The sequence below is a fragment of the Leptodactylus fuscus genome, chromosome 2, assembly GCF_031893055.1.
Source record: "Leptodactylus fuscus isolate aLepFus1 chromosome 2, aLepFus1.hap2, whole genome shotgun sequence".
Taxonomy (NCBI): domain Eukaryota; kingdom Metazoa; phylum Chordata; class Amphibia; order Anura; family Leptodactylidae; genus Leptodactylus; species Leptodactylus fuscus.
The window spans coordinates 215,237,572-215,309,660 of record NC_134266.1 but is presented as its reverse complement, the minus strand read 5'-3'; the positions used below and the strand labels follow the sequence as shown (position 1 = coordinate 215,309,660).

The window sequence follows — 72,089 nt, the reverse complement described above, 5'->3', positions numbered from 1 at the left end:
CATTGACATACAGCAGGGATCTCTGTATATATGCCTAATCTCATTGTTCTATTGAGATCTGAGTTTATATCCTTTACGTTTACTGACAGATGGTTTCCAGTGCTATGTCTCTGTTGGGAAATGCTGAATGAGAAGAACTGTGAGTAGTCAGGCTAACCATGCAGTTTAGGCTACATGTGCTTGTACAGGTCCATGAGAAAATGACACAGACGGCACATATCCAAGAACCGTGTGTGACCCTCCATGGACCCATACATTCCATTAATGACCCGCAGAACCAACATGATAGCACAGGACTAGGACCTGTACTGAGTTTTCCCACCAGGCTCATGGTCCTCCACACAGACCCACAGATAGGCGCATAACTAGCAAAGAATGGGCCCCATAGAAAACTTTTGATATACCCCCCCACCACCACCTCCTCCAGTATAACCTCATTCCTCATGGCCACTCCATTTCCAGCAAGGATCCACTGGTTCCCCAAAGGTTGCAGGCCCTGAGGCAGCCTCTGTGGCTGCTACGGTGGTACTTATGCCACTGCCCAGAGGCCCATTGCAAAGCATGGCTAGCACACTGACAAAGCACATGGTTGTGTGCATGGGGCCTACGATAATAGTTTCTTTTGATAGTTATTCCACTTGACCTCTACATGAAGCCCAGGATGAATGTGTTCTAAATGGGGAGAGGGAAGTAAACCACTGTCAGACAGCTCTGGTGATGGCTTATCTCCCCAAGAACATCATACGTTGAAAACCAGCACCATACACATAAGATGGTTGGCTGATCCCAACAAAATTTATATGGCTGACTGCATGTCCAGCTTTAAGCCATGTTCAATACACTGAGGATTCTGTACAGATCTGAGTACAGATTCTATGCCTAAATTCTGGCAGAATCCGTTGATATTTCACAGTTAATGCAAGTCAATGGGATGTTTTAAATCCCATTCCTCTGCAGCAGAGAAAATCCACATGGAATAATGAACTTGCTACAGATTTTCAAATCCATTTCATGTCTATTATTTCCACATGGAAAATCCATGTCCATGAACTTAGAATGGGACTAATCCACATGTGGATCTGCTGGCACATTTCTGGAAGAAATTAGATTTTCAGACGAAGATTTCTGCAGATTCTTGTGCTAGAGTTTATCACTTCTGTTATAACAGTCTGTTGCTCTTATCCTGTGATGGCCATAAAGAGTATCCAACAAACCTCTCTCAAGTACTACAATATTAACAAGGTATATTCCTGTAAATTAAGGACCACAGCACTAAGGATTTGCATCTCATGGAAATCCTAATTATGTGGTTCACAGTACAATGTTATATCGACATTGGTAGCTAAACCTGAGCACAGACATACAGTACTGTATATGCATCAATTATACTTTCTATGTGTCATCCAGGTGTCCAGGCAATGAATGATTCAAGTAAATGCTAATTCTGGTGACTTTGTCAAAATAGAAATGAATACCTTACGATTAAATTGCCCCCCAAGGTTCCCCTCAATCTTCAGTGTACTTGCAGATTTCATTGAATGCTAATAGGATATAAAAGTTTTGTTTAAACTTCAAACAAAACATGTAGCTGCATGTCTAAGGCCCGGTTCACATCTGTGTTTGTACAAGCAGCACCCTTCTCTCCGCATGTTCCCCAAGTGGACTCCCCAAACGGTATATCGAACGCAGATGTGAATCGGGCCTTACATGGTTTAGAGGTTGTTGGTCAATGTATAGTTCTGGAGTCTCTAGGTAGCTATCATATATCAGTAATGTATGATGGGGTTTTTGTGCACATTATACCATGCAGCACAACTGTTTCAGGTGGTAAAAAAAATGTGCCGTTTATGTTGGTTCATTAGTATCTTGCACTATGTTTTATTTATTACTGTATTGTATGCAACATGTGTTTGTGTGTTTTTAACAAATTTGGTGCATCGCATGTGCAACCTTTCACCTACTTTGGAATACGGGAGTGGGTGTATACCACTGGTCTTGTGCTCCATCTCAGGTGTATTGGTATGGTCCCAATTGAGATAGTGTATAGAGTGGTCACTTCATTACACTTCAGGCTACTGAAGGTAAACCGCCTACGCGTTTCAGGGCCGCAGCCCCTTCTGCGGCCCTGAAATGCATAGGCGGTTTACCTTCATGTGTCTCATGTCCTATGTGTAATCACGTCATGCTGTAAGTGCTTCAAGATTTTTTCACTGGTTTCTTGTTTTTTGATATTTTTAAATGCTCTACATTAAAGACATGTTTGTATAATAAGGATACTATATGGAGTGCTGATTTTCCAACCACAATGCTTTACTGTTATTTGCCAGTACCGAAAGGCTTCGAGCACCCTTATTAGTGTAAATTTATTCACACTATACCAGATATATTTACTCAGGCTGTGATTTTTCTTCTTTGTCTACGACTAAGAACACTTCGTGTTCGAAATGCGTCAGTTTTCCTGAATATTGCGTGCATCAATGTGAAGGTTGGTCACATGGGCCACCTCGTTTTTGTGTTTTCACCTACTAGACATTAAAGGGGCTCTATCAGCAAAATCATGCTGATAGAGCCCCACATATGCGTGAATAGCCTTTAAAAAGGCTATTCTGGCACCGTAAATGTTATATTAAACTACCCCCAGTTTTAAAATAATACCCTAAAAAAGAATGTGATCTACTTACGCATCGTGCACGCTGGGCAGGCATTCAGGGTGCGCTGTCTTCTTCATCCACACCTCCTCTTCCTCCGATGTCCTTGGGTCCCGTCCTCCTCCGGCGCTCGCGAACTGACATTGATTTTAAAAAAATGGCCTGGGCGCATGCGCAGTAGCCGTAGTAGAAGCCGCATGCTACTGCGCATGCACCCATTTTAAAACTGGGGGGTAGTTTAATATAACATTTACGGTGCCTGAATGCCTTTTTAAAGGCTATTCACGCATATGTGGGGCTCTATCAGCATGATTTTGCTGATAGAGCCCCTTTAAAAGTTAAATTTTATTACAAAGAGATGGATTGCTGGAATTTTATCCTTTTCATCATCTACTTACAAGCTTCTTAAGCTGAATGAACCGTATATCCATGCACTCCAATCTTCTGATGTGTCATGAGTTCAACAAAAAAAAATTTTTTTATTTTTTTTTTTCATTATGTGTCTAGGAAGAGGGCTGTGATTTCTCCTTTTTACCTCCCCCTGTTCATTAGACAGGTAAAAAAAAGTCTTCATTCCATATTTTGCCCATAAAACTATTGTAAAAAAAAAATTGTATAAAAATGTGTGGTCTCATTGGCAGTAAAAAAAAAAGTGGTTGCGCATGCATTGTCCCTCTCTGTTGATATGTATTGGTGAAATGGATGTATGGGGAATAGCAACAATATAGTAAGAGCCCACCTCTCCACCCAGATCGAGGGATAAAAGCACACCCAATCTCAGCAATCATTGACCCATCGATTATGACTATTTTGGCACTTTTTGTAAATATCCAACACTTTAGTTCAAATGAACTAAAAATCTACTATACTATACTATACTTTTCACTATAATAAAGTTAGTCATTGGATAGACAAATGAAAAGGACGGAGACTTGGCTTAGTACCAGCTTTATCGGTGCCAGTTTTGATACATTATCCTTGAGTTTTATGTAACTTTTTAGCCTCATTTATAGTATGTTGCTTCATTATTTATATTCCATTACCATTTGCCCCCCACTTAATTACTTTTATACTGTAATACTATACATGACAGGGAGTGGTAGATAAGGAAAAATCATGCATTTAATATATCTGATTTTTTTTTTGTCTGTCCCTGGCTCATTTGTGCTCAGAAGCAAATATGAGGAAATCCTCTCTTTAAGATGATGATTCAGCTCATAACATTATTAGATACCATTGTGCACCCCACTGGTAGCTAGTGAAGAGGAGCCAGGGCTGCTTCATTCTAGCAGCTGGTATGGAAGGCATAGGGGCGTGTCAAAAGATATTCTACTTTAAATATTGGTCATGAGGAAGATTAAGAGTTAAAGTGACCATATACCATATATAGCTGTATGCCGAACACTTGTTTGACTGTCAGCTCTATTTCCTGACATCCCCCTTTCCCCCATATGCACACTTGATCGATCATGTATGTCTGTGTTCTCAATAGGGATAGAGGTGACTGGCAGCAGTTTAGGAACTGATGGATGGGCATACCCAATCCTTTTCTCCTATATTTACTGTCAGGAAAGAGGTGGGACACCACTATGGGGATTGAGGGACAGTCGCCTAGGGATATCTAGGGTCTGTAAGTCCACTGGTGTTATCCCGAATAATACTGCATGGTCATCAAAGTGGGTAAGATTAGACCATTTTTTTTTTACCTTTATATTGGTATGCGAAAAAACTTTGTTGAAGTATTGGTCCCGGATTGAACCTGTGGGATTACATTTGTATATATGGATATAATGTGTGTGTGTGTGTGTGTGTGTGTGTGTGTGTGTGTGTGTGTGTGTGTGTGTGTGTGTGTGTGTATATATATATATATATATATATATATATATATATATATATACAATTTGTTATGGCTGTGATATATGGTCAATTTTAACAAATGCTTTGTGGTAAAAACACCCTATGAGCATTTTTTAGGCATTAATAAATGCTAAGTTTTAATATTTTGTGCATCAGTGCTTATACAATATGATACAATTCTGATGTTCTACGAATTGCTGCTGTTTTTGAATTTTGTGGCATTCTGTGTAGTAGCCAGTGCTTTGTATATAAGATATATCTGTAAGTCGTATGTTTTTATTCACATTGGTATCATCTTGTGCATAATGTATTTGTTTTATGTCCTGCACAACATCCTTATTATGGTAACAGCAATCCAAAATGTTATTTCTCCTCATTCATTCACATGCAGATATACAGTATATACACGTCCTATTTCTGATTACTACCTTGCTGTGTATAATCTAAAAATACTTGAGCTTTGGTTTATAGACAGATGACATCTTCTGGTACAGTGTAGACCTTACAATTCCTTGTCCAGTTTTTGAGAAAAGACCTATGCGAAGGCAGCAATTTTTCTTACAATCTGCTCAATATGTGTTCCCTAGATTTGTGGTACATGCCATTATCTATTAAAAGCCATCATTCACATTTTTGAGTCATGTGACCAAAGCTATGTGATCATGACATATAAACATAAAGACACCTGTCCTTTTTACCTAGAGGCTGTATGGCTGTCTCCCAAAGAGCAGCTCTCATGTATTGAGTTGGCCATACACATTGAGGGTAGTTTCACATATTGCATTTTTTTTTTTTTTTTTTTGAGAAAATGGCAGTTTTTGGCGAAAGAAACTGGCCTATGGCCAACTTTATCATGACACCAGTCCTGTAGCACAATGCAAAAGTGTTACAGGACCGGTGGAGGTGGTCACAAATAGCTCAATCCAAATGGGATAAATTCTAATTGGACAACTCCTTACAGCATTTTAATACAATTGTACACATAAGCATACTTACAGTCAATGGCAGAGTTATGCCAAGATATAGGCATACAGCTTTATATAGTTTCATGTCTGGGCATATGATTGCAGTCCCACCTAGCCTAACCTTCTACCATCATGTCTAACTGTCTCAATGAGTCAGAACCATTGCAATTAACATGCTGACTGTGCAAATCACATCGCTTCTGCCTGTTTACTCTTTGCTGACTGCTGGCAAACAAATCTCCTTATTGCTGGAGGTAATTTATGGACTCCTTGGAAGTCTTGTTTACAACTATTTTCCCATCATGCACTGGTTCCTGTTAGTAACTCCAATGTAACTGCTGGGAAAGCCATGTGTGTTTACCCTACACTTGTGAGATGACATTTGGCCCGGTTACACTGGTGGCATTTTTTTTTTATGCCTTTTGATTCTGTCATTCAGATCTGTGAGTTTAAGAAAAAAAACTTGTGATATTTGATCATTTCAAAATAACTAACACTTGTTTTTTTTTTTTGGTGATTTCCAAATCAGACAAGCGAGATCTAACATGATGTACATTTGGTGCTAATGTGAACATGTAATAGGATTGAAAACAGGTCTACCACCCTCTCGCATAATAAGGACATCTATCTGACGCTGGGTTCACACCAGCGTCTGGACTCCGTTCTCAGGTTTCCGTCTTCTGCATGCAGAAGACAGAAACCTGTCATGCCGAGTCCGGCCATGAGCGCCGATGAGCATTTTATGCTCTGCTGCAAAACCGTCTTTTTTTTTTTTTAAACCGGACACAGAGTACTACATGTCCGACTCTGTGCCCTGTTTAAAAAAAAAAAACTGTTTCGCCGCAGAGAGCATAAAACACTCACTGGCGCTCACAGCCGGACACTTTTCAATCCCATTCAAATGAATGGGTTTAAAAAGATGCCAGCAGGTTTCCGTCTCCTGCCCAGTTTTGGGCAGGAAACGGAAACCTTCAGAACGGACTCTCGGGCACAGATGTGAACGAGCCCTTATATGGACCTTACCAGTGGCGTAACTACCACCATAGCAGCGGTAGCAGCTGCCACAGGGCCCGGGACATTAGGGGCCCGGTGACAGCTGCTACTGCTGCTATCATTATGCTCGGAGGTCTTTTCGGACCCCCGAGTATAATGATCGGGGCCCCCTGTTGGTGGAATACTTTCCACCAACAGGGGGCCCCGAAGCTGCAGCAACGGCTGAGACACAGGAGCTGCAGGTCTGGCTCCTGTCAGCGCTGCAGGATGCTCTCCCCCTCTCTCCCCCCTCCCTTTCTCTGCTGTCCTCTGCCCACCAATGAGAGGAGGAGGCGGGGCTTATCCCTGCCGAGCTCCTGCACAGAAGAGAAGAGGAAGAAGCTGCTCCAGGAAAATGAAACTGAAGCTACACAGGTACGTACTGGGGTTACTTATTACTATCAGGCATTTGGGGGGATTACTTGTGTTTTAGTAACTCCATGTGCCTCATAGTAATAGCAGTTAACCCCATCATCTCCCTCACATTAACCCCTGTTTGTCTCACCATAAGAGTTACTGATATGTGAGACATATGGGGGTAATAGTAATGAAGATACTTTATTATTACCTCCATGTCTCTCACATATCAGTAACTCTTATGGTGAGGCAGACAGGGGTTAATGTGAGGGAGATGATGGGGTTAACTTCTATTAATATGAGGCACATGGAGTTACTAAATTGTAATGCACAGGACCAGATTTTTTTTTTATCCACAATTTGTCCTGGTATAGCGGTCAGCGGTGACAGTATTTAGTCCTGTAGGGGCCACTAAGGGACATAATACTGTGTGCAGGGGCCACTATTGGGTATAATACTGTGTGCAGGGGCCACTAAGGGACATAATACTGTGTGCAGGGGCCACTATGGGACATAATACTGTGTGCAGGGGCCACTATGGGGCATAATACTGTGTGCAGGGGCCACTATGGGACATAATACTGTGTGTAGGGGCCACTATGGGACATAATACTGTGTGCAGGGGCCACTATGGGACATAATACTGTGTGCAGGGGCCACTATGGGACATAATACTGTGTGCAGGGGCCACTATGGGACATAATACTGTGTGCAGGGGCCTCTAAGGGACATAATACTGTGTGCAGGGGCCACTATGGGACATAATACTGTGTGCAGGGGGCCACTATTGGGTATAATACTGTGTGCAGGGGCCACTATTGGGTATAATACTGTGTGCAGGGGCCACTAAGGGACATAATACTGTGTGCAGGGGCCACTAAGGGACATAATACTGTGTGCAGGGGCCACTAAGGGATATAATACTGTGTGCAGGGGCCACTAAGGGACATAATACTGTGTGCAGGGGCCTCTAAGGGACATAATACTGTGTGCAGGGGCCACTATGGGACATAATACTGTGTGCAGGGGCCACTAAGGGACATAATACTGTGTGCAGGGGCCTCTAAGGGACATAATACTGTGTGCAGGGGCCTCTAAGGGACATAATACTGTGTGCAGGGGCCACTAAGGGACATAATACTGTGTGCAGGGGCCTCTAAGGGACATAATACTGTGTGCAGGGGCCACTAAGGGACATAATACTGTGTGCAGGGGCCACTATGGGACATAATAGAACGCGCAGGAATGCGTAGGAGGGACTCGGTCGAGATCTTCGGTGTCGGGGGGGGCCCCATGTCAAAAGTTCGCCACGGGGCCCCGCCATTCCTAGTTACGCCACTGGACCTTACTGTTTAATATATAAACTGCTGCATTATTTTAGTTATTATGTATTACTGTGTACCCTGTTGTAGTGAAAATACTATCCAGATAGAATTATTGTGTATATGCCTAATGCATTTTATGCCATGTAATGTTTTCCCATATTATATGTGCTGTGTACTGCCAGCAAAGTACTTTCTGCCAGGTGGTACTATGTGTTATAGTTTATAATAAAATTGTTATTTGAGTGTGTGTTGTTGTAACTGGTATGTAACATTATGTAGGAAAATATATTATATATAGTGTGTGTGTTTCCCATGTGTCATGCAGTATGCTGCTGGGTCACACAGGGAGGCGCTCACATTAACCACATCCTGGTACAGACAAGCTCTGACCGTTTTGTGTGTGTGTGTAGTTGTATATTTGGGGGCCAAAAAACCCACCAGATGCCATCTGTGTTACTGGAAACAAGCCTTTATTCAGCTTGAATGCAATTAACAAGCAGAGAAAGAAACATGCAGGATATGGCACATGTAACGGGAAACACACGAGACTCACTCACATGAGCTAGCAGGTATCCACGGGTGTTAGTTAAGGGGATGCAGAGGGTGCAGTCGCATCGGGGCCCATGAGCCTTAGGGGGAACATAAGCACTGGCATCAGTATTCAGATTGCATCTTCCATATGGTGCATAAGCCAAGGAGACCCACAGATTCCCCTAACCACACTAAGGGTGAGTAAACTCCTTAGCTCCCATAACCATCACTATCAAAAATTCACTGTGAGGGTGAGGTAGGGGGCCCTGGACAAAAGATTGAATCAGGGCCCACAAGACTTTAGTTACTCCACTGCAGGTATCCCTCCTGTTCTTCCCAGGACATTGCAGAACTGACCAACCCTGTGTGCTCACTCCCAAAAGGTGCGTATTATGGGAAAAGATAATAATGTCCTTCAAGGCTTGGAGGACTCCATTATGCCTGACCACAGTTTTAATATTTCTGGCCTGAGGAATACACCAATGTTAATACCTAACCCAATAAAGATCCCTGTACATTTATTCCTGTGTTTTTGCTCTTCTGTGATCTCAGCCTGCAGCAGCACCCCTGCTTGTCTGCTCTTGTATCCTATTTGATCTCTGAAAAACACACCTGCGCCTCCAGTCCAGGGACTGAAAATAGCTTTATTTTACTATCAGTCATTAAGTCACAAACTAACATGGCACCAGGACCAGTGCAAACTGGATCATGTCTTAATGTATATCACATGTACAGAGCAAAGGCACAACACACAGTAAAAGCAAAGACACTACACATTACACTATCATTCTCTTAAAGCTACATGCATCTATCAGCCAAATAACAAGCGAGTGATAGGGGAAGGGGGATTAGGAGTAGGGGATCACATGCCCAAAGTATTACTGAAAGAAAGGCGCACCAAGGGGAAAAGAGGGGTATTAGCTCCTGCCCCTCATTCCATGAATAACACCACAGTTACCACCATACTTCAGAAGGCCTCAGGCTACAGCAAGAAACTGCAAGAAAGTCAGAAGGAATTTTTCCCCTGACATGAGGCAATTGGCATCAACTTAATGGTATTTTTGCCTTCCTCTGGATCTACACTGTAGAGTTATAGGTTGGACTTGATAGACCGATGTCTTCATCCAATCTCATCTACTATATTACTATGTATCTCAGCCACCTGAAGGCTCTATAAAATAAAGGGAGTAGTTACTGTTATTTTTAATTTATTTATATAGCACCATTAATTCCATGGTGCTTTACATTTGGGGGTTTACATACAATACACAAAATATACAGGTAGATATAAAACTAACAGTGATCGACTGGCACAGTGGGGTAGGGGGCCCTGCCCGCGAGGGCTTACAATCTAGGGGGAAGGGGGGTAGAGACAGAAGGAGAGGGGGAGACTGTACAGATGGCGGTGCGGTGATAGTGTTATTGGAGGTTGTAGGCCTTCCTGAATAGGTGAGTCTTCAGGGCCTTCTTGAATCCTGTGATTGTGGGGGTCAGTCTTATGTGTCTTGGTAAGTAGTTCCAGAGTATGGGGGATGCACGGGAGAAATCTTGGAGATGGTTGTGTGAGGAGCGGATGAGAGCAGAGCGGAGTAGGAGGTCCTTGGAGGATCTGAGGTTACGTGTGGGCAGGTAGCGGGAGATTAGTTCGGAGATATATGGAGAGGACAGGTTGTGGATCACTTTGTATGTTAACATTAGTAGCTTGAACTCAATTCGCTGGGCTATGGGTATCCAGTGAAGGGACTGGCAGAGGGGAGCAGCCGATGAAGAGTAGTTTATAACCTATTCAGTTTAATATATGGAATCCTCTGCTTTTCAGATGCTGTATACGATTCTGTATATAGTAAAATGAGTGTACTCATGTCGAGGGCGAGGTTGTGGGACCACCCTGGCTTAGGACTCACTGGGGGAATCACTTGTTTTCTTGTGGACCAGTCCGTGGGAATATGTCAATCTTTTGTTATAAGTATACATCTGGGAACAACCTTGAAAACAGAGCCATATACTACTTTTTCTTGCTTTTTAACTATAAGGCCCTCTCTGTGTCTTTGTGTAAATGCTGTAAAGGAAGAGGGGCTGCATCATTATGTGAGTAACCCATAGAGAAATGAATAGCCTTGTACATATGCCAAACATAAAATGCTGTTTTAATTATCGGAGTCCATTGATTGCTGAATCACTTCTGTCTGAGACTGGAATGAATCAATAAAATGGAAGTGTACTGCTGGAAATGTATACAGGGCGCCAAGCCAGGAGACCCTACATGCCAGTTTGTTAGATGAGACATAATGACACATTAAAACAATGAGACATGAAGTAAGTGATACATACAGGAGGATATTCCCAGTTACAACAGTTAACTCAACTCATCTCTGTAGTTATATACACTAAACATTTTTCTCATTTCCAAGGATCTTTTGGAAAGAAAGTTGCGCACATGACAACTAGGTGAATCATTTATTATGCAGGAGATTTTACTTACATGCATAGTAAAGCTGTACATGCTGTGCTGAAATAAGATTCTGCAAAAAGGAAAATATGCATCTGCTCCATATGTTACAGCCAGTGGTCTGCTAGTAATGGGAGAATATACCTTAACCATTAGGCTGCACTTAAACATTGTGTACTAGTCGCAGAATCTATACAGTTGTGTCTAGTGTGGAGAAGGATTCCCAGTGACTGTGAATCTGACATTCATTATAGTCCCCAGAAGAAAAGAACTGGAAGGTATATGTTGCTAAAGACAAAGATTACAATAGTACAATTTTTATGTGTTGCTTCCAATAAATAAATGAATAATTAGCCAATAAATAGTTAATTACCAATGTATAACAATCATAGAATTTAACCCGCTATTGGAGTAGATAACATATGTGCAAAGCAGACCCTTGAACAATATTTGCAATATTTCACACAGAAAAATATTTTTTGCATGTATTGAATGTTGGTGACGGGTTAGTCTATGGTATATCCATCAACTATTTCAATCAGACACATTGACATTGAACAGAGCATCAGGGTTAAACCACAGCTCCAACTCCTTCTTACAACTGGGGTGTAGTGAGGAGCAATGGTGAGCCCTGTTTGAAGGATCATAAGGATCCCAGCAGTGGAGCCACCAGCAATAAATGTCAATTGTGGAAAGCCTATGTATTCACCGGCAGCACGTCCACTAAATTGAGAAGGAAGGAAGGAATTGGGAAGAACAACAAATTTATTTGTATGGGGGCATATCAACTCTCCTCCAGCAACAGATGTCAGGGGAAAGAAAGATTGTGCACGGTGAATTTTAACCACCCATTGAAGGCCTATGACTACCTTTAGTCACCTAGGAAGAAGGATTGATTTGCGAGTGCCTAGCTTTAAGACTCTAAACATGAGTTTTTGACAGTGAATCTTGAAACAAATTGTTGTGGTGTCTGCCAGAATACCCCAGTGTCTGCTGTCAGGGGAAGGATAAGGTAGACGGGCTGAACTTTAATGTATCTGATTGACATGCCTAGCAAGTTGCACAAACAGGCCACATATGCCATTATTTTACAACTTCAATGGCTTTTATGAGATTTGTTTGGTAATATAGGGCTGGGGTATGCTTATTTCTATTTAACAATACTTATTTCATGCTTGGAGTAGGGAATTTCCAAATATGATATCTGGAAATCTCATCTTGTTGACATCCTTGTGATGTTGGAACTTGAGATTCAAGGACAGACTACATAACAGTAAGTGGAATATCATATGAGTATATTGGAATACGCACAATCTGTAAATTATTTCACCCTGTTATAAGTGATAATTCCTCTGCTCTTGTTAAAGTGGCCATTCCGTTAAATCTTCCTTAGATATGTTTGTTTTTCTATTGACCTCTGATTGGTGAAAGGACAGGAGCAGGTCTTGTTATCTTGTGTGTATTTAGGGTAGGGAATAGATGTAAGGAATAGCCCATCCTCCACTGTTTACCTGAGAGGTGTTGTGACAGGCGCAGTAAGACAGCATGACAACATGGTCCCCTGTGGTTGCCACAGTGGGCCAATATACAGATTTTACATGATGTAATTACATCTCATTCACCATAGAAATAACAATGACTTCACCTAGAATTAATAAAAAATTAATGTAGAAGTTCTGCAGGAGGTTTATTAGCGTGTTACTGCTGTGCGGCTTGTGGCATCATGCTCGCATCCAGGATAGCTGATCTGTAACAATACAGGTTCCTATAACAATGCACGCACTGCAATTTTCCTCCATGAACAGGCAATTTTCAGATCAACGTATAAGACAGAATTGAGATTCTTCACTATTGTTTTGTTGTAACTTTGATAGCTTGGTGAAAATAAACATGGCTACCATTACATATCCCATACCGTTACCATAGTCCTGGCTGCCAAATCTGTCTACGAATGCAGTAATGCCTCCCCCACTCCAACCCTGCAATGTAAGGATGTAGATTTGCTGTTCAGGTACATACACTATTGCTTTTGTCAGCAATCCAGTGCGCGTATCGTCTAAGAATACTCGGTGTGTTGGTTCTTCCATAGACAATCTATACAAAGGAATAACATTTGGCTGTTATAAAGCTATCATTATAAAGGGTTTTCATGACACTAATGTCCTATCCTGTGTTTGCCCCCATACTCATTAATGTTGTACCCTACTCCTTACTCTCTCTAGACCAGTGGTTCTTAACCAGGGTTCGATCGAACCCTAGGCCCTATGCACGGTTCATTTTGTGTACCAGTAAAAAAAAAAAACATATACCTAAAGTCTTGAATTTGGAAAAAAAATCATTTGATTCATCACTAAAGAAGGGTTCGGTGAATGTGCATATGAAACTGGTGGGTTCTGTATCTCAAACAAGGTTAAGAACCACTGCTCTAGACAAATGATGTTGGGAGAAAGAAGGGTCAGCCATGTTGAATTTTAGTGATCAATCCATTTGCTTTTCTTGGAGAAAATCCACCACCAAAGTAGTGTGATAGGAGGTTACTCCACTCTTCTCATGCATGCTTGTCCAAACTAGGTATATATATGTGGATAGCTGTCTGGTGAACCGATGTACACTCACAGCTTTTGAAGATGTATGGGCACCTATAGTCCTCCACAGATCACATACACATGGCCTATCCTTTGCCCACTACTGCAGTAAAGATGTTTCCATCTCCTGATGGGTCCCGTGAATCTTCATACATTGATAGATTGTACACCCTAAACAATGGTTAGCTGAAAGTCATCAATATTGGATAGAAAACCTTTATATGCACCGTAGGTATTAACCCATGTTGGAGGTGTAAGTTCAGCATTGTGGTTATTACCATATTTATCTAGAAACCGATATATCCAAGAAATTGCTAAACAGAATTTCCATAATGGTGAGAAAAGATCTGAAATTCAAAAATGTCATGAACTGCTGTATTTTAAGCATTGTACAAAATTAAAGTGTTCTATAAACACAATATTTTACGATATTTCTTTCATTTTCAACCATTGGACCAGGTTTCTGTTTTCAGGTTTGTGTTGTCATAAACAGTTAAATTATTGTAAAGAAAAATTATTAGTAATGACTTAGTCTCCCATAACAGGGATATATCGTGAAAAATGGTTAAAATGGCCAAAAATGTTATTACAGTTGAAGTTTCATGTGAAGTGTATTGGTGTGAATATAATACTTGGGACATTTGACTCCATACTCTATCAGATAGGGGCTATTAAAATTAATATCGGTGGCGTAGGTAAACCAGTGGAGACATTGTACATAGTATCCGGCTGCTTTATTTTTTATGCACCATATACATAGAGGTTTAGTGCACATGATATAGTTATAAAAAAAAAAAAAATCATTCTTTTTTTGTGATACCACTGTTTTTGAGTTACCAGGATCTCTTCTCAGGAAAGGTCAGGAGCGTAGGAGTTGGAAGATATAACCGTATAGTTATAAAAGTGTCAATATGTCAATAAACAAGCCATTGGGGTCTATAACCAGCCAAAAAAAAAGACATGAAGAGAAGACATGAGGATAGAGGAGAGAAGAAGGATGGAGGAGAAAGGGAAGGATTTGGGTTTCTCACAGAATGGTCAAGGTTGGTTGTATGAAATTAGGCAGGCAGTTTCTATATGGAGAGCAAGTGTATTTTTATCATGTAAAAAACAAAAAAGTGAAGAAACCCTTAGGCACCATGGCTTGTAAATTCTGCACCTGTTATTGCTATGGGCCTGCATGCAAACACACGTGCACGTATCGACATACACTATTGAGTTGTTCTTTAATGGAGTCTTTTTACTGTGGGCTGATATTGCAGCTTTATGCCACCAGTGCTACATGTGAACCTATCCCCTACTGTGGTCCTCTACCAGTCAGTCTGAACCTCAATGCATTATGCAAAGTAAATCAATGAATACACCGGGGGTCATACTACTAAAGAACGCTTGTGTGATAAAACATCACCTCCTGACCTTCTGTGGTGTCTAAGGAAACAGTTCATAAAATTAAAAGAAATCAATTTGAATTCTAGTAGATTTCTATTTATACAATTTACCAGTCTTGCTTTTTAAGTACGGTATTTCAGTATTTTTGTGTTGTTTTCAGATAATACATGTGAAGTATAATGGGGCTCATTGTTTGGCAGTAGAACCTTCATTTATCATAGCCATTTATGGAACACTTGGAGCAATTTCTCATTGCCAGGAACATTTAATTGCCTTACATTTAGTATTTGTCTTATATAGTGTGAAGTCTTAAAGACATGTGATGACAAGGTGGGAAGATAGCTGGCAACCTACAGAGTATATATACATTACCACTGGAGGAAACCGCAGGGCAAAACATACATTGGAGCTCGAGGTTGTGGCCGTCTATCCCCCTTTGCTTGTACGACATCTTGAGTTTGTTTGTGTCTAGCTATTATGCTATACCTACGGCTCTTTATTGTGATATGGGCATTTTTGTACTTAACGTGTGTTACTGAGATGTATTTTATACCACTATATTAGTCTTGTCCAGTGTTTCCCATCCTCAGAAAACTCTTGGAGAAAAAAACTTCATTTGGCCAAGGCATATGGTCATTTCCCCAACTAGCCCTCTGGAAGGTTTCTGAGACCATGGTACCCCTATTACAATTGGGGACTAGCTATGGCCCTCTGCCCTCCAATCTTTTTATTTGGATTAATTGTTGGCTACATTAAAGATTTTGTATGTATATGGTATTTATTTGGTATTTATTGGCGGGGGACTATTTGTAGATCTTTCGGTGGCATGATGTGCCTTGTTAAAACAGTGGGAATTTTCTGGACAATTGTGGGATTTGAGTATGTACAGTGCCCTAGTATTACCTTATAATAGGCAAATAAAAGAGAATGGGCTATGCTGACCTGAACAGACTTTAATATACCTCGGATTATTTTAATTACATCTTATTATCTTTTGGTTCTTCAAGGATATAGGTATAGTGAGTGCAAAAGTGTTACTTATACCCATTGTCAGGCCCTTTTCCCACATAAGAAGACACTATGGCACATGTCTGGGAGCCCGTCACTGATTTTGCATTGTGGAGAGACTGTATTTATAGATGGTCTCTATAGTCCTGAAGTTTGTGTTCAGCAGCAGTTCAGAATTTTTGGCTTCCAGTGACTGTTTTATTTACAGCAAAATAACATTTTTAAATGGAGAAGACCTCATATTCACTGGATATACAGAAAGATATTTCATGGGGTCAAATTCTAAAAAAAAATGTGGTGTGCTATATACTGTATACCCAACAGATATACTGTACCCAACTTTTTTTTGGCCCCTGTCTGTTTACTGGAAACCTCTGGACATGCATAGCATGTACATTGCGAAATACACGGTAAGCAAAAGCCATTAACAAGGCTTTAAGATGCATGATGGCCAAGCATGTATTTTATTTTGGGGTCAAGAGAAATGGCCAACAATTAAAACTACAGTACTTTATGCGTGTGACTAGGTTTACCCCTATATAATATAATTTACCAAATTTATATTTGAAGAACTTATAGTAATACATTTTCACAATCTGGAATGTAAATCTAATAATTTGCTATACCTGTCCATGGCTTCTGCCATCACAGCCTTATCAGTAGAGTCCCTGTCAGGTGCTTCCTTCTGAGCCAGTAATCTTATGACCTGCAAACACCACAAATCCTATTAACCCATGTTTGTGTTTGTTGTGAGGAAGCCTAAAATCCAATAACCAAACATGAGAAAGAAAGGCAGTACACAGCTGTAAGTCACAGGATAACTGTACAGGTATGGCTCCCTGTGGAGCTGAACACACAGCTTGTATAGCCCTTCCATGGACGGCAAATACTCATTAATTGTAGATTATGTACAGGAGATTTTAATGGATCACCTTATTCTATTCATTATTATGGGTTGTGTACAGAGGTGTGACATAGTTGCTAAGTCCGAATGCAAAACCTTTACCAGCCTCCCAAATATGGTGTCTTGTTTATAGTACTGGTCTTCATATTGGGGCTGGACACCTCAGGGGCCCCGAAGGCTCCAGAGCCCAGGTGCGCCTGGTTGTGTAAAACCGTTCTGCAGTTCTGTAAAGAAGAGAGATAGGATCAAGCATGTAAGTTCATAGAAACACACAGCTTTCACATTTCCATTAACAAGCTGTAAGTTCTGTTAGGCTTGGTTCACATCTGTGTACGGGTTTCTGTTTGGAGGGTCTGCTTGGGGACCCCCCAAACTGAAACCTAATCCATATAATCCTTTAAACTTTACATGTGGACATTTCCGTATCCAAACCAAGCACTTGTATTTCATGTATCATGGTGCTCATCCTTCTCTAGTCTGAATAATGTTTGCATTGCCTGTCATTTTGCTTGCACATTGTGTTCTCCAGCTGTAAATTGTTGTGTAACATAGCTGTAAGTTGGTGCCATATAAATAAAGAATAGTAAGTCATGGTGGCTTACTAGGGAACATAGTAGACATGTCCTCGAGTATACATGACATTGCTTTTGATATGTTACAAGATTATAAAACTGTAAACTAAAGCTGTGGTTTTGTGTCCCCAGTAAGTGCCTTATCCTGGCCAGTACAAGGCTTAAGCTGGAACAGGAGCGGAAATATTTCACAAATCAGTGGACATTTTTTTTTCTTCACATACTGAATAATAGTTTCACAATTGCCATCCGTTAATTCTTTGATCCTGAAGTTTTCATATTATGTTAAAGGGGATTTTGAATTTATAATATCGTGGCCAGAAGCAGGGGGTTTAAAATAAAATCTAAAAAATAAAATACCTTAAGCCCCCACTACTCCAGTGCAGCTGCTTGAGTGATCCCTACCAAATCCCTGCAGTCTCTGCTTACATCCTGCAGCACTGGCATGCCATACATGCCCACTACCGTCAGTCACAGGACTCATTGGTGATGCTGGCACATATGGCAAATGGCCACTAGGACCAGTTAAATTTTTGCAGATTCAACGCGATTTTAAGTATCACACACAAAAGCAGGTGAGTCTATAGTCATGATCTGTTCTTATAGAGATTCAACACCTACCTCAAGCATATTACAAAGCACACTACAGTGATAAACAACATACCTTTGTTATATGTCACTTTTATAGATTTGGAGAAAAGCAACTTTAAAGTCTTATGCAAATGAGTCAATTGGTGCACTGGAGGTGGCACTTCAGCTCCCTGGTGCATCGCTCTTGCCCAGCCATCTCCTGCTTGACTCCCCTAAATCAGACATCCCACTTTCTAAGCAGTGCACCAGGGAGCTGAAGGCCCGCCCTCAGTGCACCAACTACCTCATTTGCATAGGACTTCAAACTTGCTTTTCTTCAAGTCTACAAAAGCGACAAATATAACAAAGGTATGTGTTTTATCAATACAATATGCCCTGTAACATGGTGGGGACATAGGAATATGCTTAGGTGAAGTGGTAGACTCCCTTTAAAATCTGCCCACAAGGACCAAATTTCTGCTTAAAGGGGCTCTATCAGCAAAATCATGCTGATAGAGCCCCACATATGCGTGCATAGCCTTTAAAAAGGCTATTCAGGCACTGTAAAAGTTAAAATAAACTACCCCCCCGTTTTAAAATAATAACTTATATAAGAATGTTCTCTACTTATGGAACGTGCACCCTGGGCGGGCATTCAGGGTGCGCCGTCTTCTTCTTCCCCGCCTCTTCTTCCTCTGACGTCTTCGGGTCCTGTCCTCCTCCGGCGCTTGCTCGCGGACACTGATAAAAAAAATAGCCCGGGCGCATGCGCAGTAGCACGCGGCTTCTACTACGGCTACTGCGCATGCGCCCGGGCTATATTTTTTTATCAGTGTCCGCGAGCAAGCGCCAGAGGAGGACGGGACCCGAAGACGTCAGAGGAAGAAGAGGTGGGGAAGAAGATGAAGACACGCCCAGAATGCCTGCCCAGGGTGCACGTTCCGTAAGTAGAGCACATTCTTTTTTAAGTTATTATTTTAAAACGGGGGGGGGGGGGGGTAGTTTAATTTAACATTTACGGTGCCTGAATAGCCTTTTTAAAGGCTATGCACGCATATGTGGGGCTCTATCAGCATGATTTTGCTGATAGAGCCCCTTTAAAGCCTATGACAAAATGTCAGCACCTTGTTTTAACTTGTTAGTCCAAGAGAAGTCCGACACTGTATTTTCTCCTTCACTGTCTATGTACCTCTGATCTATAAAGTGCTATGCAATATGTTGGCGCTATATAAATAAACATGGTTATTGCAGTTCATCTGCACAACTAGAGAGGAGTGGAGAACGTATGTGGAGCATGTCTAAATAGAGAAGACCCTCTCTATATGGTATCTGATCTGTCCAGTATTAGCTGCTATGGTCAGTGGCCATGTACAATGACAAGTGCTGCTCCCCCATCTTCCACCCTGCTGTGCGGCCCAGTCTAGGCTAAAATCGTTTTACCTGAGGTTTCCCATCTACAAGATAACAGTCCACCCTATGAATGTGTCACTTCAGGTCTGAGGACAGAAAACACATATGGCACAACATAAAGAGAGGGGATTCTTTATGGAGTTTACATGGTAAATGTTGTTTTGTGGTAGAAGCTGTTGCTCTTAAATATTCCAATTCTTTTTCATTGCTTGTTTCGTTGTCATTCATTACTTCCCTGCCTATTGTGTGACCCCCGACCCCCTGTGGGCTGCTGCTTTTATTCTCCACTCACAGGCCTACCGCAAAGCATTAAAGATTCATTACATTAAGACCTTTAACAAAAGCTACCTTCTGTCTCCTATTTGTACACATGGACTACGTCTCTACATGTTAGCTTCAGCCAGAAATCATCTGATTATAGGACATCTGACTCTCTAATATTATCAGACAACGAGAACAGGTCTCCAAGGGAAAACAGTTTCTCACTCATTTAACTCTATGTAACTGTTAAAGCAAAGTGCCTACAACTGCAAAGTGAAAAGCAACTTGTGAATATATTATATACACACACACACACTAAGCAAAGCAGGCATATACATGTACAAGCAAGCAGAAATGTCCGCTTGAGGGAGAGTTATGCAGAGGTATTAATTTTATCACAGGTTTCCAGGTTTAGCGAAGATCGTCCATTTCACAGAAAAATCATTAGAGCATAAATTGCTTTTTTCCTATACAAGCTATCAGCTCACATGCACACATCTATTGTCATTGATCACACAATGGCACACTGCTAAGCAAAAAGTTACAGATACAGGAAAGGTATACAACATTTGTCACGTCTGTCATCTGTCCTTGGGTATACTTACTGCACCTGGATTATTCTGCATGTACATGGACAGGTGTGGATAAAGGTGTGCTTTGTATTATTTGGAGGCTGGGACTTGATATCTGTGACTATCTTAGTCAATGCAGTCCAGAATGCATGAGTCTTCAATATGCAATAAAAATTACAATTACAAATATATACATATATTTTTTTTGGTTATATCAATAAATTGGAATAGATTCAGGAGTCATACTTAGTTTACTTTATTACTAGGGCTGAGAGATCGGGAAAGACCGGATCCCGATCAGCGATCAAGCAAATTTCACGATCGTGATTGGCTGGAAAATGATCGAGAATCGGATCTTGAAATCTCAAGATCGGCTCAACCACAAGGCTGAGGTCCCACGTTGCGGAAATGCAGCTTTTTTGTTGCAGATTTTGCTGCAGTTTTTTGAGCCAAAACAAGGAGTGGATTGAGCAGAAGGTAGAAGTGTAAGAACTTTCCTTATATTTTCCATTCTTTGTGTAGCCATTCTTGGGTTGGCTAAAAAAAAAAAAAAAAACAGCAAAATCCGCAACAAAAAAAGCTGCGTTTCCGCAATGTGGGGCCTTAGCCTAAAAGTGACTTTTCCCATAGAGAAACAATGACGTTGAGCGATTGGGAAAGATCGGATCCTGATCGGTGATCGAGCAAATTTCACAATCGCGATCGGCTGAAAAATCATCAGAAATCGATTTTAAAATTGATCCTGAATCTCAAGAATGGCTCAACCCTATTTATTACAGCTCCTGACTCCCTACCAAACAAATATCCAATATTAGGTAAGACAGTCTTGATAGCCTGAAATGTCCCAGATTCCCTGACATTTGTCCTGACAGAAGAGAACAATCCTCTGCCAACTGGATGTTCTCTGAGTATATACCCTAAGGAAGAATTTTACTATTACGGAGCTACTTTTATTGACTGGTGATTTGCTAATAGTAAAGAAGTCCAGGTCTGGGGCCAGTATTCTATTGTATTTATATGGTCACTTCTACTTATCTGGCGGTTTTAAGGATAAGTCTGTGTAGTTGGTATAGTGCAATACAGTAATGAATGACTTTGCACCAGTATGAGCAAATGCTGACATTATTCTGATATACATATGCATACACAAATGGCAATGCTTTGGTTATATTGTGGCCTTTGCAAAGCCATCCTTATGTGAAGTCTGGTACAGTGGCATTAGTTGCAGGTCATGGTGGAGCCTCAAGCTGGTGTGAAATTTACAGATGTAGCGGAGTTAACCCAAACTTCTGCAATTGGTTAAACTGACACAGTGTGAAATCTTATTCCCCCAATGCCACCCCCAGCTAAATTGGAAAAGGTGAAACTCCTGTGACTACCGCAGCCAATTTATGGCCTCAGCGGGTATATGTGAAAGACAAGTGATATATCAGCAGTACCGTCACCAATCTTGTACACGTGAACCTTGAGGCCAGTTAGCTACACCATGGGAACAAAGTGCTAGAGGTAGGCGAGTATACCTTCTTGTTTGTTTTTATATATCACCAACTAGCCTAGAAAAACTCTTTAAGGATGGGGCCCCACATGGCATAAACGCCGCAACTTGGAAAAATCCCGGCTTTTTACAGTCAGGGCAAAGTGGATGGGATTCTAGCGAATCCCATGCCCACTTCGTGGTAAAAGCCATGAGGTGGACACGCTGCAATTTTCAAAACTGGCACAGTTTTGGAAATCGCAGCATGTCAAAAATACCTATGGAAATGCTGGCCCCAGAGTATAATGATCGGAGACCCAAAAGATGAGATAAATAGAGATGAGCGAACACCCAAATGTTCGAAGTTCGAAATCCGATTCGAACAGCCGCTCACTGTTCGAACGGCTTTCGAACCCCATTATAGTCTATGGGGAACATATACTCGTTAAGAGGGAAACCCAAATCCGTCTCAGGAGGGTCACCAAGTCCACTATGACACCCCAGGAAATGATACCAACACCCTGGAATGACACTGGGACAGCAGGGGAAGCATGCCTGGGGGCATATAAGTCACTTTATTACATGGAAATCCCTGTCAGCTTGCGATTTTCGCAAGCTAACTTTTTCCCATAGGAATGCATTGGCCAGCGTTGATTGGCCAGTCTTCAGAATTCGGCCAATCAGCGCTGGCTCTGCCGGAGGAGGCGGAGTCTAAGATCGCTCCACATCAGTCTCCATTCAGGTCCGACCTTAGACTCCGCCTCCTCTGGCCGAATTCTGAAGACTGGCCAATCAACGCTGGCCAATGCATTCCTATGGGTATGCGGTGATGCAGCCGTGCTGAGCAAGTGCACACACTCACCTCTGCTGTGCAGAGACTCAGCAGTGTCGAGCCAGTTCTGCTCAACTACACCGTGTGCCGGTCGGCTCTGCTGTGCGAGCTCGGCACACTCAGCTCTGCTGATTCTGTATACTGGCCAATCAACGCTGGCCAATGCCAGCGGTGATGCAGAGCTGAGTGTGCCGAGCTCGCACAGCAGTGCTGACCGGCACACGGTGTAGTTGAGCAGAACTGGCTCAACACTGCTGAGTCTCTGCACGTCTTCTGCATCTCATTCAGCCAATCAACGCTGCTCAATGCATTCCTATGGGAAAAAAGTTTCTCTCACAAAAAACACAATTACACACCAGATAGAGCCCCAAAAAGTTATTTTTAATAACATTCAAACCTAAATAAAGGTTATCCCTAGCTATCCCTGCCTGTACAGCTATCCCTGTCTCATAGTCACAAAGTTCAGTCTCCTATGACCCGGATTTGAAATCCACTATTCGTCTAAAATGGGGGTCACCTGATTTCGGCAGCCAATGACTTTTTCCGATTTTTTTCAATGCCCCTGTTGTTGTAGTTCCAGTCCCACCTCCCCTGCGCTGTTATTGGTGCAAAAAAAGCGCCAGGGAAGGTGGGAGGGGAATCAAATTTTTTTGGAGTTTGCCACGTGGTGTCTGTATGGAATCGAACATCTCGAACAGCCTGATATCCGATCGAACATGTGTTCGATAGAACACTGTTCGCTCATCTCTAGAGATAAACATAAAAACGAATAGTATTGACCTAGGTTACAGTGTGACTCCCTGCTGTTTTCAGCCCAATACAATGACTCAGCTTCCCCTTCTAACAATCCATGGAGCCCCAGGTGGCCTATATCATGTTGTTGGCATGCCCTAGAGGGCAGAAGAGCAAGTGGAGGCAGGCATGAGCAGGGGCAGGGATCAGTAAGTGACGCTGGGTTCACACCAGCGTCTGGACTCCATCAGGTTTCATGCATGCAGAAGACGGAAACCTGTCATGCCAAGTCCAGTTGTGAGCGCCGGTGAGCGTTTTATGCTCTCCACAGCAAAACCGCTTTTTTTTTTTTTTTTTTTTAAACCGGACACGGAGTACGGCATGTTCGACTCTGTGTCCTGTTTAAAAAAAAAACAACAAAAAACTGTTTCGCCACAGAGAGCATAAAACGCTTACCGGTGTTCATGGCAGAAGACTTTTCAAACCCATTCAAATGAATGGGTTTGAAAGATGCCGGCAGGTTTCCGTCTCCTGCCCTGTTTTGTGCAGGAAACGGAAACCTGCAGAACGAAGTCCCGGGCGCAGATGTGAATGAGCCCTCAATAGGACCTATTTCCTGCTGGGATTACCGTTCCAGCAGTACTTACGCCACAGGCCATGTAAATTTCACAGTTAACAGTTTTTTTTGGTCAGGATTTTGAGGCTGTATTTGCCTCAAAATCCTGACCAAAAAGACGGCTGCCATTGACATCAATGGGAGCCGCTCAGGAGCTTTTTCTGAGAGCCAGTTTGTGCCGGCTCCCAGAAAAAGAAGTGAAGTGCTCATTCTTCAGACTGTTTTGCCTCGTGATTCGGTCTGAAGATACTCCCTCCTCCCAGTTGGACCCATTCATTTGGCCTAATTTGGAGCAGCTTTTGGATTGGAACCTGAAGCGGCCTCCCCCTCAGGTTCCGATCAAAAAAAATCCCATGTGAATTTACCCTTAGGCTGAGGCCTCACGTTGCGGAAACACAGCTTTTTTTGCTGTTGCAGATTTTGTTGCTTATTTTTTGGAGCCAAAGCCAAGAATGGCTACAAAAGGAATAGGAACTCTATATAAAGTTCTTATGCATCTACCTTCTGCTCAAATCCACTCTTGACTTTGGCTCAAAAAGCCGCAACAAAATCTGCAACAAAAAAAGCTGCAATTCCGCAACATGGGGCTTTAGCCTTAGGCTGTGTTGATGTGGTGCTTTTAAATCGCAAAAATAAGTAGCACAAGTCACTTTGTTATCGTATTTCAGCTGTATGCCAATGGCCATTTAATGGACATCCTCTGGCGCACTATTAGCATACACAAGAAATATATAGTAACATGTGCTAGGAATTACTACAATTAAACATTATATGCAGGATGTCAATAAACAAGCGCCATATAAAGCCAACCTTTGTAGTGGTGACTCATTTTTTACTAGTACGTGTGGGGTGGAACATAGTTTAGGAGCGCCATACCAAAGAGACAGATCACTGTCCAAAGTATATTCCGAATTATATTAGAAAAGAGCTCAACCTTTTTGTTTATATTTTAGGTAACATATATAGATTTCAAAGTCAAAGCCCCTTAGGAACATTATAAATCCTATGGCTTTGGTTCCTCCATGACCATTTCTTAGTATATTTAATCTCAAAATAATCCTTTTTTTTATTTTAATAAAATCTGCATAGTCATCCAATTTCCAAAACCACAAATGAAAGAAGTAATGTTTGCCGGTCTGCTGTTTCAGGACATGTTTCTACTTCTGACAACGCACATTATTGAGCACAATGCCAGATTACATATTCTATGATGAATCATACAGTAATGAAAAAATCTGAGTATAGAGTCTGAGACCTCCTTTGTAGTGAGCTAGCGCCCTCTGCTGTGCATGACCTGCAAGGCTTCTATCAGCAGATCCAGACATTAGCCCTACATCCTTTCATTGGTTTTATTAATAAGATCTTCTGTATCATTTGGGGAGGTGGGTTCATGCTTGCACAGCTTTTTCACTAACTCCTATAAGCTTTGAGGGATAGTGATAATTTCAAGCAATACCTCTAAAGAGAGGAACACAGCTGAGAATTTGCAACCACTACAGCAGCCCTATTACAATAGAGTTGTGTGCATGAGCCCTAAAGTCTTATATCATGATTTAACATTGTTTAAAATACAATTTTTATCAATATTAGCCGAAGTCAAACAAAACTAGAGGTTCCACGATATGAAAAAATGCATAAGAAATAAGAAGCTATGACATTGTTCTGGTCCTCCTTGTGGGCAGCGATGACATAACCATAAAGCCACGTGATCACTGACCTCAGCAGTATATGGCCCAGGACAGCTATGGTCAGTAGGCGGCTGTAGCACTCAGGTAAGCAAAGGCGAGCAAGGAGGACAGTAGCTGCAGAGCCAGAGGATGGAACAGGAAAGTCTAGATTATTTTGATATTTTCTGCTATTTACTACATTTATCTAGTTTTTCATAGGCGTTTCATAAGATGTCATTTTTCTCGGATATGATCAAGATCTTATTGATATTGACTTAAATGAGTACAGTATTTGCAGACCTTCTTCTACAGACCATTGGTCCATAGAAAAGAAACTGAGGTTTGCTCTATTTTAGTCTGTCTTGCCAATCAATGTTGCCCATTACTTTCTAGGGGTACACAAAAATCAGAACATGCGTGCCATTGGAGTGCTGTCATTTTTTATGGACCCAACACATTGCAAGGAAAGTGGGGATAAGTCTTTAATGTTATTGGTCACATTGCCATAACTTTTCATATATTTAACACCAGATTCACACTAGCGTTCAGGTCTCTGTAGGTCAGGCCTGTATGGGGACAAAAAAGAGAGAGACCCTGTCTGCTTAAAAAGCAGTTACCCGCAGAACCTATAGACAATAATAGGGTCGGCTGGTTGCAGTAGAAAACCAGCAGCCCCCATTATGGCCGATGCAGTGCAGGACTTTTCTCCATGCCAATTTTAGACGGAATCTGCGGCAGAGTCTCAGACACTTATGGTTATGCAGACTAAAAGGCTGTATTCACATCTGAGGGCTTGTTTTTGCAGGAGGAATTGTAATTTTCAATTGCTCCATTTTTGGGTAATTAAAACTTAATAGATTACCTTTTAATAACTCTTTCTGGGGGAGGGAAATGGAAAAACACAGCAATTCAGTTACATTTATTCTATGGAGCAGGATTATGCCAATACCAGATACTAGGCTTCTTATGTTTTACTACTTTTGCACAATAAAAACACTTTTGTTAAAAAAAAATAAATCAGTTTTTGTACTGTCGAGGTAGGTAAATGATTTCATAGTTTGGGTTATCATGGACATACAAATTATTTTATGCCTTTTTTCTTTTAATGTATTAAAGAATGGATCAGTAGTTAGAACCAGTGGCAGGAATTGGTTAGACTGTCCCTAGAAATTAGAAGTCTTGCTTAGTGAATGTATGAGACGCCCTCTAGTGTTCTATTAGTGTGTGTGTTTTTTGTTTGTTTTTTTTTTTTTTACATCATTGTAAAAGCATTATTAAACAAAAGGAGGAAACACATAAAATAGGTAACTGTGAAAGAGTCAGTGAGCTAGGGCATAGTTATAGGGGGTGCAGAGGTAACAATCACTACTGGGTCCTGGCGTGTGAGGGGGCCACAAAGGTCTCTCTACAACAGGGCTAGGGAACCTTTGGCTCTCCAGCTGCTGTGAAACTACAACTCCCATCATGCTCCATTCACTTCCATGGGAGTTCCCAGAACAGCAGAACAAGTATGCATGCTGGGAGTTGTAGTTTTGCAACAGCTGGAGAGCCGTATGTTCCCTACTCCTGCTCTACAACATAGGAAGACACCTGTGTTATAGATTACGGATCACATCACAGCTATCATTTGTTATCTCATTGATTATTTTTTTTTTGTAGATGGTGAGCCCCACATAGAGCTCACAATGTGGGATGGAAACACGGGGAGAACTTACAAGCTCCTTGCAGATGTTTTTTTGCCCTTGGCGGGATTTGAACACCAGGACTCCAACGCTACAAGGCTGTAGTGCTAACCACTGAGCCACTGTGTGGCCCCCGTTATCTCATTGATTGAACAAAATGCCTTTTCGTAAATTAACACATTTGCCCTGAGAACACCATATTCTGACACTCCTACATTTTGTTTTTTTTAAACTTTTAAACGTTCGGGTTTCCATTATCAGGTTTCCGTCTTCTGCAGACAGAAGACTGAAACCTGTTAGTCCATGACTGGCAGTGAGTGTTTTATGCTCTCCACGATGAAACCGTTTTTTTTAAAACCGGACACAAAGTCCTGCATGTCTGACTGTGTCCGGTTAAAAAAAAAACAAAAAACCTTTCGCTGCGGAGAGCACAAAACGCTCACCGGCCGCACACTTTTCAAACCCATTCAAATGAATGGGTTTGAAAAATGCCTGCAGGTTTCCGTCTCCTGCAGGAAACGTAAACCTGCATAACGGAGACCAGGGCGCAGATATGAACAAACCCTTAGCTGATGGGGCTGCACAAGGGCTATTTTTTGCAGGGCTTTTATTTATACCATTGTCTGATATGTTTAATTTTTTGATCACTTTTTTTTTTTTTTTTTTTTTTTTAGGGCAAGTAATTTGCATGTTGTGTGGGATAAAACATTATATTTTGGTGACTCAGACTTGCACATGCAGTAATACTGGTTATTTATGTATTTTAATTATGTTTGTTTTTGAAAATTCTATACACTTTACTCCTGGCTGCGACACAAGGGGGCCCACTGTAACCACTAAGTTGTAATCACTATTGATCTTGGTCTCTAAGATGTTTAAGGGGCTGTCTGTTTTCAGCAAATATCAGTCCATGGTCATGTGATGGGCACACAGGTACACAGCTTGTTATTAGACAGATGTCTTATTTATTGTTTCTGTGCCCGTTACATGGCAGCACATCACTATGATGGGGCTGAGTGTTAACTATATGCTCTTTGACTACTTGTGTTATGTTGTTGCCTGACATAACACAACCATACTCACAATCCTTAGTTGTAATATTGAAAAGTGACATTGCAATGTTCATGTGGCACACTGTGCAGCCCTATACTCTTAACTGGGTTAGAAGGTAAAACTTTTGGTGCATGAAGGAGCTTCCCTACTGTACTCCATTAGCTGATAAGTTTATAGCATTGTAAAGGGAGGTAGAGGATTTACAGTGGAGAAAACTATGGTAGCTAAATTCTACAAATCTGTATTATGAAATTAACAATAGGAAGACATCTACACAAACCAGAATCGTACAATCATATTCAGCCAGTATAGAGCCATAGTTGTCAAATGCAGTGACTGGTGTTTTTTGTTTTGTTTGTTTTTTCCTCCGAAAAACACACAGAGGCTGCCTCTCAGAACATTACAAAACCACATGTAATTTGGATAAACTGGGGCAGACGGGAATTTCACAGTCAGTTAAAAATATGTCTTGGAAAAAAAAAAAATACAAGAGCAATAAATGAAGAGAAAAACGTAGAAAAACATAAAACTACGACCAATCAATAATACAAGGCAGACATGAACACAAATCTTACCATTGTCAAAAAGCATAGGTGAGCGGAGAAAAGGAGGCTCTGCGATCATATACAATAAAGTCGTCTTTTGTCCGGAAAGTTTTTTTCAGTCTTGAAGTCGTTATATAAACACCAGAATAACATGTGTTGTGCTGCTAAACATTGGCTACCAGGTGGACAAAGTCTAATCATAGGAGATTTATTGCTTTGGGTGCCGAGTGAACATATTGAGGTTCTTAAAAAGTCCATATAATGAGAAAGCAGAACCCTATTATTTACATGCTAGAGGCTGCCAGGCCTGTCCTAGTACTCTCTCTATTGAATCTTGCCTGCAGAAGCCTGAATAGTTACATAGGCATTCTGCCATAGCCTGTAATAGTTATACACTTGTATTGCAGTCTATCGTACAAGTGATCTACTGATCACAGGTTCAACCTATGTGTGGGGGCTTAAAAGAAAAATTAAGTTTTACAAATCGTAGAAAAAGGAAAAATATAAAAATCACCTTCTAGATTCCAAATAAAATAAAACACATCAGATAGCCTCATGTCCAAAAATGACCAAACTTGCCAGATTTGCCTTTCAGATGTGGAGATGTACTAAGGAATATCACATTTACCTACATAAATTTTCCTACTTGTGCTATAATATGCCAGGATTTCCGCTACAGGATTATAAATAATATTTATATATAACCATCATATTTCACAGCACTTTATACATCAGGGGGTACATAGCAGTATTCAATGTGACAAAGAAATGATCAAACAATAAGAGTGAGGGCCCTGCTCACAAGAGCTTACATTCTATGAGGAAATAGGGAGACACAAAAAGGTAAGAGGGCTTGTTAAGTCTAAGGGTCCAGACATCTAGTAATACATAAGGTCAGAAAACTGAAGCTGTATGAGCCCGTCAGGTAAGCGCATGGAGTACAGGGTAAGTTCTATGAAAGGCCGGGTTCTGAGGAATAGAGTAAAAAGGATAGCTTAGGATATTGTTAGCTTAGTGTGTGGAGGTATAGTACAATGTGAATAGGTCGTGGGAGTAGCCTGCCTAAATGGATGTGATTTCAGAGCAGGTTTCAAGCGGCTGTAGCTGGGTATTTTTCTAATCATACAGGGTAAAGCATTTCAGAACAATGGTGCAGCTCAAGAAAAGCCTTGAAGGCGGGAGGAAGATGATCTTCAGATAACAGAATACACAGGTTTAAGGTCATTGGATGAATGTAGAGGACGGCTAGGGTGGTTGACAGTAGTGAGGGAGGAGATGTATGGAAGTGATGCGCTATGGATGGATTTATGAGTGAGTGATAAGTTCATATTGTATTTTTTGTTTTTAAATGTAGATTGTGAGCCCCACATAGAGATCACAATGTACATTTTTTTCCCTATCAGTATGTCTTTTTTGGAATATGGGATGGAAATCCATGCAAACACAGGGAGAACATACAAACTCCTTGCAAATGGTTTTTTCGCCCTTGGTGGGATTTGAACACCAGGACTCCAAGGCTGCAGTGCTAACCACTGAGACACTGCGTGGCCCCGCAAGTTCATATTGTATTCTGTGATAGATGGGCAACTAGTGCAGTGACTGGCACAAGGTGGATACATCTGTGTACTAGTGTGACACAAAGATGAGTCTAGTGGCTGCATTGAGAACAGAGGGGGGAAGAGTTTAATAAGAGGAAGCCCAATTAGAAGAGAATTTCAACAGTCAAGATGAGAGAGAATCAGAGTGACAAAGAGGAGTCTTAATGTTTCCAAAAGATTCTGGAAATGTTTTTTTTAAGGTGCAGATAATAAGAGCATGTAAGTGTCGGAATAAGTGGGGTGAAGGTGAGATCCAAATCAAATACGACCCCAAGACAATTTGCATATTGCCTCAGTGTAATAATAAGACCACAGGCAGAAATGGAGATATCAGGATAAGGTCAGTTAGTAGATGGAGGGAACAGGAGTTTGGCTTTTTAAAGATTCAATTTCAGATAAAGGAAAAAAAAAAATTCTAGAAAGCAAAGACACAGTCACTGATGTTCTGTAGCCATGCAGAGGTGATGTCATGGGATGGGGTATATAGTTGGGTGCCATCAGCATAAAGATGGTAAGGAAAGCCAAATCGACTGATGATTTTTCCAGTAGGGGCCGTGTACAGAGAGAACAGGAGGGGATGCTAGGAGAAGAAATAGTACCAGTGAGTATATTTAGTGTATTGAATGCTAATTGGAGGAAGGGTTTAGGAATTACAACTATGTAATAATGTAGCTGCCTCTTTTTCAAAAGGACCAAAGGTTATTCGACAATTATTTCAAAAGCTATTTTATGTCTTGCATGGGCTATTCCGTCAGTAATCCATCATCCAATAAATAAGCTAAAAGGTCTGAAGTTGATTCCATGTTTGGCATTTTGTATTCGGAAGCTGTTGCTGTGAACACACAACATGCAGTGAAAGAAGCTCTAAGTGGAAGTGTCAATGAAATACATCATAGAAATAGTGGAAATAGGAGTTGCCGAATCAACAGCTTGGTACACTATGATAAAAAAATAAAATAAAAAGCACACTAGTGAGCTTAGGAACTCATGGTAACTCAAAAAGCCTAGATGGAAGATAACAGTAGTGGGCGATCACAGAATCCTTTCCACAGTGAAGAAAAACCTCTTCATAACATCCACTCAATTAAAGTACACTCTCCAGGGAGTGGGCGTATCAGTATCTAAGTCAACCTTAAAGCAAGGACTTCATGAGAGCAAATACAGAGGGTTCACCACAAGGTGCAAACCATTAATCGGCCACAAAAGTAGAAAGGCCAGATTAGACTTGGAATGGCTCATGATTCAAAGCCCTGCACATACTCTGTAAGACATGATGAGACAGAGTGATAGCATGGGCATGCATGGCTTCCAATGATACTGGATCACTAGTGTTTGGGGATATGACAGAAGCAAAAGCAGCCCAGTTGCTTAAGGCAAAAAAAAAAAGTAAAATATTCTGCAATGGACGAGGAGTCAATCACCAGATCTGAGCTCGATCAACTAAGCCTTTCAGGACTTCAGGCAGTCCTTTCCGGCAAAGGATTCTCTACAAAGTATTCAAAATGAACATTTTATTTCTGGTAATGTCAATCTGTCCAATTGCTTTTTGAGCCCCTGAAATGAAGAGGCTTAACCATGTACTTAATACAGATAGGGCATCAGTTTAATAAACCCTTAATATCTCCTCTTACAACCACAAAAGGATCTGAACACATTCTGATCACTGGCTTTATCACCTACGTTGCATACACCAACTTGTTTTAGTGGTTTAAGGTTTTGAAACCTTGTATATTGGGAGAGGAAACCATAGAACATGCCTAGCAGCTACAAGTTTAGGACAATCTCTTCACCCTCATTTACTCCATCTTTATTCTTTGACTGTAATCCAATTAATATATATATATATATATATATATATATATATATATATATAATGTTTTAATAGATTTGTTTAACTAAGATGTGTTAAGAAACGTTCTCAATGTTCTTTTCTGCCATAGGATACAGTAGAGGCAAGATAGGAATTGCAATTGACTAACAAGGTCCTGCTGGTGGTTGCATTCAGTGGGGCTTTTTTTTGTGATTTTTTATGAATTGTATGTGGTTTTCTTTTGTCATACGTGTATGTAGAATGTATGTTTTGAATGATTTATATGTGCAATTTTAGTTTTTTTTTTTTGTTTTTTTTTAAATTTTTTATATGTTGCAGAACTTTATGTGGTGCTGTAACAATACTTTTCCCTTGGAGATGAATAACATTTCATATGAATCAAGGAGAAACAATATGTATTTGCTGTGAGAGATATGTATGGGTCTGCACCTGCACTTACATTTTGTTGTAAAACTTCAATGATTACTTACTCATTCAGGTTAAGGGTCCATTCACACATCAGAATCCGCGCACAAAAATAAGCCTCCCATTGACTTCAATGGGTTGTGTTTTCCGCACGGAACCCATTGAACTCAATGGGAAAAAAAGCCTCCCATTGATTTCAATGGGTTCTGCACGGAAAACAGAACCCATTGAAGTCAATGGGAGTCTTTTTTTTGGTGCAGAATCCGCGTCAAAATCAGTGCCAAATTCCTCCGTGTGAATGGACCCTAAGGCTACACGTTGCAGAATTTTATTTTATTTTTTGAGCGAAAGCCAAGAATGGCTAAAAATGGAATAGGAAATATATAGGAAGCTCTTATACTTTTACCTTTCGCTCAATCCACTTCTGGCTTTGGCTCAAAAAAAAAAAAAAAAAAAGCTGCGTTTCCACAACATGGAACCATAGCCTTAAGGTTGTGCTCAATTTGGGTTTAGGAGTCCAGTCAGGGGTCTCAAACCAGCTGTTGACACTGAATAAGACCACCCACTGGACTCCTATGAGAAGAGATTTAAATGACAAAAGTTATAGAAATATTACATTCCTAATCATACAGTGAATATATTAATATAATAAAGGTCCAATATCATCCAAGGTAACTCATTACTCTCCTAACATACCCATCAGCCCAGATAATATAGCTATTAAACTGAATAGGATCCTGGCATCTATACCATTACTGAGCCACTAGATCTCTTATAGTTTTAGAAGATACTAAAGTGTAATTGTAATACAGCAGCAGCCAATATGAGAAAGCCACATTTCCTTCTATAGAATTTTCAGCCTTGGGTCATGATTCTTGTTAAGCCACTTGATCCAATGACTATAAAGCTAATGGCTCTTAAGGCATGCCACTATATCTGTAGAGAACCAAGTGGACACAAATATAACACACACACAAATAACATGAATAAAACAAATTTTTAATGTACAGCAGAAATTGGACAGCTTTTTATATTAACAAAAGATTTTCTATCATACAATGTATTTACATTTGCATACTGAGGAGGTAAAGTGTCTAAGTGGTTCTTTTACAGTCCTTTCCAATACAATGAAAACCTGGATGAAAAGACAAGTACCAATTTCATCTCTTCTAGAGCCAAACCTGCAACGCCAGACTGGCAGAAGTGTTCTACATCTGACTACAATTCATCACACTGTTCTCTGGCTCTGGAAGGATAGCATTATATACCAATAACTTGCCACTGCATTGTATGATTGATGTCGGCTACCTGGGCCATAAGGGAACACGTCTGAGGAAACAGGTTTAAAACCTTCAAAACATGAAAAGATTCGACAAGGCCATTTATATCAGCATGAACTTCAGATTTAACGCATTTTACTTAAAAACAAGCCCAAACATATGGCTACCAGAACTACATGATGAGAAGTTTGCAGGGTTTAGGATGAATGCTTTATATTTGGTGCATATACATTCAACGTAAGCCTCAAATCTAGGCTGTAGATCAGGAAAGTGCACCCTTTTGTTCCTCCACTGAGATTAATAGCCATAAGGAAAAATATGGAAGACGTCTGAAGTCGCAAAAATGAAAAAGAAAAATGGATCTCTAAAATTCGAGTTTTGAAGGTCAAATCTGTAAAGTAACAAATATAACTGGACTTCTTAGACACAAAGAAAGAGCCACTTTGCAGGTAAATGAGCTCATTGATATCACACGTAACAAAGGAGTAAAAAAAAAAATTTTTTATTGAACCCACAATGTGGTTTCTTGTGTCTAAGCAGCAGCAGTTCCATTCATTCTATACGTTCCCCTTCACAACATATGTAGAATCTTTCACTGGTTTCCAGGAACGGCACCACTTTTGCCCACTGGAGATATCTGGCACTGCCACTCTCATTTACCGCAAGCTAAACGGAAGTGAGCTGCAATACCAGAGACTGCTTAAAGACAACTGCAGTGCCGTTTCAAGGAAAACCCAAAAATTTATGTCAAAACTCATTATGGGTATGTCCACATGGGACTGATACACTTTAGATTTTCCATCTGGAGTTGCTGGTAGTAAAATCTTCTATTACTGTAGCAGCAAAGTGTATAAGAGCATTAAAAAATAAAATATACAGCAAAAAAAATAAAGATATTAAAATAATAAAATGGCAGCAAAAACTAACCAGTAGTGCGGATTTCATATTTGTAGCATTTCAACTTTTACAATGCATAGGGTAAATTCTGATGCAAAATCTGCAGTTGTGGCAACTAGGACTTCTGGATGTTGCCCCACAATTCATATTTATGACATATCGATATCCAATAAATATCTGATCAGTGAGAGCCCAAGATCTGGGGCAACTCTGATCTCAAACATAAGGGTGTCCGGTCCCTCAAAGGCAGTGTCTGTGCAGCTTGTACATAAGTCTATAGAAAACTGCTTAGGCCACAGATTGCTGAAAAGCCTTTTGTTGTTACAGATCCAAAGCCAGGAGTGACTTTAGTAGAAGGGAGAAGAATAAAGAGATTCTTTTATAGTTCTCATTTGTTTTGAAACCATTTGCCGCACATTTTTCCGGCATTGTGTGGTTTCAGCCATCTAATACTACATCCACACAATGTAAACTGCTGCACATCCCATGCAGAATTTGCTGTGAAGTCTATACCACAAAAAGTCCGTTTTACACTGATTGTACTATATCCATTACAAAGGGTGATATCTACAGTAAAATTTGCAACATCTTTATATGCTGAGAATTTATAATCCGCAATACAGGTAAGTTTCCAAGCTGACAAAATTTTCTAAGATCTCATTTACTTTGCTGGTACTGTAATACGCTGTAGATCTTCTGTCTGCAAATCCAGGTGTAAAATCTGTAGCATATTTGCCCCGCTTGTCTTATGAACATACCCGAATGCCCATTCATCACTTTTTTATATATACTATTCAATAAATTCCATTGAACAGATCTGAAGGTAAAAAGATTCGACACTTGTTGTACCTGGAGCACAGGATCAAACATAAAATACAGTGTAGACTCCACTGTTTCTGCAAAAAGGGGGCGCTAGAGCCCTCCTTCTGTCCCAGTAAGTCTAAGCAGACAACGCTTTATCATGGGAAGTTTTGCTGTCCCTGTTGACTATGTACCTATATCTTCTGATTACTGTAAAACATTTTGGACATCCTGAGAAATGATTAGAAATCATGCTACAGTTCAACGCAAAAAGGTGTAATTCTACCACCACTAAATTATGTGCTTATGGCCTAAAACTACCGATCAGCCGAAAGCTGGAAAATAGTCACCATATGTACAATAAAAATAAGAAAAATAGAGAAGGGCCATCAATCCACCATATGATGCTTTAGCAAATCAAAACTTTCATAAAAAATACAAACACACAGCAGTCTGAGATGAATTATTCCATGTTAATATTTAAAGGGAAAAAAGAAAAAAAAAAAAAAAAAAAAGTTACCTCCCAATAAGTAGTGGTTACTAAAGTTAATGCATATTGTATTGTGATCAAATGAAAGCCCGTATGCACATGAGATGAACAAGGCACATATCCATGGGACAAACATAAAAGAAAAATAAAGATTAAATACCCGGAATATTCCCAGGAAGATAAGTGCCTTTTTACTTATCATAGTGAGGTGTCTGTCAACAGAGTTGAAGCTTACACCCTAAAAACATGACTGGATGACTACATTGCATGGGATGGTTTATGTTCCTTTATAGGCACTGAATGAAGGTGACCAAGCAATGGAAGAATTGTGGCCATCACCCACTATTCGATAAAATGGCCTTCTGAAATTTTATTTTATTCTTTTTAAATATAGAATCCACTGAGTTTACACAAAATAAATATATATTAGACGGAATCTGCCTATGGCCTAAGACACTGTTTATTTGCAATGGGGTGGCTAAAACTCTTGCTAACAGGAGGGTTGGCACAGAAAGTTGGCCCAGGTAAGGCAAACATAAGCAGTCTTGGTTGTACATCTAAGGCCTCCACTCCAGGAAGATCCAAATAAAGGATTGATTTAATGGAGAACATACAATCATCCATTTCTGCGTACCATAAGGACAGACGTGCCAACTAAGATGCCAAGCTGGCGCCATGACTGCATGACCTGGCAAAATTCTTCTGTCACTTAATGCATTGTCAGTTTGTATGTCGTATTAACTTTGGCATTACCAAGACTCGAGTTTGACGCTCCCGCACTAGTGACACACAACATGGTTTTGCAGCAGGACTCCTTATCTTTCTTATGCTTGTAATATGCCTCCTATAGAATACCTAAAACGTTTCCACTGCAAATCAAAAGGGCATAGTCAATAAAATGCAAGAATGCATCTACTCCGTTACTAGCTTAAACCTATAAACCGTTCTATGGTACCTGCAGTTAGGGTCAGTTTGGTTCACAATATATTTCTATACATTCTACTAACATATTGGGCAGGTCAAAAGAACTTGCCCAACTTTCCCCTGTAACATAAAGCAACGAGGACTCAATGCCACCATTGCTTTAGCAGCTCAATATGAGACTCCAAGCCTTTCATATCCTTATATTTCACCAAATTAGACTTAGGAAGATGATATGTTGCATATATGTGTGTAAATGTCTTACCAAGAGATTGCACAGCAGACTTAGAATGACTAATTCTTTATACAAATACAACAGCCCAAGTGACAGAGCAATACCCCATCCCCAGAACACTAAGGTATACATACACCCCATTAATGCACAAGCCAGCATCACATTAGTATGTTAGTGAGCTGTATGAGACTGAGAAGCACCTCGGACAAGAAAAACTGGGAGTTTATTAACAGTTCTGCACAGAAAGCAGAAATATATATATATATATTTATAGAACTTTGGACACGTCACTAAAACCCCTGAAGGATACACACAGGAAAATGGTGTACACCTGAAGAAACAGACAATGACGACATGGCATTATAAAAATGTGACATGTAACCATGAGGACCAATCCAGCGTCTAGAAGAAAATTCCATGTACAAGTACAAATAGTTCCAGTGTAAATATAGCTTGGCGCATTTGGTTTTTTTGTTGTTGTGATCTCTATACAAACAATAGACTGAGAGGTAATATTTATACTTTATGTATGTGTGTATATATTTATATATAGAGATATTTCTGATTTTTTTTGTTGTTTCTCTTTTTTACAAAGAATTAAAATACTTAATAAAAAAAGTTAAAATCCCTACTCTCCCCTCCCGAAAAAATCTTAACGCAATAATAAGTCAAAAGGAAAAACAAAACAAACACTCCAGTTAAAAGTTATGGCTTCAGAGTTATTGTACTGTAGATGCTGAACCAAAAAAATTCTCCCATTCAACTAAGATCCTGTATTAAAATGTGATGTGTCAATCGATTTCAGACCCCGCTTCCAACCTGCTGTGGAGCCTGGCCTGGGCGACCAGAACAGTCTCTCTCAAGTTGCTGATCAGCATCGAAAATCCCAAGCTCTCTTTCCATGTCAGTTCCCCCAGAAGGCAGGCTGGAAAGGATCGACATCTTCTCATGCCGGTCATTTTAATGAGCATATACATCTAAAATCCCTGCTGTTGGCAAATGCTTGACACCTGAGATTCATTTACAAATGACGATGGATTTTTGCAGGTTGTCCTCCTCGCTTCACATCCGCTTGGAGAGCACAAGCTGAGGGTCTTTTATTGTAATATTTCTATTGCCAATAGATTTCACCAGCATGAATCTCCTCTTCCTGGAAAGCGGATGTTAGTGTTATGTTCAAACAAGCTAAGAGTTTGGGTTTTGCTTTTGCAAAAATTTTAAAAAAAATTAAAATAAAATAAGGTGACAAGTGGCCCTGTATGCAAACTTTACATGAAGTGTCTCTCAAAGTGATCTACATACTGACACCTCAAAAAAGTGGAGCTTTATATTGGCGCATGCAGACAAGCTCACATGTACACGTGTGCACCTACAAAACACAGGTCAAAAATTAGCTACACACACACCCCTGCACATGCATGGACGCGGGTCTACGTGGACAGTGTAGTGTTTGCTTTCAAGCTCCATTGTCATTGTACAAAGCCTGAACACAATCCTTTAGGAGTCTCCTTGTCCGTGTTTAGGGTAAATCCAAGCGGAACCTCAGCTTGCTCACTAAGACCTGAACCAGTAGATGAGCATGGTAGGGTGTACTGGGCGATACCCTGAACCACTTTAAGCAAGTTACATGAAGTGGATTTTACCCTACACAGATAGAAAGGGGATGCCACCGTGGGAATTTCATTTGGAAAAAAAATCTAAATAAAAATCAGGCAATGCGGTAATCACCTGAATCCGATTCCATATCTTCATGCTAAGAAAAAGAAGGAAAAAAAGGAAATAGAAAAAAAAAAGAAGAAGGTTTCTGTTTCAGACCCAAACATATAATTAATTTAAGTGTGCTGTTCTCTTCCATTTTGGCCAAAAGGCCCCATTGTTCAACTGGCAGTTGTCTGGGAAGAAACGTTGAGGTAGGCCTCATACTTATGTACTACATCATGGCAGCTTGTATGAATTTTCCACATTTTGTCAGGAGCATTGGTAGAGGCTTCAGATCTTCACATCCTCCTGTATACTGAGCTGTGACAGTGTTTTCTTGATGCGCAGAGCTGTCAGACGCGCTGCCCCATTTGCGTACCAGCACTCTCTCATCATCTTTCCCATCACCCGAAGAGCCTGGGCAGGACCAAAGGAGAAGAGAAATCTTTAAAACTCATCCTACAGAACTTTATATAACATTAAGTATCCAGAGTTACAAAGCAAGTATTTATTAGCCCGCATTACAAAAAGCTATTGACATGTCCTAGTAACGTATCACAAAGGGAACCATCAATGGTTTCAGGCATGGAGATTGGGACAGCTTTAGCACCTTGAAAGGTGCAGTCACTGGAAACCTATATTAAGTACCTCCATTTTAGTTGGGGATAGGGAAGTTGGGTTCGTTCATTAGCTACTCTATGGCCATGTTCACACAGAGGAAATTTTCCTAGCTGAAAAATTCAGCTTTAGGAATTTGAAATTGAAATTTTCCACTTGACCAAATTTTGTGTCTCATTCATTTCAATGGAAATAGCAGGCAGAATCCGCTTGAAGGTCAAGCCCAACGCTTATTTTATCTGCTAGCTAAAAAATTCAGCTAGAGGAAAAAAATCCGTATCTACCACCCACTGAAATGAATGGACGTTTGTTCAGGAGAAATTTGGAGCAGATTATGGAGGTAAAATCTGCCTCAAATTCATCCATTTGAACATTCCCTATTATTCTTCTATTCAGGGCTCCTTTAACTGTGCCCCATGGAATGACGCTTGGGCTTCTCCAACATTGCAAGAGATGAGACACTCATTTCATTTCCAAGCTGCTGTAAGATTTCATTGGGTACACATTTAATATTTGTTCATATATATTCTAACCTCAGAGGTTAACTTTTTATTTTAGTAACAGGCACATACCTCATAGCTTTGCCACCAGTTAGGTATGTTAGGCCGTAATTTCTGGTCACATACGACTTTTCTCATTTCTTCAATAGAAGGATCTGATGGTACAAGATCATAGTATGGGAGCTGATATTCCTCATGGAAGCCTGAAATTAGAATAACAAACAGTCAATAATATAGTAACAGAAACAATAGTAATAATTATAATAAGCCAATCATAATAGTAATTATAATTGTAACAAAATAATAATTATTATTATTATTATTTCCAGCCACATAAAATAGTTGGGCGCACCTACTAAAGTCATACTACTTATATTAACACAGAGGGCTGCTCTTATGGTTTGTAGTCATTACAAGATGGTTTTCACTGTGAAATTTGGATAAGCGGATGTCTTCAAGACAGAGTAGATTTTAACATTTTAAGCAAAGGCTTTTGCTCCCCCATTTGAAAAGGAACCTTTGTGCCGTGTAAAGTGAATAACTGTCAGCTTTATTCTACAGTTATGAGCTGAAGTCACGAGAGGACTGACATTGTGCGTCAGTGGAGCAGAGACAAGGTGTTTCCTATATGAACAGGAAGTGAAATTCACAATGCAAATGAAATGGAGCATCACACTGACTCCCGTAGACCGGCATTGATCGTCTGACCTCCTATTCATATAGAAAACACTGTATGCGTCAAAAGAGAGGAGGAGCACATAACTCAAAATAAAGCAGTCTAAGTTTTTCCATAACATAACATGACCTATACCTCAATACTTCTTCTCTAAAGCTCCCACTTTCAACTAATCCTATTTCATATTGCCATTAAAACTAATAAGATATGAAACTCTCTTCTTGTGTGTCCCTGGATATTAATAAATTATAACTCCTTTTTTCCATAATCTGGTTACTGGCTATAACACAATTGGCTGCAGGAGCATCCATCTCTGATCAGTCTGCAGTAAGACACAAAGATTTAAAGGGGAATTCCCATGAACAGAATTCCCGTTGTAGTTGGGTTATCAGGTAGGGATGCTACATGTATCAGAAGATATCCCGGCCACAATAAGGACATCATGGCAGATTTTCAGACTTTAGAAAGTTCCTGCATTCATGGTCGTATCCACTGGCAACTGACCAAGACGACAACTTGTGACCACAAGATATTTACAGAGAAAATCTTTAAAACTCTGCAAAATGTTTAATTACTTATATTTGCAAAAAAAATTTTAATTATCTACAAATTTAAAAGTGATTATGTTCATGGGAATACCCCTTTAAGCTCCAAAGTACACCTAATAGCAGGGCGAGTACAATATATATACTGGAATATGTAAAAGAGAGAGTAAGCCTGAGATCTCTATACATTTATCTTTATGCTATCCTGTCTTACATTGCCACTGGCTACAGAAATGTCACTAACTCACTACCTGTATTGTATCTAATCAGGATCACTGATATGCTATTAAACAAAACCAGAATTCTGCAGCATTGCACAGTCTATTCGATTATCAAAACCTTCTCACAAGTCTTCGTGTGCGACACTTATGGAGTCGCATAATATATACAACAAGATCTTCAACAGTGATCCCTACGCATTCAATATAAGAATACTTAATGAAATACAAGCAAATAAATCTAAAGATTCTTACCTCCAGCGCTGCATCTACGAGCAATTTCCCAGTACACCAAGCCAAGAGCATAAATGTCTGCACACTTAAAGGAGTCAAAGTGCTTCATATTTATACTTTCATCCAAGACTTCTGGAGCCATATACCTACATTATGAAAGGAAGGAAGCTGGTAAGTTTAATTGTCACCTCTCAAGCAAACCACAGAGACATGTCATTAAGTCTGTTTCCCCCTCTTGGTCATCATTAGAAATGAAAACTGAAGATGAAAATATAAATCAAACAAAACTGATTTCTTTTTGTTCATTAACCCACATTGCACAAAATAATTTTTATCCTGGCAAATCATATCACATGCTGAACCGACAACATACTGAAAAGACATATAATAGACAATGTCTCTATATTACATCTTATCACTAGACATCGCTGAACTACTAATGCCACTGAAGATTTCTGAAGTGGCTCTTGAAATGTCTTACGGGACTTTGAAGTTGATTCCCTTTAAACTCTGCATTCACTGATCTTGATGACCTATCCCAAGTATAGGCAATCAATATTAGAATCCTGGAAAACCCCTTTAAACCAGCAAGTACATAAAGTATGAAAGTAGTCATTTCCATAGAAATCCTACAAATGAGACTATTGAAAGCTGCCTATAGAGGTTTGCTCATAATCGAATATCATGAAAGAGGTGAGGACGACTGGCTACTTACCGTTTGGTCCCAACTCTCTGGTTTGGAGCAATATCTATGGTGTCGGTGAGAGAGTCATGCCGCACAGCAAGACCTAAGTCTGCAATGGCACAGACGCCATTTTTCTTTACCAGGATGTTTTTGGACTTGAGGTCCCTGTGAGCAATTCCAGGTTTTCCTAGAAGTAAAGTTAGAAAACAACATTAGTGGTTTACTCTCGACTACTCTGTAAAGGAAAAAGGTTTATAAAAAAAACAAACAAAAAAGACAAAATGTGACCTACCCTGAGTTCCAACTATTTCCATATGCAAATGAGCAAGGCCACTGGCTGCTGACAGGGCAAGTTTTATCATCCCTTCTATGGTAACTGTATATCTATTCAGATAGTCAAAGAGAGAGCCATGTTCATGGTAATCAGACACGAGCCACAACTGAGTCCACGTTCCATTGTCTGCAAAAGAGAACATTCGCCATACGGTTAGATTAGAAATTAAGTGGTTATAGAATGTAGTGCTGACCAACAAGAAACGCATTAACTGGCACCTTATTACACAAGCCTATGCAAACTGAATGGGGGAGGAACTTTTACTACTGCAGTAGTTTCTTCCGCATTCGGCTGCGTGGGTCATTGGCAGCACTGCCCTTATTACACAGGTTAACTTATAATCTGCATGTTTTATCACATAAAAAAGGTGCAGCCGACCATAAGTGTTCGCATCAGCTGATCAGCAATACCATTAAACAGGGCTATTACTGGCAGTGAGATTCTAGGAGACCTTGTTGCCGCCGATAAGGTCGTTCGCTGGCCCATCTAATAAGGCCTTTACAATAAAGATTGCAGTATTTAAAAAAAAAAATTAAAAAAAATTAGCAGAAATACAACAAAATTACTTCTATCAATCTAGATATATAAAAGTTGCTTGAGGTACTATACCTTTATTATCTGCTGCAATAAATCCCAGAATATTCTCATGACGCAGCATCACAGTCTGGTAGATCTCTGCCTCCCTGAACCATGACCTTTCTTCTCTAGATGAGAAGATTTTGACTGCCACATCCCCTCCTCTCCACTTCCCACGCCACACTTCACCAAAGCGCCCTTTCCCGATGATTTCTTGAAGGACAATTGTTCTTGCTACAGTGCGTTGTACAAAAAGTGGAAGTCCTATGGAAAGAAGATACTTGTTATCAAGTGGTGTTCTTAAGTCCATCAGTGTTCTCACACATTTACTGCAGTTTCCACCTATTGAAGGAATATTGACTACATAAAACCACAAAGTGCAAAGTAGATTCATAATCTGCGACTGCTGACGCCATCATCCTTGTTTAGCATCTATGCCTTCTATCTTTACTGTATTTAATATTTCTAAAAAAAAAAAAAAAAAAAAAAAAAAAAAAGCCATGCTAATATTAACATGCACCTTCCAGGATCTTTTGAGGATGATGTACCCTAAGGTCCTGGAAGTCAGACTTGTTCCCGATAACACTGGGGAAGATAACAGGGGTAATAGTTTAACCCCTCTCTCACAATGAGATTACTATGTGAAAAGGGGGCTATAAGAGGAGGAGCAGGGAAGCATTCTGACAGAAAAATGGAGGTGGGGGGACTTTAACGAATCTGAGGTCACATGGTAGTTCTCAATAGTATCTACAGGCAGCAGAGATCTCCTGTTTGCACGCAACATATAAGAAAAAAAAAAGTCATACTATGATCATGTGACTTACTGAAGGTGGCAAAGACAGGACGAGTTTAAAAAAAAAAAAAAAAAAAAAGCCTATAAAATCACCAGAACTCCTTTTAGTGTGAAACAGTTTCGGCATCTCAGAACATGACAATATATTGCCAAAATATGCCATTAGATTCCAAGAAGGTAAAAGAATTGGATGCCATGATTTTCACATGGGTACCCCTACTGACAACCACAACCAACAAGGTTTCCACATAATCAGTTGAAGGTACATTCACCATTTTCCATATGTAATGTCAAGGAGCCCATTATAAGACAATGGGGGCAGTCTAGTGCTACCTATATAGGTAAGATGAAAGCTCCAGAATTGCGCCATAATTTACTATAAGCCATGACCTAAATTTAACGTTTGTAAAACTCCTCCATTACTGATACAATGCGTTGCTTTTAGTAGGCCTTCACAAACAATCAAATTCAATTCAATTCTAAATTCAGAAATTTCCTTTTTAAATTATACGGTCACCAGCTTACCAAAAACTTTGCAAAAATCAATAGCACAAGTGACTATCTTTTTAATCTACGTTACAGAGAAAAATGCTTTCTCCACTTATCAGGGACTTTTCGCCTTCCTTCATCCCCCTAAACTGATGTTATCCTATAAGAATAATTATGGAGCAGATTCTTTTCTGGGGGGTTTTTGGGTGTCATATGGGGGATGTCATAAAATATGTCATCCACCAGATCATAGAGGACAAAACAAAGTCTGCAGAGGTGATAACAATGCAGTATACAAATCACATAATGGGCAGAAATATTATCACTACTCATGTACAAACACTTTACTATTGATTTATGCAATGTTTGTTGAAAGTTATGGAATGCCTTCAACCATAAACCTGTAAACTTATTACTTACACATCCCCACAAACAAAAGCATTCTGTATTGCCAAGAACTGTACCTGAGCCAGATCCTGATGTAGACAGATCATAGATCAAGTCTGGAAGAGTTTTATCTTTTGCCAGGTACATTTCACATGATGGATCTTCCAAGTCAAGTCGCTGGCGGTTGTGATAAACCCGCTGGTGGCAGTGGAAAAGGACCACCACAATAATGATAATGACAATAAGAAACACAGGGCCAGCTATGATAGCCACAAGCTCTACTGGACCCCAGCCGGATGGCGGATTCTCCTTTGTGACACCTAAACAAAATGACAAAAAAAAAAAAATTTAAGAACCTCAGAACGTATTCCTTTATCTATTCAAAAACTGAGAAAGCTGCATCAGATGGAAAGGAATCTTCCTAGAGGACAAGTAGCACTTGTTGCAGAGACCCTTACAATTTCACAGCATGCATGCGACAAGCACCGATGCAACCCTTTTTTGTAATTTTCCACTGAAATGTTATAGCTTTTTTTTTTTTTTTTTTTTTTTTTTTTTAAATGTCAGGCCCATTCACATCCCCGTTCGGAGTCCTCTTGGGGACCACCTGAACGGAAACCTATACGCATTAAAAAGCGTATAGGTTTCATATAGGGAAACCCATGGACTCCATAGACTAGAATGGGGTCCATGTGGTATCCACTCGAAACATGCGGAGAGCAGCAAGCAGCACTTTTTTTCTCCGCATGTTTTGTGTGGAAACCACATGGACCCCATTAAAGTCTATGGAGTCTGCAGGTTTCCGGAAGGTAACTGCTTTTTAATGCGTATAGGTTTCCGTTCAGGAGGTCCCCAAGCAGACTTCCCAAACGGAAAACCGAGCCCAGGTGTGAAATGGGTCTTAGACAACCATAGAGATTGGAGCGATTTAAAAAAAAAAAAAAAAAAAAAAAAAACACTACACACCAAAATCATCTTTTAAAATAATATTGACATATGGTAGATAAGCTGTTGCCAGAAGTATCTGGCACCTGTCTATACCCATAGGGATATGTTAGGCTAAAATAGGCACAAATGTTGGGGAGATAACTGTTACCACTACGTAACATATAAGGCCAGCTCTAGGTATAACTGAAAGATGTTCATATGACAAGCTTCCTCCACAGGGCTTCATGTTAAATATTAGACCAGTTACCTTCAGAATAACAGTATCATTATGAACAGGAATGAATCAGTAATGTGAAAGTAGTTTCTTAAACTAAAGCTTAAATAAGACTCCAGTGCCATGTTCCTATAACTGGAAGCAGAAAAGCATACAGACTGATGGCCATATAATACATACCACTTGGAACCAGAAGGTCAATCTTGTTGCAGTAGTCTGTGTAGCAGCATTCAGTGTTGCGGATATCTTCTGAGCTAAGACAATAAAATGGTTTTCCTGCTGGAACAAGTTCACTTGCAGAAATGCATGCTCGCATGTGATGCTCTACTTTATCTATGTTGGCAATTGAGACCATGCAGGCTCCATCTGTCTCACACGTGTAGTTGGTTTTGATGCAACTGGAGCAAAGACAAATCAGGGCTAGAAAAAGAAAAAAAAAACAGAAAATAAATAAAACATGTAAACGTGGTATAAAATAGATGTAAAAGGGTAATATTGCAATGAGTATTGCTCAACTTCGCCTTCAAAATACACTTAGACATGCAATCCATGTTTTATAACTACAAGTTATGGCATGGACATTAACAGTTCAGCTTACACTTAGTTACTCTGTATAAAATTATTATTTGTGATCAGTTATGAAATATGAAGAAAAAAAAAAACATAATGGCCATTCCCTCAAGTCATTGTAGCATCACCTTTCTACCGTCCACACCGCTCATTGTTCATTTTCCTGCAGTCTGTATTATGCTTCTCACATAATAGATATCTATATAATCACACACATAAATTACAATATTTTATGTCTTAGTGTGAAGACCTGATCCCTCTAACAATGTGATTGTTCCCATAATCTATAAGATTTGCAAATTCCTCTCAGCTTAGATGGAGTTCAACCAGCGGCCGACTCCGCTTTATGACAGACACTATGTTCCACTCCGTTGCAGAGTCTTAGGTGAAGCGGATGGGTCATTTTTGTTCCTCTAACCAAGACCAGGATACGATAGCACAAGGGTAGGCAACCTTTAGCACACCAGCTGTTGTCAAACTACAACTCCCAACATGCATAATAGTCTGCTGAGAGTTGTAGTCTCACAGCAGATGGAGTGAGAAAGGTTGTAGAGTCGTGTCATACTTGGATAGAAGCGGAGCCCTGCGTTATATTGATTTTTTTTTTAGAGATTTGCAAAATTTCCGAATAAAAAGCAGACAAAATTGTAATAGGACTCCACAGAGATGGCAAGAGTCCTAACTAACCCACCAATATACAGGGTGATTGACAGCTTTCTCTGTATCCGTGAGTGTCAGTATGGGAGGGTGGGGTAAGCAGGACTCTTATTGTCTTCTCGTAGGAGTCCTGTCAAGACTTTACTCTGCTTTTCATTCAGAAATCCTGATTCAAACCATATAAACCTATATATCACAAAGCTTGTCTTCTCTCCATTCATCATACCCTGCTCTCAGAGCAAAAAAACATTACAAGCTCACTTTAAAGGTAACTATACTTATTATACAGTCCTATGAAAAAGTTTGGACACCCCTATTAATCTTAATCATTTTTAGTTCTAAATATTTTGGTATTTGCAACAGCCATTTCAGTTTGTTATATCTAATAACTGATGGACACAGTAATATTTCAGGATTGAAATGAGGTTTATTGTACTAACAGAAAATGCGCAATATGCATTAAACCAAAATTTGACCGGTGCAAAAGTATGGGCACCTCAACAGAAAAGTGACATTAATATTTAGTACATCCTCCTTTTGCAAAGATAACAGCCTCTAGTCGCTTCCTGTAGCTTTTAATCAGTTCCTGGATCCTGGATAAAGGTATTTTGGACAAACAATTCAAGTTCAGTTAAGTTAGATGGTCGCCGAGCATGGACAGCCCGCTTCAAATCATCCCACAGATGTTCAATGATATTCAGGTCTGGGGACTGGGATGGCCATTCCAGAACATTGTAATTGTTCCTCTGCATGAATGCCTGAGGATTTGGAGCGGTGTTTTGGATCATTGTCTTGCTGAAATATCCATCCCCGGCGTAACTTCAACTTCGTCACTGATTCTTGAACATTATTCTCAAGAATCTGCTGATACTGAGTGGAATCCATGCGACCCTCAACTTTAACAAGATTCCCGATGCCGGCATTGGCCACACAGCCCCAAAGCATGATGGAACCTCCACCAAATTTTACAGTGGGTAGCATGTGTTTTTCTTGGAATGCTGTTTCTTTTTGGACGCCATGCATAACGCCTTTTTTTTTTATAACCAAACAACTCAATTTTTGTTTCCAAAATGAAGCTGCCTTGTCCAAATGTGCTTTTTCATACCTCAGGCAACTCTATTTGTGGCGTACGTGCAGAAACGGCTTCTTTCTCATCACTCTCCCATACAGCTTCTATTTGTGCAAAGTGCGCTGTATAGTTGACCGATGCACAGTGACACCATCTGCAGCAAGATGATGCTGCAGCTCTTTGGAGGTGGTCTGTGGATTGTCCTTGACTGTTCTCACCATTCTTCTTCTCTGCCTTTCTGATATTTTTCTTGGCCTGCCACTTCTGGGCTTAAGAAGAACTGTCCCTGTGGTCTTCCATTTCCTTACTATGTTCCTCACAGTGGAAACTGACAGGTTAAATGTCTGAGACAACTTTTTGTATCCTTCCCCTGAACAACTATGTTGAACAATCTTTGTTTTCAGATCATTTGAGAGTTGTTTTGAGTAGCCCATGATGCCACTCTTCAGAGGAGATTCAAATAGGAGATCAACTTGCAATTGGCCACCTTAAATACCTTTTCTTATGATTGGATACATCTGGCTATGAAGTTCAAAGCTCACTGAGGTTACAAAACCAATTTTGTGCTTCAGTAAGTCAGTAAAAAGTAGTTAGGGGAATTCAAATCAATAAAATGATAAGGGTGCCCATACTTTTGCACCGGTCAAATTTTGGTTTAATGCATATTGCGCATTTTCTGTTAGTACAATAAACCTCATTTCAATCCTGAAATATTACTGTGTCCATCAGTTATTAGATATATCAAACTGAAATGGCTGTTGCAAACACCAAAATATTTAGAACAAAAAATGATTAAGATTAATAGGGGTGCCCAAACTTTTTCATAGGACTGTATGCCAGTTGTCCAAATCCACTGCTTTTAGTTAGACAGAGCTGGCTATCTTAGGAGTATAGGAGTATTCAGATTGTCCTCTGGAAGGCAGACATTAGGGAAAAAGAAAGGATAAGGCATGCTTGTCTTGCTGGAGATAAGTCTCAGCCAGCAGTGCTGCTGTAAGCGCACGCACATCTGATCAAGCGTGCAAGTGCATCGGAGAGTAGGAAGACATAGCTGTTGGCCAAGGGCATAAGTGAAGCCAAGCATGTATATTATGTTCCTGCAGTTCATAGGAATAAAATGTAGTATTTTTGGTGAATAGTGAGCAATGGAAATGACACAGACTTCTTGGCCTATTTAGGGAAATGAGTAAATCACTAACATGGTATTTCCTGCGCAAGAAACATTTATCAAGTAGTGAACATTGTGATAAGGCTTATAATCCGTGTGTGCTTACCAAAAGGATTGCATAACATCAAGTCAGTTTACTGGAAATATGCCGGATCATATTTCCCATCAAGGAGTCCCAACCACTTTACATTGATGAAATCCTGCCGGCAGATAGACAAGGCGATGCTATTTCCTAATATGTTACTATAGGCTAAACAAGCACAGATCTATTCTTGTATGTTAGAGAGCTGTGTAGTACTGGATGTAAGGCGCATATCCAATAACTGGTATATTACTTCTTATAACAACCGAAAAAAAATAAACTGGGGAATTTTTATTTATTGCACACCTAACACAAATTGAACCACGTGCCCAAACTAAAAATTTCTGACAGTAAGGAGAAAAAACGCCAAATAGTCTATAAATATTTCATCATGTGTCGCACTACTTGTCAGTCTTTATTCATTTGTATTTATTTAGGTTTCAGGCACCCAGGTAGTTGTATGGTACTTCTCCAATGCAAGCAATGCTTCTGAGAAAACCCCATTAACACAAGGCTACTGACTACCATATGGCTGTAAGTGGACGCACACGCTTTTCATGCGACCGCCCCTCACACTTGAATCCTCCTCAGACCTCTACAAAGACAAATCACAACCTAAAAAAAGGTTTGCAACAACAATGCCGAGTGCAATATGGTTTTCCCATTAATACACTTTTGGGCTAAGGTTCCACGTAGCGAGTTTCAGCCCAAAAAAAAAAAAAAGCTGTGGAAAAGACAGTGGTAGAAACGCATAGCATTTTTTACGCAACGTTTTTTTCACAGAAAGTCCGCAGAGTTTTTGCCTCTATTATACCTTGTGGGGAAGGTAGCTCGGTAGAAGCAGTGGTGCGGACCCAAACAGTCAAAGACAGGGACACGAAATACGCAGCAAAGAGGTTTATTTAGAAAAACAGGAAGATAAATAAACCTTGACTTCAGGCACAAATGAGCAAAACAAAATACAGCCTTCCCTTCAAGCAAAAACAAAATAAGAATCCTGCTCGTCCGAGCGACTAACTAAATAAATAAATAATAACCTAACTATAAGTGTGGCTTACTATCAGCCACACAAACAAAACAAGGACAAGATTGTCTCACCGGACTCAGGATTACAGGACAGATCCATACACCTCCTCTCAATCCCTGGATCTGTAGCCTTGTTCTGGCCCAGTAATGAGCCAAGGATCTACACCTGTGCTGAGGCCTACTCAAGACCAGCACTGGACCACACATAGGTCAGAAACCTGCAGCTGATATAGCGCGATTCCAGCACTCTGCCTGTCGCCTTCTCACAACCTATATAGAAAACGCCAGAGTTTCTGTAGGTATAATTGACATGTTGCGATTTACAAAAACGCAAGCCCACAGGACTCCGTTGCACCTTATATGGTAAAGGTGGCGGTGTGGTTTTCTGTGGCACCACAAATGTGCGGTAAGCTTTTAGTTATCTTGTTTCTTTCAGAGCCAGTCACTGCTGTCCATTCTGCCAAAGCTAAAAAAAATCCTGCAAAAAGCACAGTGTGAACTAGGCAAAACACAGTTAACAAGGAGCCAACTTCTGAACTTATTTATATCCTATGTAACATGACACAGCCTCAGTCCAGCCAGAGGAGCTACACAACTTATACTGTAGAGCACACACTAAATCTGATCTCTAAAAAGTGAAATGTACTCTATGAAGAAATATATAGTAAAAGACATCACTATTGTATCCTGTAAGTATAGTAGAAGAAAGAGCCTTTTAAAGCGGTCTGTAAAAATACTCACCTATGCTCTTCTGAAAATATGAAAGTTTTTTTTTTTTTTGTTTGGCACCAAGGTACACAGTGGTCAAGCCCCCTCTGTCTAACGTAAAGATCAGCAGCAGAATTAGGCCTGTTTGACATCTGCGGTCTGTATTCCATTTGGGGAATAATGAATGCAATAAAAGCACACGGACCCTATAGACCAGGGGTAGGGAACCTTTGGCTCTCCAGCTGCTGTGAAACTACAACTCCCAGCATGCTCCATTCACTTCCATGGGAGTTCCCAGAACAGCAGAGCCAGTATGCATGCTGGGAGTTGTAGTTTTGCAACAGCTGGAGAGCCGTACGTTCCCTACCCCTGCTATAGACTATAATGGTGTCTGTGTTTTCCGCACAAATCATGTGGAGAGAAAAGCACTTCAAGAACTACTTTCCTTTCCACAAGATTAGGGCGGACACTGCACGGAAAACACATGAACCCCATTATAGTCTATGGGTCCGTGTTCTTTCATTGCTCACTACTTTTTAATGCGTTCGGTAGTCCGTTCGGAGATGTCCACCAGCGGACGCCCTGAACGGAAAACTGAACGCAGATGTGAACTGGGCTTTACTTCTAATAACACGACTGCATGCAAACAATCCTTTGCACATCTATAGCAGGCTACGCATGGCACTATATCCCTGCCTTAGGGTATGTAAACACCAGATGTATGTTTAGCAGATCAGGCGCTGAGGAACTGTAAAGTACAAAGATGTGCACAAAAAAAATCCACACAACATACTGAAATGTATAACAGGTGTTCCACAGCACGCCAATTTAAAGGGGTATCTCAAGGATCATATTCCGACTTATAGCTGAAGTTCTGTTTGACAGAGATAGCTAGATTGTTTACAACTGGTTGCCTAGATCAAAGTCCTGCTAACAGGACTTCTATATTCTCTTTTGTCGCTGCATATGGATTTCAGTCTTACTGACAAGGGCTACATAGGCTTCTTGGAGTAGTGCACCTGCTATATGTGTCTGTAAATCCAGAGATAACTGTATAAAGCAAGCAGGAGCTCAGTGCAAGATTTTTAAGTGCCAAACCCTGCAACAAGTCTAATAACGACAGACAATATGGAAATTTCTTGCAGCAATCACTTTATGTTACGGCAAAACAGACAGGATAACAATAGCAGATAAAATCCCCTAAGATACAACCCCTTGGTCATCATTACATTCAATAACAATAGATGTCACAACTTATCTACCTCCTTTTCCCTACACAAAGCACATGTAGAAAGCTCTCACATACACTTCAATGAGTCAGCTCTAAACTAGTTCCAGCTATGTCCATGAGACTACTGTAAAGCAGATGACAAATCTATTAAAGGGGTTTTCCCATCTCAGTTTTTCAGCCGCTTTACCTGCTGTCTTCTCACTTCCTGAATTTCTCCCCTACTCCTTGCTGAACAGGACACTATAAAGTATCACAATACTTATGCAGATCAAATAATATGCACATGAATGGACTTGGTGTTATCTGTTTGTTTACATAAAGAGATAACAGACAGGACTTTATCAGCAAACTGCAATTGGCTGAACTGATTCTCCTGCACAGCTGTGGCTAACAGTGAGTGACATCACTTGTCCTATATCAAAGATCCGTGGTTATGGAAACGCTGTTAAAACAATGGGAGGAATAAGTTCACATAGCAGGAAAACAAAGCAGCATTGCAAAAGCAATATATGTAGGAAAAGTTTTCAATTTACACACGCTACCAGTTTAGATAGGATCCTTGAGAAGGGACAACCCCTTTAACAGGACAGAGGAAAAGATTATGCAAGATGTCATCCACAATAATAATATACTATCATAGTCTATTATACTGTACATCACATGACCCTATGATCAGTTAGGATGCCTTCAGTGCTGAAGGGTAACACTTCCAATCCTAAATCACAAAGGGTATATATAGCAAACGCAAAGTAAATGATACAGGTAATGAACATACAGTACTCTTCACAATCATCCCTATGGCTGAATGTGCCATTTATCTAAAGTTGTTAACAATGACACTGAAGAGAAAAGTTTAAGGATAAATGTAATTTATTACTACCATATCAATCAATAGCCCTCTAGACATAAAAAAAAAAACTGCAAAAAAAAATCTCCTCCAATATAAAAGACATTCCTGCTGGGTGGTAAGCCGCCTCCGAAATGCCATTTAATTCACAAGTATAAAGTTTGCATTCAAAGATAATAATAAAAGACAGAGAGGCTTCTTGCCGGCGTGTCAGGATGCATCTTCGCGACACGTTTCTACTTGTCTAATATTTATTGTGAAGCGTGAAGTGGAGAGTTTTTATCCTCCAGGACATCTCGCAGCACATCAGCTCAGTTCAGACACTTGGCTGTGAATAAAGCCGATTCTACAAGGAAAGAAGGGACAGATTTCAATGCCTTCTACTGTCCCCATCACAACTGAAGAAGATGTGGGGGATGAGAGCAGATTTTATGAGTGGTAAGAAACAGAAATGAACATGAAGTCAAATTTCTTGAACAGTGTGAGATGAAGTAACATTCTACACGCTGGTTCACATTCATTAATTATGGTCGTCAGGTTTTTCCCAGTATATGTTAGTAATGAAGCTTGCTGTGCTATGACTAACGTGTTATAATACACTCCGGTAACGTTACGGAGTAAAGAGTCATTGCATCAATGAGAACCTGAAAAACACAAGGATATGCCATATACACCCAGCAGCCACTTTACTAGGAACACCTGCTTGTTAATGCCGACATCTGCGGGGGTGGGGGGACATATCATTTAAGAATCATTTTTTGACATAGAAAAGGAACATTTTTTGGACAATGGTGAATAAGTACACACAAAACATTGAGTCTTTTCACACAGTTTCAACCCCTCACATGAAGTGTGCATCGCATGTTTGGAGGCCACTAAAGTCCGACAAATAGATTTTAATTTACACCATTTCATGGATTATGCCATAGTGTGCAAAAGTTATAGGGATTCTGTCAACAGTAAATTGGTAATAAACCTATTCCCAATAACTTGTGGAAGAGATTCCACAATTTCCAAATGTGTCACTGTTACCCCTCGTTCACATCTGCGTTGGTATTCCGTTCGGGAAAATCCACATGTGGACCACTGAATGGAATACGGAAACGCAATGGCAAGTGGTGTGCAGTAAAAGCACACGGACCCCACAGACTATAATGGGGTCCGTGTGCTTGCCGCACGCACGAATCATGTGGACAGGAAAGTAGATTGAGAACTACTTTCCTATCCGCATGTTCTATGATCTGAGATCTGGTGGCAAGCACGCGGATCCCATTAACGCCTGCAATTGCATTTGGTATTCCGTTTGGGGGTTCCCCATGCGAACTCTTCCGGACGGAATACAAATGCAGATGTGAACCAACTCTTACTCCTACAACAGGATAGCGTCTGACCGCTGGGACTGCCTGGACCGACTGCTATCAACAGCAGCCCAAAAGAAGAGAACGGTGCACCAGCACTTCACTTACAGGGAGGGTTCAGGGGGACACTTTTTGGAGAACAGGATCTTTATTGCGGGGTCCAAAACGCCACAATACATTTTTTTTTTTTTTTTTTTTTTTTTATGTAGCTTGTGAGCCCCACATAGAGCACACAATGTACATTTTTCCCTATCAGTATGTCTTTTTTTTAGAATATGGGATGTAAATCCATACAAACACGGGGAGAACATACAAACTCCTTGCAGATGGTTTTTTGCCCATGGCGGGATTTGAACACCAGGACTCCAGCGCTGCAAGGCTGCAGTGCTAACCACTGAGCCACCGTGTGGCCCCCTCCACAATACATTTTTCTTATAGTTACATGTACAAAGTCTGTGGAAAATGTATCTTTTAATGGTTGACCTTTAACAAATACCATTCCCACACCGCTCGTGTCTACAGGAGACTTCTAACATGTCTAATCTCTAATGAACAGAATTATTTCCAACAGGAAGAACCAGAGCTAAAGTTTAAGACGCCCACAAGTTCACAGCACACATGTTGACTCATTCTGTTGTGTTCAAGGTGTTCACAGTGCCACTTCAGTGCCACTCACTTAGAATATACTGACTGAATTGGTAGGGTGGGCAGAGCACTATGACCTGGCCCCATCATGTGGAGGATGAAGTAATTCCCTTTCCGTTGCGGTAAAGTTATAAATGTTGGAAAACATAAAATGTTGTATGCAAATTATCCTAAGTAGCCATGAGGGTGAGGATAGCTTCAGCTGGGCATGATCTCCTTCACTGCCCCCTAACTCCCTGACATCATGAGGAAGAGGTCAGCCATGTCCAAGAGGTGGGAATAGTTAGTAGAAAATGTGACTAAGCTGAAGCTGTCCTCGCCCCTAAGGGCTTGTTCACACGGGGGGCGGATTCTGGCACCAAGAGTGACGCAGGGAGCCGCATCACTCTAGGGTCAAAACCCGCCTGCCACGACAGTCGCGGTTTTCCCCTCCGGATTTGGCTCAAATGAATGGGCCGACCCCAGAGGTTGCTGCCGCCAGGCGGAAGCTGCAGCCCAGCGAGCCGTGGAATCCGCCTGAAGAAAGGACAGCTCGCTTATTTTTTCTGCTAGTGACATGTTGCCGCTAGCGGAAAAAAGAATGCTAGTGGTCTCTATAGACCACCATTGTATGGAGGCGGATTTTGAGGCGAAATCTGCTGTCAAAATCCGCCTCCTTGCCCCCGTGTGAACTAGCCCTTAGAATAATTTAACGGGATTCTAACATTAAAATCACATTTTTTGTAGATCACACATAGGAATAACCTTAAGAAAGGCTATTCTTCCTCTACCTTTAGATATCTTCTCTGCTCTGCCCGAGGCCTACAAGTTTGAACCCAGCGCTGGAAGACGACGAGCAGAGAGGCCGTTCCTGAAGAAGATTGAGGCGGTGCTGGAAAGTTCTCTCGCAGCATTGGGGGCACCCCCAGTGCTGCGAGAGAACTCATTTGCATACAGACGAACACCGGGATTTCAACCGAATGGCGGCCCGCAGAAGATATCTAAAGGTTGAAGAAGAATAGCCTTTCTTAAGGTTATTCCGAAGTGTGATCTACAAAACATGTGATTTTAATGGTAGAATCCCTTTAAATATGACTTTTTAAGATTCCAAACATTTATAAGCATGGGTTCACATCTGCGCCAGATGCTCTGTTGAAGACTCTGTCACAAAAAATGCCAAAAATTTTTGGAGAGAAAAGTCCTGCACAGGAGCGTTTTCTCTCCACCACCTTCAATTTGAAAATGGTAGACCCCATTATAGTCAATGAGGTCCGCTAGCAGCTGCTGCTTTAGCAGTCTGGAGACACTCAAAATGGTTTTGTGAGACAGATGTAGACTGAGAGGCCACAGATTGAGCTCCCTGATGTAATAAGTTATATACTGTATTTCACGATTTTCTAGATCACTGAAGACTGGATAGCATTTTCCACGTTAAATGGATCACACCTATACAGTATGTTAACAGTATCCTTCCTATAGATTTGTAACCCCTTTTGGGAGGCCACTTTTTACATACAGAGTTAAATTACAGCAAATTTTCATTACACAGAAATAAGTGCACTGCTGCGGTGCTGTATACCCTGCGGAAGACCAACACTGCAATGGACTCTCACCAGTGACAACGACTAGGTCTGTAAGCTTTTCAACCTATGAATGTAGATAAGACTCCCATTTTCTGACAGTAACCAAGTACATTAAGAACAGTGATCCTAGGCATATTATTTCTAAGTCCAAGTGTGACTGACCAATTCATGCACATCAGACTGCGGCGTGGCTTCAAAGAGGACCTCACAAGCTGCCAGTGTGAATGCGCAGATGTACAATATACAGAGAGTTTGTTATACATTCACTGAATAGTCTTTTCTAGCTTTGGCTGGCGGAAAACATTTCTTTCTATCTACATATTGTCTGGGCCTTCTTTATTTTCAACCTCTACCCATTACTTTAGAGAGGTTGCACAATACATTTGTGCTCTGGAAAAGCGCCTGCATTCTTTCCCCGGTGAGGTATGAGCTGTAACAATAGTGGCGTGCATTGAGCGCTCTGTGATGTTACGTGATTCCAGCAGACAGGTTTTCTGCTAAAATGAGACGAACATTTACAAACATAACACCATTAACCCTTGGTATTCAGACCCCCTCCCTTCCCCACCCATCCAAATGTGGTTTACTTCTGTGTAAACAGAAGATAAAAGTACAAGAAATTATATTAGAATTTTTTTTCTTTCTTACTCTGTTTACACCTTTAGGGAGCATTCACACGATGTAACGCTCCGCTGATCCTGAACGTAAAATTCGTTCAGAACGAGCGTGTAACAAGCAGCTCCCTTTGATTTGAATGGATGCCGGCATACACGCGTATTACATTAAAAGCAATAGGAGGAAAAAGCCGCCCATTGATTTCAATGGGTAGCGCGCGTATGCTGGCACCCATTCAAATCAATGGGAGCTGCTTGTTACGCGCTCATTATGAACAAATTTTACGTTCAGAATGAGCGGAGCGTCACATCGTGTGAATGCTCCCTAAGCTTGAATCCATCAATAAAAACAATACGGATTTGACTCATTCACAAAGACCCTTTCTGAAAAGGAGGTGGCCTGGTGATTAGATATCAGATGTATGGTGGAAAGTAGTCATGTATTTTATCAAGACCATTCACGTAAAACTGAATTTACATAGTATTTTTTTTTTTTAAAGGTAAAAAGTGCCGCAGCCACATAATACTTTAAAATCCACAGCAAGAGAAATTTTTTTTTTTTTAATTTAAAGTGTAACAAAATGAAAACAAAAAGTACATCATAAAATGCTTAGGATAAGGCCCTACGTTCCAAAAACTCAGCTTTTTAAGCCAAAGCCACGAGTGGATTGAGCACAAGGTAGACATATAGGAACATCCTATATATTTCCTATTCCTTTTGTAGCCAATATTGGCTTTAGCTCAAAAAAACGCAGCAAAACCTGGAACAAAAAAAAGCTGCATTTCTGCAACGTGGGGCCTTAGCCTTAAGGAGTGAAAAACATAATTCTCCAGCAGATAGGATATAAACTGAACTAGATCAGATCTTTTTGGGACACAACAAGTATTTCATTCATCCAAACCCTTCCTGCTTTCTTATTTGTAAAACTCTGCCAAAAAATACAATATAGACAAGATGGGACAAATCCCAGAAGGGAAATCAAATCAGATCTTTACTGCTAGAAACTAACTTTTGGAATTGATGTCTCATTTTATGGCTCCTAAAGGTCCCCCAACAAATTAAAAGAAAAGTCTGCCAAACCTCCCAGATTTCAACAAGACTACATTATGTGTACGAGATCCTGCGGGGTGAATGACAGATCAGGCAATGAACTAGCGTGGTGGTGCGGTATAGGCATAGATGGGACCAATCTTTGACTGACTTAATTATATTTAAAAAATTATTAATATTGCATAATTAATTAGATGCATAATTTGTTCCAGATTTAAATTTGAATCAGAGGATTTTTACTACTTCTGGCTGACCGTGGTTGTCAGCCATTTACAAAGGAGTCTGAGTTGGTTTGGCCTACTGACTCCACAGCCCTCTCCCAATCCTTTTGTTCTCCCTGGAGATGGAGAGATCCGTGGCTGCGGCCTATCCATTGTGAACAAATACATACTTGGTCGAACTGAGGTCTAATTCACATCTGCGTTCAGAATTCTGTTCAGGGAAAAGTGCAAGCTGCACTGTTCTCTTAGCACATTTCGTGCGGAAGCATTATAGTCCATGTAGTTGGTGTGGTTTCTTAGCCATCCGCTTTTCATTGCGTTTGGTATTGCGTTTGTGGGGTCCCCAAGCGGACTACCCGAAAGGGATACCGAACAAAGGTGTGAACCAGGCCTGAGTGTGTATGTGTACAAAAAAAAAAAAAAAAAAAAAAGACAGAAGGAAGAGCTGCCAGTCAAATGTTTGGCAAACAACTACCAAACTTGTATGGGCACCCTAAAACTTCACCCAATCAAGCTCAGATTTCCTGCCACAGATTTCAGGGTTTTTTTGTTTTGTTTTGTTTGTTTTTTTACATACCATGTATACCAGCCATTTTCCCTGAGAAGTCCTATAATATTGGTCAGAGGGTGTTACCAGTAGAAACAAGCGGCTATAGACAGACTGCTTAAGGGCAGGGCTATTGAAACATTACATAGAGCACTGAGCGTATTTCTGCTGCAGCAAGCTTCATCCCAATCAGATATTAGTCAGACTTTAGAGGGCCGATGAGGAAAAAATGAACAGAGTTGGATAATATAACAAAATCCTTCTAGTACATTTATTTTAGACTTTTTACATTTAGTTGAATACTAAATGACCATTGTTTAAGAAGTATAAAGGCCTTTCATAAAATCTGAGCTAGTAAAATGTGGCCTAGAATGTAGTACCGGATTACACCTTCAACGTGCTGGTGACGAATGTAACATTAGCCAAAACTAATTGCTTTGCCTGCAGCCTGACTCGGCCTGGAATATATTTCAGCAGACCCTTTGCATGCCCATCAATCTCTCAGCACTAGCATGTTGGCATAAGCCAAATAAATAGACGGCTCATACTGTAGATGTACAATTCATAAATACATGAAACAATAGGTTACTGATCAGCCGTGATACATGAGCTACAGTATATCAACACAAACAAACAGGAGATCATCGATAGCTCCTGCTATATAGCAATAAGCATTGTCGCATCCTAGAATAGATCGCCTTTGTTTTCAATAACATCAGCAAAATAATTAAAGATTGCGGCGAGGTTCATAGGTGTTTATTGTAATTACATTGCAGGTAACATTGCTGACATTGCGGCACAGGCTGGATATTCTGCAACAGGAAATTACGCTGCATTAGTTTGCATGTTTACCTTTTATGTCCTATCCACATATCAACAGAGCCAATACATCAAGCGCTGATCAATGACTGAAATGGATACACCAAGGCAAGAACGTTCCTCTCTGCGTGCTCTTATGCACCAGGGAGCGGTCTGGCCAGACGTGTCTGTGGGACAGGAATCAGCAGACAGGAGACTGAAGATGGTATGCGAGATAAGCCTATACATCAAGCCACATTTAGAGAACATACCACATACACATGCCTTAAATAGGAACTGCTCTTGCATTCAGTCTGCAGTTACTGTACTCCAGTAAATCACAATACACAAGTAAACATCTGCCCTCCAGATTCCAGCCAACTTCTAGTCAATAGATCATGGCTGTGTGTCTGCTCTGCCTATGAAACCCAACCTTCAGGGACCTGTTTTGACATGTTTGAACGTCAGGTTTCCAGACAAAGAATGGGCGCTTTGTTCTGCTAAGTTATGGAGTATGGTATTTATGGTAAGAGGAATATCGCCCTTAGCAAGTGAGCATGAAAGACATGCAGGTGCTACTCCAGTCTCGACACCAGATAGGCGGCCTCATTAAACCAGACGATTGCAGGTGCACCCCATATGACCCTAAAAAACCTCGGCAAATTGAAAGAATTAACATTATTGTTCTGCCTAGGCACAAGGCATTTATAACAAGAAAAATCAAACCGAGCTGATGGCTCGGAGCGTTCTGCGCTCGCTTTCTGCCATTTATTCACATTGCCTGGGACCTGAGGCCTAGTATATCAGTAGGAGCCAGTAACACCAGGATGTACTGCCAAAATCACATCATAGTGGAAGTACATTTATAACCTTAAACAGGCTGAAAAGAGTTTCCTGGACTTGTAAGGCTGATAACCTATCCTTTAGATAGGATCCTGGATCTTCAATTGACGACCTGAGGAACCAGTGGAGTCCAACACTTAGGTCCCCCATGTGAAGTGACAGCCACAATCTGAATACTGCTTCACAGGCAATGAGACTTCACATGGCCAGTTTACAGCTCAGTCCCATTCAAGTGAATGGGGCTCGGATACAATACAAAGCACAGCCACTATACAATGTACAATGCGGTGCATGGTTTCCAGTGTTGAGGTTGCAGTGCTTGTCCAACTGCTGCAGTCTCTTGAAACAGCTGATCTGATGGGGCCTACAAATGTCGGACTCAGTCGAATCTCAATCACCTTTTCAAAGTATACAAGGCAAGAACCTAGTCACTTGAATTGAAAAATTGATCATTTATACATAGGCATTTTATTAAAACGTGAAAAAGTTCTAGTCTCCTCTTTTACAGAAAACTAGGAGAGGTAAATGAGGTCCTAAAGCGTACCTCTAAAGGGCGTGAAAGCAATACAGAAAAATATATTAATAAAGTCTCACCTTGAAAATCGGTGGCTACAATGTGCTAAATACAGTGAAAAGTTCACAGTCCATCAATAGTGGGTCAGCATACTAGGAACTCATGTCATGTGTCAAAGACATATCTACTTGTATTTTTGTAAGAATATATAATAAATGTCATTTTATGTACATGACTACTATGTAATGGAGCTGCTGAGTGACTACATTTGATGTACACGGTCTTGTGAAAATCCTTCAGGGTCACCTGCATTCAGATGAAGAACTGAAGCTGTATATTTATACCTACTGCCATGCTGTACGTCTGGCTCACAGTTCTAGTCTATTTAGTTTCTTCTTTTGCAAACAGGAGGTAAACTGGGATATAGAATAACAGGTATTATATATGATCGACTCATGACATTTCTATAGAGCAGTAATGAAAGAAAAATCCACTTTTGCTATCTTTGCTCCCTCTACTGCGGGTCTCTTAAGACGTTATAGGCATTTATTAGTCAGAATCTGAAGGCAAAGGGAAATATCTAATTATTTTCTTCTCATTTCTAGTGAATTTTATCCATTTATATATTTATTGATTTATGTTGCAAATAAAATTTACCTGAGACCTCTCCTGATGTGCCTTTATCATTTTTATATCATCATTCAATCATTCGTATAAGTATTGCTATTCCACATTAAAGGGGGCTCTATCAGCAAAATTATGTTGTATGAGCCCCCCATATATACGTGAATAGCTTTTAAAAAGGCTAGTCAGGCAATGCCAATTTTATTTTAACCCCCCCCCCCCCCCCGTTTTAAAATAATACCCTAAAAACGATTATTCAAATGATATTTACCGTGCACAGTGGGTGGTCGTGCACGGTCGGATGTCATCTTGCTGTCATGCCTTCCTCTCCTTTCAGCGACACCCTCCTGTCCTTATTCTTCCATGCCTTGATCTTCTGTTCTCCTGGTGGGTTATGTTCAAATCCCGCGCATGCGCAGTATCGCTCACTCCGGTGCGCTTCTGCGCACGCTCCAGTGCCATTTTTGTTGTAGTTCTAAACACCCCTTAGAACTACGCGAGCATGCTGCGCATATGCAGCACGCTTGCAAATTTCTTCATTCCGGAAGAAAAGAATATCGAGGCCTGGAAGAGCGAGGACAGGAGGGCGTCGCTGGTAGAAGAAAGAAGAGGAAGGAGTGACAGCAAGATGACGTCCGACAGCGCACGACCGCCCACGGGTAAGTATCATTTGAATAATCATTTTTAGGGTATTATCTTAAAACGGGGGAGGGGGCAAAATAAGATTAGCAGGGCCTGAATAACCTTTTTAAAGGCTATTCAGGCATATGTGGGGCTCATACAGCATAATTTTGCTGAGAGAGCCCTTTAAAGAATTCTTGAGCATCTCTTAGAGCACAGTGTAGTGCTGTTCCTCTGCTGTTCCTCCTAGAACTGTTTGAATAAACTGACAACTGGGTGTTACCAATCACGTTCTAAGGGGGACGTATTCCTATATAGTACTGTGCTGTCAGACTGTGTGGGGACACACCCCAAAGTTACCAATTTATTCAGAAATTTGTAATGGCCATAAGAGGAAATGCAATACACAGTCACAATATGACAAACACATGAAAACACTACAGCAAACATGTCATGAGAGCAGCAGCCAAACAAACTCAGTAAACCCTCAAAACCAATAGAGACATCAAAGGCCTCACATCCTTCCTAGGTACCAGCTCTGCAGATATTATCATGGATCCTGTTCATACCCGAAGCTAAACAAGAGAATGTAAATAGCCTAAACACCACTTCTCATCAGATTTTATGAACATTTCCAGTCTGCAATCTTTTTAAATATGTTGTCATGTGTGCAACACCATGCCGTATACTGGAAACTGAACACTACCTTCATATGTAGAAAAAAAAACTACCAAAATTTACCAGACCCTGAGCTTATGCACACGGCTGTGAAGGTTTTCACTGCAAGCACACTGATCCATTCATTTCCATGGCCCCATACACACGCCTGTGTAGTATCACGAACCCGGGGCAATGTTCAGGAACGGTCCTATTCCTGTCTCTGGTTCACCGAGAGTAGTGAATGGGGATGTGGAGGCATGGGCAGCACAGGATGTCATCCATATGCTGTCCATGCCGTTTAATCACAGTCATGTGCATGTAGCCTTAGGCTTCGTTCACATGTCTGTTTTCCGTGGATATGTGATGTCCATGTTAACCAGGGACAGCACATGACCCTGTTTTTTCATCCTTTCCCATACTTTTCTATGGTTTTTCACAAGCCCACAAACTTTAATGGGCATCTGTGGTCTGCAAAACAGGGAGTCTCCGAACGACCATCTACACGTACCCAATAAAATCATTAGGTGCGCATTAAGTCCACTATTAACACAGACATCATAAATCCCCTAGAACAAACCATCATATGTATAAGGTGCTGTCAGACAATCACAAGTATCTATGGGAAAAACTCAAAGATCAATATTAGTTTTTCTTAGACAGTTTCACTCCACACGGTCACTTCCAGAAGGCCCAGTTCACACTTTACATTTTTGTAGCACAGGAATGAAGACTCACACTCATTAAGCATACTCCTACTGCCAGTACACTCAACAAGTAAGCCTTTTACACGTGGATGGGAATCAGAAACAATTATCTTGAATATATTGCAATGTTGTCAAAAATCAGGTTTTATACCTGAAGCCCAATGCCTGGACCAATTATTAGAAAAGAGGGCTATAAATCTTATCAGCGACTTGGTTATTTCTCTGGCTCCAGAACACTACCTCCCCATTCGAGGAGCAGGCTGCTGCTAATACGAAGGTATACTCCTACATATCTTGGCAGAACACATTTAAGTAAAATCTAACAGAATGTTTATTTAATGACATTTCACAATGCCTAACTATTAACACTTCTTGCGTTGCGTTGTATGTGCCTTAGATACCAGTTTAATATTTCAGGAAATGAGAATGTTGTTTTGCAGTGGATGGCAATGAGCAATTACTGCCTCACCAACATTAAAAGCCAGCCATATACCAGGGCTGACTGCTCGTCTGGCTGACAGCTATGTCTCTGGACCACACTGTCAACATGCACACTTGGCTCTGCCAGTCATTCATGTTAATAAGGAAACAACTGCTAACAGAATCTCCTGGCAGCAGCATGAAAGAAAGAATCGGGCAAGCAGAAATCTAGCATGCCCCATTACTCTTTCTGCTGACATCTGACACAGCTATCCATTTCTTATATTGAAATTCAAAATATAGGCAAAATACAAAAATATATCCAATTCTACCAATCCACTGGGGATTGTTGGGATACTCTTAAAGAGGACCTTCCATGGGTTTGGGCACAGGCAGTTCTATATACAGCTGGAAAGCCGACAGTGCGCTGAATTCAGCGCACTTTCGGCTTTCCCGATCTGTGCCCCGGGTAAAGAGCTAGTGGTGCCGGTACTGTAGCTCTTTACAGTCAGAAGGGCGTTCCTGACAGTAGAAATCCCAGTTTTCTTTGGTATGCAAATGAGTTCTCTTGCAGCACTGGCCGCTTACACAGCTTACTGAGTAAGCAGCCATTTTCTTGTGGCCGCTGGCATGCGCAGTCAGCTCTTCCCAAGGCCTGGAAGGTTGAAACCCAGGACGGAAGAAGATACAGGGAGAGGGCGTTCCAGAAGAAGATAGAGGCGTCGCTGGAGAGTTCTCTTGCAGCATTGCGGACGCCCCAGTGCTGCTTGAGTGCTGGGGCCCACCCCCAGTGCTGCAAGAGAACTCATTTGCATACTGAAGAAAACCGGGATTTCTACCAAACTGCGGCGCAGAGAAGACTTCTAAAGGTAGGAGAAGAATAGCCTTTCTTAAGTCTATTCCTACGTGTTAGTCAGAAAAAAAAAGGTCCCTTTAAGAATGGAAGCCATGAGAGTACAGCCTTACATCTCTATGCAGAAGCATGTAAACTATTGTTCCCTGTTATTTCGCCATTATTTTAGCATGGGAATAGATGAAACGGAGGAATACCAGCAATGGATGCTCCAAAGATTACTTCTCTTTCTTTAGTTCAGCTCCTTTTACTTGTACCAGGATGCGTTACAATACCAGACATATCACTGCTGTTTTCATAGTCCCTTACAAATCCTTGCACTTGAAGCAAATTGCCCTGGGCATACACTTTTTTATTTTTTGGAAAATGACAACAACCAGCATTGAAAAGGTTGTATCTGATTTCAAAATGTACAAATCCCATAGGGAAGAGGGGGGGGGGGCTTTACATTTATGTACATTTAAAGGGATAAAAAAAAAAAGTGTAACTGTGATATCTTAAAAGCCTGGTATGACAGCTGCGAAAATGTGTCTGTCTGCTCTGGCCTTAGCTGGGATCCATCATCAAAATTAAGTCTCAAATTGCTGTAGGCAGCCTGATCTCATGGCCAACCCATGTAATGCTGTCAAGTATCAGCTACTAGAGCACTAAGTGCGGTTTAAAGGGAAGGCAGACAACAGAATATCTGATTTTAAGGATAAGCACCTGCTACAATCATTTTTATGTAAAATCCCAGCAAAGGATGCCACATTTACAAGCACACCCAGCATTCTAATATATGTATTTTAGTATACTCATATAAGGAGCTAGCACACACACAGTGCTTCTTATTGGCAGTAAAATATAGTACCACACTGTTCAATATTTTCACTGTCCACATATAGATATAACAGCAAATTCCTGATAATAGTTCAGCAGATCACCAACCACCCATGTAAACATACATTACACAGAAGACATTGTGAAAATTAAGAGATCAATCGCTACATTGTATCAGGCTAATTATATCCTACAAAACATCCCTGACAGTATACCGTATGTTGGCGCCATATAACTGGAACATATGGGAATACACTTGTTTACACACAGCGAATAGGATTTCTTTCCCTTTGCAAATACAAGTAAGGTCACGTTGTATCAAATCAGGAGAGTGAAATTCACTCAATCTGACATCCAGTAGATTAGGAATTTCTATAAAACATATTTCATTAAAGAAAAGAACTTTAAATGAATACTGGATAAAACTAAAACACCATTACACCTCAGGAGGGGACAGTCTCTTTAGAGTTCTGTCACTTTCAGGGGTCTTCTTCATACATCAGTGTACAAATAATGCTGAAATCTCACAAGTGGTAGCAATTAGTTTATATTGGACCTTCGTTTTGTTTTTCTGGATATTCTCTGCCCTTACTGTGACATTTTATATAGCTATGACTATACTATGACGATCCTATACTTCAGAACATTTGATAATCTGCTGACTATAAAGTACGTTCAGTAAACTCAGACCACAAAAAAATAAAGGGCAATCTTTGTATAATTAAAGGGAGTGTGATACCAGTACATTGGTTAGCAACCTAACCACAGTATCATGTAGAGGCGATTCTATAGTTTCTATCCAAGCCTCTGTTATTCAGCTTTGAAGCCCTAATTTCATGTAAATCGCCAAATTATTTACATGTAAATAAGGAGGAAATAAGGAGGAAATTGCTTTGGGTCTATTTCTTAGCTGACCTGGCCTCGAGTCTCAGCACTTTACTCCCCACTTGCATATGAATACAACAGTGATGTACATGAAAATGGGGCTTCTAGGCTGAATAACAGAGGTATCTTTAGAATTGCAGAATCGCCTCTATAAGGTGCTGGGGTTAGGTTTAGAAACAATTTACTGCTAAGACTCTGTTTAATCCACGTCTCAAAAACCAATAAAAACACCGATGACAGAAATGACTTTGCACATGGCATACAGCAGTGATATATTCTGTAACAAACAAGGGGCCCAGCAATACTTGCTCTGAAAACCCAGTACAAGACTTTTTGTAAACTAAGACTGCCAGTATCCATTTATTCATCACTCACTAATTCAGAAAATCTAACCAGGCTTTGGTTTAAATTCAACAGAATAAATATAGTTTACACTGAAAATAATTGTCAGACACACGGATATCACCAGGTCAGAATATTAGATAAAAGATTAGCACCAATAAAGCTCATACAATACCATCCACATTGTTTACTATCACCCACATCCCACCCTCACTGCCTGCTGTCCCCCTCCCCTGCCATCCACACAGTTTGTGATTATTCTTCCATTTATCAGCTAAACTGCCTACTGCCCCTCTCCCATACACCATCTGGCTGCTGCCATGCACACCGCTTGCTACCCCTCTACCATATATCATCCCCTCTGCCCCTCTCTTACACACTATATACACTGCCTGCTGCCCCTTTTCCATATACACTACCTGCTACCCCTCTACCATCCCCTCTGCCCCTCTCTTACACACTATATACACTACCTGCTGCCCCTTTTCCATACACACTACCTGCTACCCCTCTACCATCCCCTCTGCCCCTCTCTTACACACTATATACACTACCTGCTGCCCCTTTTCCATACACCATCCACACTACCTGCTACCCCTCTCCCATATTCCCTCCCCTCTGCCCCTCTCCCATACATACTGCTTGCTACCACTCTCCCATACACTATCCCCTCTCTCAAACATCCACACTACCTGCTGCCCCTCTCCCATATTCCCTCCCCTCTTCCTGCTGCCCCTCTCCCATACATACTGCCTGCTCCCCCTCTGCCATACACCATCCCCCTATACCTGCTGCCCCTCTGATATGCCATCCCCTCTGCCATTCCATTCATACTGCCTGCTGCCCCTCTCCCATACACCATCCCCTATGCCATTCCATCCACGCTGCCTGCTCCCTCCTTATACAAACAGCAGTCCCTCTCGATCTCATCTATCACGTCCAGCTTCTGCTCACAACATCAGCCATTACTATAGCCCATGCAGCCCAGCCGTCAGCACTCAATCATGTATGCACTGTGTATGTATAGGTAACCTCCTCCTCCCCTTCCTCAATGTCTGCACTCTCCACCTCCTCCCGTTCTCCGCGGACACCAGGCTTCTGTACGCCCGGAACCATACATAAAGCCCCTTCACTCACCATTTGTCAGACTAGGGCCGCCACTGAGAAGAAGGATGTTGATGGTGACGATGAAAAAGGCCGGCAGCTCCGCCATAGTAACCACCGCACAGCGACCACTAACTGCGCGACCACAAGCGATCCAGACAGAGCAGCACTACGGGAGCGCGCCGCACAGCGCGGCCTCCTTCCAGCCGTGGAACGCAAAGTCTGCGTCCCACGCCTCTTTACTACTGAGCTCCACCCACAGCCGTAGGGGAAAACAGCGGATGCCCATTGGTCACACGTTATGCCCCGCCCACTCCAGCCAGTTTGTGGGAGGAGCAGTGATGACGTCAGTTGAAGAATCTTTTGTTTCGACTCGATGGGTTGCGCGTATTCGGGTCGTGTGTGGAACGCGCCTTAAAGGGGCAGTGCTACCTGGTGTTGGCTGTTTGCCGGCATTTAATAAAGCGCCTGTCTGTCTGGGCCCTGCCTGCAAATAGATACATGCCCGAGTCTCCTGCACAGGGGCGCCTGAGGCCACCCGACAAAGCAGCGACCCCCTCTGCTGAAGGGACAGCGCTCCCCCTTCAGTCGTGCCGCTCAGCTGTGGCCCTCCCCCGCCTCTCACTACCGCTATGGTCCTTGTTGTTTTAGTATGGTCGGTCGTCTGTTTGAGGCGGTAACGTGTAAACAGCTACCTGCTGTGTTGTGAGCAGAGCCCCCGCCTCACTGAGGAGCCCATTACAGGGGCCTAGAGACTAAGAGCTCTTGTGGAAGATAAAAAGGAGGGAAGTAAAGAAAAAACATCACACTGTGCCCGCAGCTAGCAACACATTCACATTGGATGGTTCAAGTTGTGCGACTTCTGTGTCCAAAGGAAAGTCTCGTGTAGGGGCCATATGGCAGATACTACAAGGCTGTGTTCACACTGTGCTCTGTGGTGAATAGAGAACCCCCCAGGCATCACCCCCCAGGTGGCAGGAGTTGTGTACTCTCACACAATGGCTGCTGGTCAGTGGGGTTGCACCTTTTGTTGGCAGACCATTGTGGGAATACAGTTACAAAATTTACATCTAACATGCTTTGTATAGCAGATTTCTGGAGTTCAAAGCAGGAAGAACATCTCAATTTTTATTGCAAAGTAGAGTTTTATGCAAAAAAATAAAATAAAAATATTTTTTTCTCTTTTTCACCTCCCTCACCACTTTACTAAAAGCGGACTTGCTTTGGTAAGACTACTGGCCCAGACTAACTCCCCCCCCCACCTCCGGAGGATGCCCCTGATTTATGACAAGGCATGTGCATCTTCAGAAGTAAAGTTCATCCTCCACTGGTGCAGGGATTATCAAGGCCAGCATACTGAACACCGGTCTTGATAAATTCCCCCAGTTTCTGTTGCTGTGACGCATTTGGCGCTTCTTGTGGCTACAAGCTTTAAGTTTATACAGTCATAACTTGCATCAGTAAAGAAGGCCCATTGGAGCAGTTTGATGAGCTGGACAGATTAGAAAACCCCATTTTCTGTAGACTTAATAAATTGCATGATATTTTATCTACTTTTTTGAAATGTAAAGGAAGTCTATCTGGTTAGATAATTTTTTTAAATTAGCATATCTTGACATAGCCTTGAGAAAAGGTATTTATAGGCCATTTAGTGATCCTCGCAGCCGTTTTTTTAATTAACCTGGTTTTCTTGATATGCAAATTACTCTTCAGGGAGCATCAGGTGCGTTATCCCTCTTCCCCGAGCACCGCTGCATCATCATTTTCCTCCTTCTTTACAGACCATCCTTTCTTCTACATCACATTCACTGCTTCCAGAGCAGCTAGTCACGTATAGCGCAATTAAATAAATAAAATAAATAAATAAATTAAAATTGACTAGTTGCTCTAGAAGCAGTGAAGAGGTGTAGAAGGGGGATCAGTTATAAAGAAGGGGGTGGAGAGGACGCAGCAGTGCTCAGGGATAAGGATAAGTTCACAGAGAGATTTTTGGTCAGGATTTTGAGCCCGTATCCGCCTCAAAATCCTGACCAAAAAGACGGCTCCCATTTATTTCAATGGGAGCCGTTTCTTCCGGCTCCCGGAAGAAAGAAGCGAGATGCTCATTCTTCAGGCCGAGTTGTCTCGGATTCAGCCTGAAGACACTCCCTCGCCTCAGGTTTCGGTCCAAAAAACTCTGTATGAACTTAGCCTAAGGCTTCCGGTAATTAGCATATCAAGAAAACCTGGTTAATTAAAAAAAACAGCTGCGAGGATCAATGAATGACAGGTATGCCTAGAATGGCCTTTCTAAAGGTTATGTAAAGATAGCTTTATTTAAAATACAATATAGCCAATAATAGACTCCCTTTAATGTCTTATCCACGGAATAAGACCTTAATTTTAGATCAGTGGGGTCTGACTGCTGGATATTCTGCAGATCGGCTGTTTCCCATTCTAATGTGAGCTGTAGAGCTCCATGGATAAACTTTTAATATTGGCAGCTGTGAGTACTGCTGAAGTTGCTCCATAGACTTGAAGTGGACAGCCGAGGCAGTACTCATTACATCCACTATTAAAAGTTTGCGAGTGAGCACTGCAGCTAACTCAAGCACAGGCAAACAGCTGGTCTATGGGGGTCCCTGTTTTTGGCCCCTTGCTGATCCAAAACTGATTACTTATTTTATTGATGGGATCTTGATTAAAAAAATATATATATTCCCTTTAGACTGAAGCCCCACCTTGTGGAAAAGCTGCTTGTATTGTTGCACATTTTTCTGTGGTTTTGTGAACCAAAGCCAAGAGTGACTACAACAGTAATGGGAAATAATATATAGGAACCACTTTTCCCTTCTGCTAAATTCACTCCTGAAAGCAGCTTTCCCTCAGTGTGGGGCATTACCCATGAAGGGATTTTTTTTTCTACTCATGATATTGTCTAAAAGACCAAAACATCAATGGTAATAGTTGTCTGCCAACAGTGTCTTTCCTTATCCTGACTTAATCTTCTTCAGTAAGTCACATGATCACAGTGTTACCTATTTTTATCAGCATGGATTGCTGTGTAAACAGGAGGTCTCTCTCGGCTCCCTGTAGATGTACTATTCGGAGAGCCATGTGACCTCATATACATTAAAGTCCCCAGCCCACCACCACTT

At 40.9% G+C, this 72,089-nt stretch overlaps 1 protein-coding gene across 1 annotated transcript; it reads right to left on the bottom strand.

The window, feature by feature from the left end:
• Positions 1–33,880: 33,880 nt before the first annotated feature.
• On the bottom strand, positions 33,881–69,155 carry ACVR1B (activin A receptor type 1B). The gene is made up of 9 exons (XM_075265500.1): positions 68,986–69,155; positions 46,590–46,829; positions 45,325–45,567; positions 43,612–43,842; positions 42,961–43,128; positions 42,699–42,855; positions 42,005–42,129; positions 40,383–40,513; positions 33,881–39,609 (listed from the first exon to the last, which is right to left on the bottom strand). Exons 1-9 carry the CDS (start codon positions 69,059–69,061, stop codon positions 39,484–39,486), a joined length of 1,497 nt encoding a protein of 498 aa, XP_075121601.1. The 5' UTR covers positions 69,062–69,155; the 3' UTR covers positions 33,881–39,483.
• Between the last annotated feature and the right edge of the window lie 2,934 nt (positions 69,156–72,089).

Excerpts from the sequence above, each read along its gene's own strand:
- ACVR1B (XM_075265500.1), bottom strand. The coding sequence starts at position 69,061 with ATGGCGGAGCTGCCGGCCTTTTTCATCGTCACCATCAACATCCTTCTT. Across the intron at positions 43,129-43,611 it reads TATTGCAGCAGATAATAAAG|ACAATGGAACGTGGACTCAG; the intron begins GTATAGTACCTC and ends TCTCTTTTGCAG. Across the intron at positions 42,856-42,960 it reads GGAAATAGTTGGAACTCAGG|GAAAACCTGGAATTGCTCAC; the intron begins GTAGGTCACATT and ends CTTTACTTCTAG.